The sequence below is a fragment of the Mya arenaria genome, chromosome 4 (assembly GCF_026914265.1).
Source record: "Mya arenaria isolate MELC-2E11 chromosome 4, ASM2691426v1".
Lineage (NCBI taxonomy): Eukaryota > Metazoa > Mollusca > Bivalvia > Myida > Myidae > Mya > Mya arenaria.
This window is the reverse complement of record NC_069125.1, coordinates 14,668,293-14,740,381: the sequence shown is the minus strand read 5'-3', so window position 1 is coordinate 14,740,381 and position 72,089 is coordinate 14,668,293. Positions and strand designations below refer to the sequence as shown.

Genomic DNA, 72,089 nt, shown 5'->3' with positions numbered 1-72,089 from the left:
TCTAGTAAATTACAAAAATAAGCCAAACTTTTCATGCTAACAATGAAATAAAATACCAAAAAGTAGTCAAAGTACCATTAAATTGCAAACGCAATACTTTGATAAATAAATCTTAAAAAGCATAAAGTCTAGACAGTAATTTGATACTTGTTATAAAATGATTATAAAATACTTTAAGGATAATAATAGTTTTGGAATATGTCGAAGAAAAACAGTCCAGACTGCATGCTAGTACCGGAAATTATTTGCACGAACGTTTTGTCTTAATATGGACTTGCCAGCACTAATTTCCATTCCAACAGCCTTGAATCAATATCTCTGTGCTACATATGGATATTGCACATGCTCAATTTGTACTCCCTCCCCCTCTCCCTCTCTCGCTCTCTCTCCCTCTCTCTCTCTCTCTCTCTCTCTCTCTCTCTCTCTCTCGTCACTGCCCTTATCACAAGTACCTGGCCTCTCTTTCTTCTTTGTCACTTAGTTGATATCATCTCTTCAACCATTTTATTCCACTTCCTTTTCTCACCTCGTATTCCCTAACTACCTTTTCTTAGTTGTTATAATCCACACTCTCATCTTACCTCCTTCTGGAGTCCCTTTTTTCACTACATCTCACCACATCTATCCTATCAAAATTCTCTTTATCCTCTTCCCCTTATTAACTTAGTATCATCCCATCTACCACCTCATTCTACCGCCTACTCTCGCCCCTCATGACAAACAAGAACCAGCATTTAACAAAACAATACAACTTTCAAACATTTTCATTAAATGCACAATTTGATTGAAAACAATAATATGTTGAAAGACACATGTCCGAACTTAAAGTGTCTTTTTCTCTCGTTTCTATTTCTGAATAGTTTAACACGATTGTTAAGATGCTTTGTGTCTTAAATGATTCAACAAACGCATTTAAGTTTAAATAAAGAAATGACAAAGGGTTGAATAAAGTATTTCATCTTAGTATTCTCTTATCGATAATCTTAAATATTCCCCGCCCTTCATAGAACTATCTTAAGCCGTATAAGGATAAATACACCAGGGAAGAAAAATGGAGCTGTATTATTTAGTAGGATGCCTATAAAATTCGGATTATTCCCAGGCGGAAGATACATAATACGGAAAGTAAGTAATCACTCAGTATGACAAAAAAAAATAAACACTCCAGTTTGTAGCATAGCATAATGACGGGGCTTTGTACGTCTCAATTCTGACAATTTAAGACAGCCTTTATTATTTCATTTGACATTCATGCTTCCTAATTTGGAACGCATCAATACACAATTACTCTATGGCTCTATTGCTCGTCAGAATTCTTGTTTCAATCATTGAATTTAGCCCTCGGCATACTGCTATTAATTTTAAGCTGTTATTTGTACAGACACCGGATATAGGGTCTGTGTTATGTCCATATAAAACCAAAGACTAACAAGCAAAGCGGAGACCTGTGTGTTTTACCAATTTGGTCATTAGCTATAGACGAAAGATAATACTTCAAGGGTTAAATTACAAACACTCTACAACTTTATTTGGATTGGCTTTCAAGACCATTGTTTATACAATCAACAAATGTTTGATTACATAACCTTATTGTTTAAAGCATTTTACGACACTGCATCTCAATTATAGATAAATCATAGTGTCAATGATTAAACTAAACCTGCTCTGTACGTTTGTCGTATAATCATATTGAAAATAAGGTTGCAAGATAATAGTCAAAATTCTACTAACAAACAGGCCAAACAGATAAGCTATGAAAAAATGTATTCTTTATTATACTCATTGATTAAAAAAGAAGGTACATACAAAACATTCAGTTCGATTGAACATCATACAAAATACTACTTGTTTGGCGTTTTTTCACTGAACATAATTTGGAATGTGTTGTTGTTGTTATTATTTTTAGTGTTTGCATTGTCACTTCAGCTTTAATCTATTCACATCTCATTATACATATTATTTTGCCCAAACCTTTTAGTTTCGAAACAAAAAGCTCAGTTTTTTAATTTTTCAGAAGAATATTCAAAAGACCAACTTTTGTCGATGATTATCATATTTTGAATTTTAGCTACGTTTGTTAGAAACCGCGTCTGCAAAAGGCTGTCGCAAACATTAATAACACTTTGCCTTGACAAAACTGTCAGGATTTATTTGAACTTATTTGCCGGAGAATATTTGATCAGCAAGTTTCAGAATTAATGCCGCTTCCTCACAAACCTTGTGCTCAAATTCTTTTTATCAAAATCGTTTAAGTAAACTTCAATATAAATGCGTTGACAATTTAAGACTGTGGTCCAGAAGTTATATTGAAACTTGTATTTCGGTCCAAATCCTAACTAGATTCGAATTTCGGTTGAAGGTATATGTCGCCTAATAATGGACGGATATTGATATGCAGAGTTCTTGATTAGAACAATGTAAACATCGACGAGTATACGTTGTAGTTTTTGTTTTGAAATATTTTTCCTATTTTTCAACTGAAGCGAATACTTAAAAAGACCTTGTGCTTCTGGAGAAGATGTGTATTAAACTTTTAAAAGAATCAAAGTTTGCGATTAGTGCTTCATTGTCCGTGTAGATACTACATAATGTATATTTAGTTAGATAAGGGATGACTGTAGTGTTGGCATTATCGATCGTTTAGATTAATCGAAAAAAACATGTCGCAATATAACCGAGACGGTTACTTTTTTGTATTGATGCCGTGATTGATGATATCGTGTAAAACAAATTTTGTTTGAAGGTTTCGTTATAAGGTTAGCACACTGAAAAGTGCTTTAGGTGAGAAACGAGTGCAATACTCACTGTGTCAATCTTACAAACCTTCAATCATGATCATTTTTTTCTGCACGGTCTAACAATCCGGGTTTCCTCCGGGTACTCCGGTTTCCCACAAGGCAAAAGACTACACTATCGCGTTTCACCCTGCCAACGAGAGTAATTGATAAAATGTTGTAATTTCCCACAATCTTTGTTCAGCGTATTATGAAGAGCTCGATACTTTAAAAGAGTAAAAAAAATGAGCCCTTGATAAAAATCTTACATGACACTTGTACTGGAAGATGTTTACACGTATTTGTAGTGCTGAAGTTCAAATAATGTAGAGGAAAATAGACGAACACATTGACACATATGCTCGTAGTGCATTTGAACCCCGTTTGATACCTAAATATTCGGAAAGACGTAGAAAAAGGGTCATTCGGTTCGCCAAGTATTGTATGAATTTATGAAACTATTCTAAATGTAAATAACTCATATATGCACAAAGCATAACGCCACTGCCGTCAATAATGGTTGAGAAATATTTATGAGATTGGGGCGGTTTGATTCCAGGGGTTTGGTAGGAACCGTAGATCAAAAGAGATTGATCAATCTCCAAATGTGGAAATCCTTTCGACAGTAATGATGGGATTTTATCTAATTAATTGTTACAGATAGGAGTATTGGACGTTGATATAACATTGAACGACTACGATTGATTTAATATGTTTCTAACACAGTTCCCGATCTTTTTCGTGATAAATACTATTTTGCCTGTCCTGTTCATAGAAAAATATGCATTATGAAGTTGATGTTCCGACATAACTATAACTGTAAGGATTAAGTAGAGATCGAATGAGGTTAAATCCTAAAGTACTGAAAGTATGTTTCCTATTTTGATTGATTTTAAACGTTTTGTTTGGGGTAAGTGTAAGGTTGAATTGTTGAATAACAGTATAAAAATAGATGGCAGTATAGGTCAAGGACACTAGAATGTGTTTTGTCAGATACAATGATGACTAAACCTTGTTTTCTGTTGTCGTTATTTGCGTTTGCTCATCACTAAACACGATTTAAGTATGTTTTACGACCAAACATGGGCGATTGCATTCTGAATATCAAATTATATATGGTTCTTAAAATTTACGACTTAACGTCAAGTCTTCATCGATGTGGCGGTTCATGAATAAGAAGAGAAATACACTTTTACACAAGTATTTGTCAACATAAAGACAACATGTTAATCGAATTACGATAAGAAATCATGTTTGATTCATATCATTCAACATAAAAGGTAAATTTGACGGGTGTTATCAGTTTCTTTTTTGAGTTTCTACCAAATTGACAAAAGCGGGCCGCCAAAGATTTCTGCTTCAAAGTGTGCATACTCAGACCCTTTAATTTAATAAATGGTATAACAGCAGTTATTAACTGTTCATAGTGTATTTCGTAAGTTTTCATTGAATTTATGTGTATATTGTAATTGTATGTGGCTTCTTGTGCCTTGTTCAATATGGCATGTACACGTTCCGTTCTTCTGGGAATATTCCCTAATTTCATTAAAATATATCGAGTGTTCCTTGCTGCTATTTAAGGAGCTGTTTCCTGTCATTCGGTGGTATGATATCCGTGGATGTTCATTCACGTGATAGAGGCCTGTAAGCAGTATGCCGCTATATAGACCCCTTTTCTCACGAGATCAAATTGTCCCTGACAGGAGCACTAGTGAGGAAATCATTTAATCTGTCGTTCGTGTGACATCCAAAAGGCGAATGTCAAACGGCCCAATTATCTCTGTGATTACGTTGAAACGATAATGTTCAAAGTAAACAGTAAAGTTTCAAGAAATAGAAGCTTTGTGTTTCCTGTAAGTATGGTATATCTTAAAGCGACGCAACACGATGTCGCGTGGGTAATTTATATTCATACGACATTCATATTTTGTATTGTATATGTTTACTTGGTACTAGTTTGTCTGGTTGTTAACTGTGTGTGTGTTCGATGAAATTAACACGTTATCCTGGTTTGCTGTTTTTATCAAAAATATTTTAAGGTATATTATAAAAGTAAAATTATGGAAGTCGGTTGATCCGTGGGGTTGTATCACTTCTCGTTGCTTGTGGAAAAATCCATATTGGATTCGGCCTTCGGTCTCGTGCGATTCGGATTCTTCCACAAGCAACTCGAAGTGATACAACACCACGGATCAACCTTACATAATATTCCCTATTTATTTACCCATAGGTTAGAATCACTAATATAACAAGAACGGTGCATTTCAAATAAAACTTCAATTTGTTCTCAATTTGTCTCAGTATATTTGACCTGAGACTCTTTCAACGGACAATATACGTTCAATTTTATTATTTTGTTATTATACTTTGAAAGTATTTTGCCTTTAATTAGTTCGTAACGAAAAGCTTTTACTGACGTTCATATAGAACATACATCATCGGTGTCTACTTTTCCTTGCTTAAAACAGTACAAAATGTCGATGACAATAAGTTTTGTGTTTAGTTTAGTAACATTATTTTTGTGAAAACCTACAGAAATAGCTCAGTAGCCAAAATTTTAAACAGTAACCCCGTTTAATGGCAAAATCTTCTTTTTAGATGCGCATTTTCATTCCAACAGAAATATGTTTGCGTAATATCAATGTGAGCATTTCACACATTAAGTACAAAAAACCGTTTGAACCAAAACGCCAAAAATGGTTGAGTAAAAAAAATCAAAGCTTAGATTGTAGAAATCTAGCACAAATGTCTTTGAACAGAATCAAACGGAAAAAGAAAACACTTCTACTCATTTGCATTTCCTTTTCAACGAGCAAAGGCAATACAAATCAGATTGCACTGAATACTGCTTTATTAAGTGAACGGAATAGCAAAAATTCATGGAATGCAAATGGCGAAATCAAACAGCTCTATTGAATTAGTAGGAACGCTTCCTGCAAAGGGATGAGAAGAATGTTGAGGCTTCGTGCAAACAAAAAACATTAATCTGCTTGGTCGTTACAGCTTGCCAACCTTTGGCTGAAGTGCCACTAGACCAATATATGCAAATATAAGTTGTGATAATGCACATAATCAGCGTAAAGCATCAACACGGAAGTACACATCAATCGTTCCAATGCCAGCACTTTGGAAACAAAATAAAAGTCATTTTGTGATGGATCCAAATGCATAAACTCCACTAATATTCTTGACATTTGGCATCGAAATGATTTAATAATTGATTTAACCTTCCCCCTTCTTCTGTACCTAGTAACAGTGTTTTTTTTTATTTTGAGCCTTACTTAGATTGTAACTTTCTCGTGTAAGGATCATGGGAATTATATTGATCGTCAAACAAATGTAAAACTATTAGAATAAGCATGGATTGTTACAACAAAATTCATGAATTTAGCTGTAACGTGTTGAAACACATTTGGGTTACATTCGATAGCTGTGTGACACCTAACATCATAATTCTGTATAGGTTTCTATGTCTCTTTATGAAATCTGGTACATATACTCTTTGTCCCTTTGTGTGGTTCCAATGCTTCATTGTATTTGAAGTCATTTTGTTTAAATGCTTCACATGGTGCTCGAGCAGCCTCAATAGCCTCCGTGTAATATTCTTCTAAATGTTCAACACATATTTGTTTTTCTTGTTTTTTAACGTCTTTAAAATCATCAAAAGCTCAAATTGATACTCACTTGTTCAAAATAATAACATAATTTCAAAATAAGTTAGAAAATGCTTGGCTGAAAAGCGTGCGAAACGCTATTAAAATGGATTTATCAGTCCTTTGTGGTTGATATTTTGTCTTTTTAACATGTATTCCAGTACGACAGATTCTTGCATTAAATAGCGTTTGCATTAAATACTCTATTAAATATCAGATCCATATAAACACATAATTTCACAAGTATAGACCAGAAAAAGCTTACTCCATAAAGGAAGGTTTTTGTCAACATGGGATTTTAAGAGTCTGATCACAAAGTAAGGTGGGGCTATGTTAAAATGTTAATTTTCCCTTAATCTGTCGAGGGGAGACGTTCAGAGTTTCTTTTTCATATCTCCGGTAAATTGCTGCTGTGTTGGCTTGGCTAGCTGTCAAAACAATAAAACTAACGCATTCTTAAAACGTAGACTATTACTTTCAATAAATCATTTTCCTTTCCTTATAAAGTCCTGTTACTTTTATTGTTTTTATAAATCTTCCAAAAAGGTTTCGTCAGCAATAAAATTGAAGAAATGTTTTATTCCGGTTATTGCCGTTCCTGGTTCTAATGCGTGAGAGCGTTTACCAGACTACGCTAGACGCATATGTTGAATATCTAAAGACGTTTTCCTTTCAATTTCAGATGACTTGACAATCGTATCCTTGTACTTCTACCTTGTACCTCTATACCAAAATCGTATGTTAATTTTCTGAACGAATGTACGGATGAGATAAATAATGAATCGCAATCCTATCGTAAAGTATACTTAACTGGTGATTCTTCTGGTCTGGAAATCCTAGCGGGCCGAATAGCTGTTCATTTTGGACGGTTATTTGAATTACGCTCCATCATATAACATAGATTTTGTGTCTCAGGGCTCAAATGCAATTTGTTTTGATGACAATTGATAACACAGGGGACCCAAGGTTATTACAAGTTCATCAAAATGTTTGCCGTTGGTCTCAGGGAAGAAATAGGTTTTATTTCTAAAGCAAACATTGTCGAGAAATGTGGCAAGACAAGCGTCGCGATTTACTTGAATACTGATGGAACAAATATGTAAAATATCTTAGTTTATATAACATAACATAAACATTTTAAAACATTTTATACCATTTACTATATTGAAAATGCATATATTTAAATAATGTTAAAAAATAAACAATTTTCTAACGACCCGTTATCTCGAAATAGCGTTATTTTGTATTATTTTAGCCACAAACATCGATGTAAATAACAGTTTAACAATACAGTAAAGCTGAAAATTGTTTCTGTTGCCCATGCATATGTGTTGTCACCGAATAGAATGAAGACACTCACTCAAGCGAAAACGAAAATGTGATGCCGACAACGACAATAACGCCTCACAAAATGATAAATATATAACAGTTATGCTTTGCAGGCGACACAATTAACAGTATGGGATGTATTTAAGATGAATGTCGTTGCGTTAATATGATATCTGTTTAATTTGAGTTTAAGTCGGTGAAACAATTTTTGCTCCGGCCGAAGCGCAACTGAGTTTGACATACTAGACAAAGCAAACTCTTATTGGTTTTTTTTTAATCTTTTTTTTTTTTTTTTTTTTCAAATTTTATTCAACACAAAACAACAATGTTATAATACATGAAAAGCACTAAATCTTTAAATGATGCCGAAATATTCAGCAAAACTATTCAAACATCTGTTTGTGACTCTATGCTTTTTATAGTATGAGAATAGAATGACAAATTCATTTTTAAAGATATGCATAATATCTACATGTTCTCGTCTACTATTGCTGATGAAATATGCTTTATATATACTATAACCTAGAGTGGCGAATATTAGGTTTGAATAAAAATATTCAGGATTAGAAATATTGTATCCAAGTACAATATATTCAATCTTTCTTATATTCTTGTTTACCCCGTATTTTGAAAAGGCATTTGAAAAAATCTGCCAAACAGAGTTGACTGCTAAACAATCTATGAAAACATGTTCATATGTCTCACACGTGTTGCAAATATTGCAGTTTGTTGAGTTACTCATACCCCACTTATGCTTTATAACGTTGCACGGAAAAATGTTGTTTAAAACTTTGTATTTGAATTGTATTATTCTGTTGTCTGGTATGGCATAAATAGTTTTATAAAATGAATCCCAAGTTATTTGTTTATCAAAATAATGTTTCCAAAAGCGATGGACATGAGGTCTGATAACCTTGTCCTTAATCAAATACGAATATATATCCTTGTTTGTCAGTTGTATAAGTGATTTATTATTAATAGTAATATTTTTATTTATTGACACTCTTGATTTTTTTGATATTTCGCGAGAGGTGATTCGTAACCAATTTTTGGGGAAAACATGTTTTAAAATATTTATTTCTGATATCCAATTTTGCCTATAGCGTAATTTTTTAAATATTTTTCTCCCACAAATTACACCGTCTTCATTTAATATATCATTTACATAACATATGTCAGAATTAATCCAGTTCAAAAAAATGAGTGATTTGTTGTGAAATTTAATAAATTTGTTACCCCAAAGAACTTGGTTCCTGATGTCATAAAAACTCTTTGGGGATTCAGGTTCAACATTTTTTAGCCTTATCCAAAGAGTAATTTAATCTCTATAAAAGGGAGATAATTGACTGATTTCAATGCTTTTAGGACTATCTAAATTCATAGAAAAAACTAGAAAATCTTTGCCAAACTTTTGCATCATATATTTAGGTATAACTTTCAAATGAGCTTTTTCTTCTGAAATTAAAGATTTCACCCATTTTATTTTTATTGAGTGAATGTAAGATTCTAAATCTATCATATTTAAACCACCGTTCATTTTTGCAGCAATAAGCGTCCTTCGTTTTATTTTTTCATTTTTGTTATCCCACAAAAAGCTAAATATGATTTTGTTTAATGTTTTATCACATGATTCGGAACGACCAATGCATGAAAGGCATATGTGAATTTTGGAATAAGTAGCGTTTTTATAATTTGTATTTTTCCATAAAACGTTAATTTTTCTTTTTGACCAACCTTGTACTATCTCTTTGCATTTTTCTACTTTAGAATCCCAATTTAAAGATGCGCACTCTCTCTGGTTGAGACCAAAATAAATCCCAAGTGCTTTTATTGTTTTTTTGACCAGTTGATATTGCCAGGTTTAATAGAAAAGTCCTTGGCTTTTCCTATCCACATACCTTCCGTTTTAGTTTTATTTAACCTTAGTCCGGAAAAATTACCATATTCTTCAATTATTTGTAATGCATTTTCTATATCATGTACAGAGTTTGCAAAAAGAGTCGTGTCATCTGCTAGCTGAGATATCTTGAGTGGAACTGTTACATTGTCTACTGTGACCTCAATACCTTTTACAATGCCACTAGATCTAATTCTAAGGGACATAATTTCTGCAGCAAGAATGAAAAGTAATGAAGAAAGTGGACATCCCTGGCGTATACCTCTCTCAGGGAATACCGGATTTGATTCCCATCCATTATTGAAAATATGTAAGAAGCAATTTTTGTACAATGTTTGGATCCAAGTGATAAAGTCATCGTGGAATCCAAAATGTTTTAGTGTATGAAATAGAAAATGCCATTCAATCGTATCATATGCTTTTCTAAAATCAAGAAATATTATTGCGCTTTCGGATTGCAGCTCATCCGCATAATCTATAATATCTTGTATTTGACGAAGGTTGTACCCTATAAAACGATTTTTGATATACCCTTGTTGGTCTGAACTAACAATTTTGGATATAACTCTCTGTAGCCTTAGTGATAAAACCTTTGCTGCAATTTTGTAATCTACATTTAAAAGGGTAATTGGTCTCCAATTTTCTATATTTGTAGGGTCCCCCTTTTTATATAATAATGACAATATTCCTGATTTTTGTGTATAGCTAAGCTCTTTTTTGACAAATCCCTCAGTAAAAACATCACACAATAAAGGGCCTATTAATTTCCAAAACTTTCTGTAGAATTCAACTGATAAGCCATCGGATCCAGGGCTTTTATTTATTTTCATTGACAATAAAGCATTTTCGCATTCCTTTTTTTAATCTTTGTGAATATAGTTGCTGTTGACGTTTTTGCAAGGTCAAGAGCTTTGCGTTGAATACAAATTTAAAACAAAATTGCAAACAGTAAAAAGCATTTATTTACCCAAATGCCGTATAACCATTTGGCTGAATATGATACAAAAGAGGTCCGATTAAATATTATGATTGTAAAGTTAAGATGAAAAACAGCAATTGAATTCTTATTATTAACAAGTAATTTCAGTGTATTAATTATCAGCATGGACATAGTATTTATCTTGTCGTGTTTTTTTTAAATACTCATAATGGTATCCATATAATAACGCTGAATTTAGTATAGCTTTATGCAGCATGAAAGTATTCCAATTCACTTGTGTGTTTTTCTACGTGAAAAAAATCTAACGCTAATAAGGACAAAGTCTGGGAACAGTAATTTCTCCGACAGCCAATTAAGTAGGGCCTGGAGGCTTGGCTGAATGGAATCTTCAACACGTCCCAAAAATCAATAGCATTATAGCTGACAGAAACCCAGGCTTTTGGCACTGAAAATACCAGCACTTGGACTCACCTTTTGTATTGTAATAACTTAAAACAAACGTTACAGATGTTGACTCAAAACAAATATTCCATTTAAATCTACATGTGCACTTCAACTACATGCCAAACAACTCCCCATCTCAACAATTAAAGATTATTTTAATTAGCCTAAAGAGACACATTTATTGAGGGACGGATGGGTAGGTAGGCAGGGTGAAAACTGAAATAAAAGTATGTTTACCGGAGAGCCTCATATAGCTTTATAACCCAAATATAAGACATCCAAAATTTACCTTTATAATTGGATGTCGGTTACCAAAAGAATTGGAATGCTGGTGATAAGGAAATATTGCTGTTTTCTACCATATAAGGATAACTACTTCAGTACAATGCACTTAAATCATCGGTTAATTTCAAAGACATAAAGAAAAAACAGGAATAAATTCATGTACTTCCATTTCGTATTGAAGTATAATATGTTTTATCGATGTAAATGATAAGCATTGTATTATAATAAAAATATCCATTTTATTACGCTAATTCTTTTGCCTTTTTTTCAGTTAATTATTCAATAGTTTAGGCAGTTTTGACACCTGTTTCGAAAGTTTCGCACGATGTGACAACGAATGGTTTTGTGTACAGTTTGAAAACATAGTTGAGCCATTGCATGTAACCATCATTTCTGATTTTCTACAAAACAATAAAACCGCAACTGGTCGTATGTTTTTACTCAATCGTGTTTCAATGCACTTGTTAAATAATTGTCCGCAATGTTTATTGTTTGTTTTTGTTTTAAAGTGAGCAAGTTTTCGGATGGAATGAATCATCGAGACCGCCTACGGAAGGGTTTTAAGAAAATACAAATGAACTCAGCGATCGTGGAGCTTGTCGTATTATATTAAATATTTAGTTGTTAGATGATATACTGATTTTATCATTTTATTTTTTTCAGATATGTTTTACATGACGTGTAATTCATTGATCCGAATAACGAACTATTTTTGAGTACATAATATATCGTACATCTCCTTTAAAAAGGAAAGTCAGCTATTGAAATTACTTGAATAAGGTCTATTGTGCATAAATTATATAAAAAACAAACATTTTGTTTGCACATCAAGAGTATTGAAATTATATGCCTTAAAACGCCGATACGCTCCTTTTGAACTATTTGTGCGTATCCATTTCCAAACCAAATAGTGATAGGTAACTAGGCACTCGATTAAAATAATGGACGCAAAAAATAACCGATATGAATGAGTTGCATATTGTCTTGCTTCAGGGATAAATAATCTCATTCAAATAACATTCATTCTCTTCCAAATGGCGAACGTTGGCAACCGGCGCGGTTACCGTAAAAAAAATATGATACCTTTTATATAATCTGCAGCATTCCGCTGATTGAATGAGTCTAAAATGTGGAAATAATTTTTGGGACAAAATAGGTGACAAACCAAATAATTGAGAACATATAATGCTCATGAAATATGATGAATACACAGGGTAATGGATTCGCAAATGGCCCTTAGGCAAAGGATTTCCGGCCTACGCAGATGCTTTTATGAGATTGTTACGCATTCATTGTGTGTTGTGCATTTTTTTATTATTATTTTTTTATCGAAGTCTTACACTTACACCATAAAAGGAAACGAAACTGTCTGTGATGGCAATCATAATTGAGTTACAAAGAAGACCCATATTATTGCTAGAAATTAACTGCAACCTTTTTAGTCTCTTGCATATTTCTAGTATTGTAATGCACATTGTTCAATCAGAAAATTTCCAACAGAACTCATAAACCCATTGATTTCAGGAAAAGTGTAGACTGATTAGATTATTCGCTTGTTGAATTATCTCTCCATAGGCGTAAAAGAACCATTTGTAATCTCCAAGGCAAAATACTTATCACAGGTTCTATTCTAGACCATCATTTTTTTCTCATAATAATTTAATTTTCTATAGATCGTTTCGTCTGGTATATAAATATTACATTAGAAATGCCTTAATATTCAATGCAAATGCAACTTTATTCATCTGCCAGTCCTACAAAACTGCATCTGTTTATCTTCAACAGATTTAATTCAGCTAAACAATAAAATGCATGATATAAAACATTAGGCATTCTCACACCAGAACAAGTGAAAACGCAGGCTGAATGAGATGGAAAATGCATAATGTTAGTCGAAATGTGTTGACGGTATTTAGAAAAGGGCTTAGAGCTTTTAAAATGTATCGGTTTTGTCGTTTTTACAAGCCGCCTTATAATGTTAACTTAGGGTTCAGAAATATATTTCTTGTAGTTACAATATTGGATAGTGTAGGTGATTATAAATCGTATTGCAAATTGTAACTGCGGTACGAAATGGGGTAATAAATAGAATAAACGTGTTACCAGGGTATGGAATAAAGAAGTAAAAGAAGAGTACGAGTGATTGTGGGGGAAAATGATGTGTCAAGAAATAGGGGGAAGGAGTCAGGTCTATTAAAATTATGTTGTTGCAAAGTCCAACTAAGTTGGTTTTGTAAGGAAATGTTTGGAAACATTTGAAGATAGTCGGGGTCGTGTGTTCATATATAAACACTGTTGAATACTTTCAACTGACCAGGCCTAAATCTGTGCACATCTTACTCATGGAGAGGGGGAGTATGTCAGTGGAAATTATAGCAATATATGCTGGTGTTAAGCTCCGGTAGCGAAGATGTGACGTTATGGGTGGCGTCATCGAGCGCCCACTAACTCTCCCGGTACCCGCTTAGTATGATCCACTGGTCCTTGCGGCCGTACATCCCGTTCTGATACGCATAGAATGTAATATATAACTTACTTTTAAATGCTTACATATAAATCAAATGCAAAAAGTAGGACAATAACTCTTGAAATGCAATAGCCATGCAATTTTGTATATTTTGTTTATATTGAAAATAACAAAGAGTATAGATAGTAATTTGACACATGTTATAACAGTGTAATACAATACTTTAGGATAATTTAAGGCCTGGAATGAGTCCGAGTTACATATTACAGATTGCAAACTATTATGCGCCATTCTTTGCAACATTTCTTATAATACTGACTTGCAGCACTCCTTAAATTTCGAGCAGACATAAAAATGATTCTGGGATATAAAAAGGAATCAATTAAATGGGGCAATAGATAAAAATAAATATCAAAATACTCTCATGTTTAAAAGGATGCGCAAAAAACATCTTATATTGTATTTATAAAGCAATTTTAATTTTCAACTAAGTAAAGGATTGCAAATGTTAAAACAACAAAAGTATATTAATGTGCACACAAGTACCCGCTTGTACTTCGTTTCTCTCTCTGACCCTATCCTTCCCATTGCTTTTCCTAAAATATTAACTATGAACCCCTCTTTCGCCATTATATCTCTCTTTCAACCTTCAAATTTCTTTTCCTTTACTAATTAATTTTATGATGAAATAAATCAAGTTGGCAAATAAATTATTGTGGAACCTAATTTCTTTAAAAATCAAATGAGAGCGGCCATAATTCTGTTACAGAAAGCAAAAGAAATCGCTTTTCAATGATATGGCTTGGTTAACATTCGGATACCGCTATCAATATCACAGTTGTTCACTTCTTCCTCTTGTGTAAATAATTATTACCTATAAGCTTCAACTCAAAGTGACATAAATTTGTGTACGATTATCCTCAATACAAAGTTCATGCTTACCACATTTTAAAATACCGGAAAACTACTTGTGTTGTGATGCGGGTAAAACTTCCAAAACGTCATATAAAACGAATAAGCCTAATGTTTAAAACAGGAAATTAAAAAAAAGTTATTACAAATTTGGTCTGCCAATGGGAAAAGACGGATGAAAGACGCCGAGAGGGTAATGACAAACAAACTACTCATGTCAACCCTTTAATTATGTATTTGGCTTTTAAGAAAAGTGTTTTTCAATTAAAAAAAAAATGTTTGATCACATATCTTTATTGTATACAGTGAAACACCATCGTGTTTAACTATAGGGGAATACAGAGTCGACAAAAAGCTACTGATGGCACAAAGATCACATCGATAGAGCATATCTTGTTTACTATTTGTATACACTAAGCACATTTTAAATAATTCACACATTATCGCATAATTACATGGCAGAATACCAAAACGAATCATTTGTTCCACAAAATTCCCGATGAGTACATGCACGTCTGTCCTCTAACAATGGAAAACAAAACAGGTGTAAGTAAGACTGTTTAGAATGTGCATCGCGTATCAATCAAAGCGTTAATAGAATGATGATAGTCTACACAAAATATTAAGCGTGTATAGTGTTCAAAACAAATTGTTGTTGAAATGATGCTCTTATTCCAAGTTTATCAAGCGTAGTGTATAAACAAACTGTTTTTTGGAATATATCTCTTCTTACAAGTTCATCAAGTGAAGTGTATCAACTCAAACTTATTGTTGTTGAAAAAATGCTCTCATTCACAGTTCAGTAAGTGATGTTCAGCAGACTATGTATGATAACGCATATGTAAACAACAGTAATATTGAAAGATAAGAATGTTTTATATGTAAATCAATATGGTATCAATACTGTTTTACCACAAACATGACCAACTTTCCAAATATATTTCAAGTAGTCTTCGCACAATGGTTGTGCACTTTTGTTACCTTTAGCATTACGATACCATAAATTTATGACGTTTTTCTTGTTTCTACAGCAGTTTAAGTTTAGAAACAAATGATAATAAAACAATATATATATCATCGCAAAGATTGAGGAGAAAGCTGGAAGCAAATATTATAACCTAACTCAATTGAACTACATGAAAGAATTTTTTTTAAATATTAACGACATCACACTTTATTCACTTTGCGTCTTAAAATAACCTTAATTTTTTTGACGGCGTGTTCAGGGTCGTTGACAAAGGCGACATATGTCACAATGTCAATGTTGTCGTGGGCCTAGAAAATTGAAGATGTTTGATTTCTAAATTGAAGATACAAAATACATAACAGTGAGTGTAATGAAGCTATAAAACAACGTGATGCAAATATCATTATTCACAAAAAATATACATAACATCTCAAACAAGGTATATTTGTAAATTGGAAAATTAATAAAAACGTTCATTTTATTATTCAGTAGACTAAAAACACTTCTACATCTACCTACTGTTTGTCATAGATACATTTAAAGAAGTTAGGACACTTATTGTCATGGAATAAGTCTTTGACAATATCTCGACTTTCCTTTGCGAAACACACGAGCTAACATTCTTTAACACTTCGTACATACGCACATCTAGCCGTTCTCTTGGTGACTCCCTGGAAAGTGGTCCACACTGTGGTCTAGTTGAACTCTTTTAGAAGTGCAATACGGGCCGGGTTAAAGTCTTTGTCGCTGGGAACCGTTTTGTGGAAGTTGTGGTACTTTTTCTGGTCTGACAGAGTCGGGTCAATGTCTTCATAAGACAACTGTATCAAAAAGAGTTTACATGTAACATTGATAAATTATGACAGTATTATATTTCGAAATACTACTAGTTTTGTTTATTTTATCCTCCAAAAATAGTTTGGAATTGTATGACTTTCTTATTCTTTTAATATCTCGTCAGCGGTGGTAGTCAGTATTCTACTTAAGTCAACCTTATGGTCATACCATATAATTGACCTCATTCACTGCAAAGGTCCGATTTTTATAATGCAATCATATAAGCTGCATCTTCCTTAGGTCCAATTAAGACAAATATTGAATACAATCTCAGCTTTAATATATTTGCAAATCCGTACACAAATGTTCTTCCGCCCAGTTAACAAAATAGTATCCACACTACTTTTTTCTCTCACAAACGTATTCAAAGGACCACCTTTCGTCTAAAAAGCAAATAGATTTGTGGTAGCGTTTAGTCAGAAGCCGCGTCAGCAAAATGCTGTCACGTACATTAATAAGGCTTTGGCTTGTCAAAACTGTCAGGATTTATTTGAACTAAATTTCCAGAGAATATTTGATCAAGCCAGCAAGTTTCAGAAATAATTTCGTTCCTCCCGAACCTATTGATTAAACTGCATTAATCTGAATCTTATTAGGAGACTTTAATATAAATGCGTTGACAATGTCATTCCCTAGTCCTGGGGTTATATTGATCCTTATTTTTTTGGAAATCATTACTGCATTCGAAATTTGTTTGAATGTATATGACGCCTTTATTATGGAAGAACATAAAATTCAAGGTTCTTGATTAGAACGATCTCCACATCGAGAAATAAAAGATGTAGTTATAGTTTTAAGAACAATCCCTATTGTTTACTAAAGCGAATACTTTAGAAGGCTTTTGATTGCTGGGTTCCGTTTCAAAACGATATCCTAGTAGTTAACCTACCTTATGCTACTTAGGAATGCTAAGTATAGCCGTAAACGTATGGGCATAATTTATGCCATGAATGTATTTTTACGAAATTGAAACGCAGATTAAGTCCAAATGAAATTTATGCCTGAAAGTTAACGATCTTATTCCTTATGATCGTTATTGTAATGCTACCCGGTAGGATTATACTTCATTGTACTCTGAAAACATACTGGTAAAATGTTTGACCGTAGATCATACATAGTGTAATAAGATATTTTTTTCCAGGATCACCAAATGTAACTTTTGTGGTTATAGGAAATAGAATAAGCGTAATGTCGAAGTAATTGGTTATGGTAGTACTTGCATTAACAATCATCTGAATGAGTAAAACACACGTTAAAACCGAGACTGTTATTTAATGTATTGATGAATTCGATTTTTATGAGAAATAAAATTTAATGTTTTTAGTCTGGAACCTTGATGTTTTCACTTTAAACAAGAGTGCCAACTGTCGCAAAATACGCCCGTCCTATTTGCTGGACGTCCTGTATAGGGATAACTGGTTATATCTAAGCCATATTTTCAGAGATATTCAAGATAAAGATTATGCCTAAACACATTTTGAAAGATTTGGTGACGACTAAAAAATGATTTTGAAGCTTTCAATCGGATAAGATCGATTTTAGGTAATTTCTATAATTAAATGGCGATAACTTTCGAGAAACGCGTTCAATGAACGAGCGTATAAAACAAAACTGCACGAATACTCTAATAACAAAAATTAACAAAAAACAAAAAAGAATAAGCAGTTGATAAAGTTTCGGTCTTATTTTGTAAGAGTATATACGTTTAGATAATAATCCAAATTATATTCTTTGTTAGACGTTATGCCCGGACATTCGATTAAGTTTAAACCTTGGCGAAACCTAACCATCCTTGATAAACATCTCTAGGTGTTTTTTTATATTGTGTATTTGCCCTGTTTTGTTTGTGGAGTTTTGTGCTGTTGTTCCATGAATCTTTTTGTGATTTTTTGTTTTTGTATTTTATGTCTTCGGTATTTACCCCGTGCCATAAAACGGGGTTTGTGTTTTAACTTTTGGCTACTGAGTCTGCTTTTGTAGTGTTTCACATAAAATGTTGATAGAAATTGAAGAGGTTATCTGTTATAGAGCTGGTAAGATGTAGAAGACATTGAAACATGGTGTCATAGTCCATTTGAGCCCATGTTGGTATTCAGATATGCAGAGAAGCATGGAGGAAACGTAAATCGCTTTGCATATGACCAGGGAAATTTCGAATCCATTATCATATTCTCCTTTTTTTTACAAATAGTTCAAGACTATACGATTGTTTTGAAATTCCTTATGCAAGAATCTCAGTGTCATTGTTTATCCTCAATATGATGAGTATTATCTAAACATTTAATGCATCTTACTTAATTTGTACAATGGTACACTAATTGTTCAAGGGGACTAGGGAATCGGTATTCCGGAAATGCAGGAATTTTAAAGTTTTAAACTATCCAATTAATTCTCTCTGGAGACCAGCGGTTGTTGAAATGTGTCGTTCATCATCATTAAACTAAGACACTTTTCTTGATATTTGTCACTTTCCCAATTGAAATGGAACGTCGGAAATTGGAAACCAAAAATGTCAGCCATTCAATTTCTAAAGCAAATAACAATTCCAACACTTCTATTTGAAGTTATATTTTACACCCTTAGCGTAAACCTTGTTGTAATCTACTAATGACAATGCATTTTAATTATCCTTTAGAGTAAAATCACAATAAATTCCTTTGTTTTAAACAACAAACATATATTTTTCATAGTTATTCCAGTACGACAAATTCGTTTATTTTATTTGCATTAGATAGCGTTTGCATAAAATAATCACATAGTAAACTCTCAATATATAATAAGGTTACATACAACTACAAAATGTCACAGAACTTAGTATTGTTCAAGAAAAAAAGTAACACTTTTAGCAAAGGTTTGCGTAAACATGGGTTGTTACGTGTCTAGGCACGCAGCAAGGCGGCTCTTTATTAGAATCATTCCGTCAATAGTGTTCCCTATATCTGTCAAGGGTAGATGTTCCGAGTTAATTCTCACAGCTGTAAAGAAGGTTGATCAAGGCAATTCAAATAACGAATACTTGAAATGTGAAATATTACTAGAATAAGATCAGTTTCTCTTCTTCATGAATTCCTCTCATCTTTTTACGCTAAGTTGAAAGCATGAACTTATTGAAATTTAGGTGAATGCAGATAGTTACGGCTTTGTTCTAAACGTAGCATATATTCTGAACAAATTTACAAACCGTTCAAATTGAAAATGAATCGCAAAAATTCGTAGCATATCAAGGTCACATGTCATAAAGGTGCCGTTAAGAGACATGTTACCCTACCTTCACAGACAAAAGACATCGGGGAAACACTTTCCGCAGCCCATGCGATAGAGAAAGCCAACAATAGAGCAGCACAGTTCATCAACATACTGCGCAACTTACGGTTCCTCTCACGACATGGTCTGGCGCTCCGTTGACACGACGATGAAGAGAGCAACTTCATGCAGCTACTGAAACTGCACAGTCAAGCGGACCCTACCGTCATGTCATGGATCGATAAAAATCTGACAATCATACGTTAATATGAGTCTTCCAATGATTAAATTTAAAAAGAAATCTCGAAGGGAGGGGACACCCACCTGAGCCCACCATTGCCCCGGCCCTAATGTCATTTTGCTTCATACGCGCATTGAATGTATGTGGTAATATTGATCTCATATTATTTTAAGAGTTATATATCGGAATATTTTGTGCAAACGCTTTTTAGTGCAAAATCGGTCGTACTGGTGTACCTTTGAAAAGACAGACTGTTAAGCAACGACTAAATTGTAAAGAAATCCAATTTATAATAGCGTTACTCACGGTTTTCGGCCAGATAGAGCATTTTCTCTCACATGTTTAAATTATGTTTTACAACTGAGCTCTAATATATTTAATGTTTAAAGTATATTTGAAGTCACCAGCTCATATAATTTTCGATGTCCAACCCTGCAACACGTGAACAAAACCCTTCGGAAATGGCAATTTTTTATAAGGAAATAAAGTCTGGTCTTAGTAAAAAATAGCTCATTTAAGTTTAAAGCAATTCCCTCTTCGACAAGACGACATTTGTTGTTTTGATGTATTTGTGTTCAAACAGGATTCGAATCGCGTTGTTGTTTTTCTCTTCGTCACCTCGTTGATGGGCGCTCATTTTCAAACATCTTAATTGTGTTATGGCGCCCGCGACAAGACAAAAGACAAAGCTTGCACGTTTTGTTTTTATGTTATTATTTTAATTACGTCAAATCAATCTTCTTCGTTATTATTGAAATACAAAACAAACTTGTTTACTTAAAGTATCAAGATTTCATTCTGGATAGTTCTGGAAACAGAGATACTATTTGTTAATACCATACGCCCAAAGAGAGATTTTTATAAAGAAGTGTTTTCATAAATTCTTTTAATTTTAACAACATATAAAGAACACGGACAAAAATAGTTGTTTGATGCATTTTTTCAGAATTTTACTTACAAATTGGAGACTATTTAAATGGATATGCAATTATCTTGGATATCACATCCAACCACATTCCCTGTAATAATCATTGAGTAAAACGAAACACTATATGGCAGTAATATCCCAAGATCATAATTGAGTTGCGTTTACATTATCGACTATTATACTACACATTTTGTTTTGATGCTATGGTCAGAAAATGTAACTAAATATCCGTTTCACACGCTTCATAACCCGTTTTCAGAAAATTAAAGTTGTTGTCGGCATTATGAGCTGGAAAGGCTTTTCATTCACAGTTCAGCAATTTCTTGAGACTAGTTATTAAAACAATATTTAGATAATGTAAAATGAGTTTCTTTGAAGCAATGTCTATGAGTTATAATTTCATGCGGCAAATTATTGGTCCTTGAAGAAAAAAGCTATTTGAACACATATGCATTAAAAATAAGAGTTATAAAGACGTTGTTATAAAGAACATTACTCCGTATATAAAATTGTTCAACAAAGAGGATAAAGCATCACCATTTGAAAACATCGACTCATGAACTAAAATCTACTTCTGACTATAAACTATGCATGCTAAGATACATGTAGTCATTTATAGTTTACCTGTTTACCTTTAGTGTGACATGGCGATAGCAACACATTTTTTTTGACCTCGTCGCTATCAATAGTACCCTTGTTTTAGAGTGTGTGGACTCTTGTTCAGCTGTGTCAGTACCTTGTGCGGAAATATCACAGAAATGGAACGTCTTTCTGGTAGGTGACACATTTGTATAGCAACCAAATAATTTAAATGTAACTGGCGTTCTCGGTCAATGATATTCTCATATGAAATTTATGACTTGAGCCGTTGTCCCCTTAAATATTTAAATAATGATTCACGGACTGTCATTTTGACACAGTGAAAACTATCTTAATTACCTTTTTTCAAGAATAAAATGAGCGAGGTATTAAGTTTTTGCTTTCGTTCTCAGGCCCGGCCTCTGGAGTCGATATTTCCCCCAGAACATTGAATCTGGTAATGCTGATTTACTTTATGTCGGATTAAGAATTGGTTTTTGAAACACAATAAAGCAAATATAAAAGCAGATTGTAAAAGCTGATTTTAGTATCCCAATTAGGTTCAAAATGTCTGCGAAAACATTCGAAATGTAGGTCTGACATACTGGCGTTGCCGATCATTTATATCCCTGATGGTATGTTCACTTACTACATGATACAGTTTTAACAGCTAAAGATAGTTTGAATAGTGTAAAAAGGGACAACAAAGATGCGGCGTATATTTTCAAATCATGAGAAATAACGTCATTAAACAGACGTTGCATTCTTTGATGTTTTGGGTCATAATTTTTTTTTGTACTTTTGCTATAAATTTGAATGCATTAAAAGGTTTATTTAAAATTAAACGGTACATGGCCACCTGCCATGTTAACAAATAAATATTATCAAACATATATTTCCTGACTTTAATTAAATACTTTGCATTATTTAAAACAAAGGTTCAGGAAAATCCGCCTGTTACGATGACAGTCCCTACAATAAGCCGCTTCTGCCTTTCCAGTTTACAGCCAGCAATAAACAATTATTAAGCAATATTTCTATATCAGAATGCCACTAATGAGGTCTTAGACGCTTTGTCATGTCAACAATGCCGTTTTCCCTGGCGTTTGTGCAGTTTTATTCAAACGCTTTTATCGATAAGTGTGAAGCACTTTATTCATTTTATGTCATTATTATTCTATAGACTTTTGCTTTTAGTCATACAACACCTTTCGGGTATTTAAAGAGATGCTACTGCTTTGACACGTTTGTCACGGTCACGGTCAACGATATATATATTTTTTTTCTTAACAACGAATTTGAAATAAAAAGGAATCGATATTTGTTTTGTAATCATTTCCATTGCCTACAGTTTCTTTGATGTGTGAACAATTTAACAGGGATCAAGTGCGAAAAAGATATTACTTTCACTTTTTGTACCTCCAAAATGACACTGCTTATCTGACACGTATACCATTGCCTGCATGCAGTAATTATTGCTTGTCACGAATTTTGCAATATCAAGTATATTTTTTAAATGTACTATCGAACATTAAGCTTCTTTTATAGACTTTGGTAGCGTTTTACTCAGATGCCCACAGTATCCGTATGCAAACATAGTTTTGTTGTATTGAAAAAATGCATTTACAAAGAAGATATTTCATAATATATATTAGATATATTAAACACAAAAATAACTGTCATCGACAATTTGGACTGTTTATAACCATGAAAATGTAAGCACTATATGTGTTTGGTTTAAAGGGACGCCAGTGAATGGTTTACTTTAATGACTTAAAGATCTAAAGTTGAATTTACTGAGACAAATTGAGAACTAATGGAAAGGTTCCATTTGAAATGCAAAGTTTTTTGTCGTTAAAAGAGTTCTTACTTGTTGATATATAAATGTATGTATCTTTTGTTTCTTGCTAAATTATTTTGAAATGAACAATTTTGTTCTGTTTATTGAAATTTGGCACGTAAAGGTAGTCGCTGAAAATATAAACACGATTCCATACTGACTGCTCGTCGTATTATGCAGAACTCAACTAATAGCCCTGGTCTACTCAAAATACTTTTCCTTGCTTTTGGAGTTCGTGATGTAAAGTCGACATTAATTAAGGAAATGTAAATAAACATTGTATTTGTTGTTTTCAATCATGCACAATGATACATTGGGAACATTGGTGTCATTCGTTTGTCTTTCCGCAACCAGAAGTAATACCATCCCACCGATCAACCGATTATATTTATTTCATTTTTTACTTTCAATAAACAAAAACTAGTTTTCTAAAAGTAAAAAAAATCGGCGACAAACGTCATGTGAGTGTTGCTGAAGTAGAATTGCTAAGGCTAATTTGTCATACGAAATCAGAAAACACATTGTTAAATACGTATTTTCTGTACCAGGTTACATAATCTATGTTGCAAAGGTTTTGACAAAAAACTACCACTTGAAGAATAAAACAATACTCTAAACTTTAATGGTCTTATGTGACCTCTTGTGTGTTTTTTTATCAAATCATTGATTCAATTTTTAGACCGCATCTTACTGGTTGGATGAGGTGAATGGCTTTGGTGTTTGTCCAATCAATCTCAACTAGAATACCTCGTTTATCCCTTAGTATCATCAACTCTGGGTAGTAAACTCACGACACCATTTATCTTTGGATGCAAATATGAAGTACAAAAAATGTGCGCAAATGGAACAATGCGATGAAATAACGTTCAAGCAGTGCTGTCTTTGACAATTATTTAACAGTAATCACATAGATAGATGGAACATTTGACAAACGTCTCACGGATGTGACGCGAACGAAAGATTAATTATATCCTCACTAGTACGACTGTCAGGCACAATTTGTTTTCTCGAGAAGAGAGGTCGATATGGTGACATATTACTTAGAGGCTTCTCTTACGTAAATGAGACAACCACTGACATCATACCACCGAAGGACAGGCAGCAACTACCTAAAGAGCATAGAAGATATATTCTATGGAAATTATGAAATATTCCGAGTAGCAGCAAACGTGTAAAGCTTGTCATGCCCTTTGGAACAAGGACCAAGAGGGTATGGCCACAAACAATTGAAGCATGAACATGAATAACTTGAAAACTTAACCAAAAACACTAAAGTAAATAACACAAAGAACATTCTCTTGCCGTTGTGATAATCATTCAGTGTGTAAGTCAGCTCTGATACTATTCATTAAACTAAAAAGATGTTTGCACAATTTGAAGAAATTTTTTTAAGCGGCCCGCTTTTGTCACATCTTTAGCGGCCCGGATTTGTCACTTTGGGAGACACCGCCTGTCAAATTTCCTTTTAATGCGGAATTATATATGAAAAACAACAACATGAACATCGTGTTTCGTATCGATATTTGATAAACTTGATAGAATGCAACTGCACATGCCTGGTCAACAAAACATACTTTATTCGTGTTAGGAGGTGATCAAACGCAAAATAAAACAAAACTGGAAAGTCATCATAATATAAAATCATAATAACCATAATGCCATCTATTGGTAAATTGGGTTTAAATTAGGTTTTAATTGTTCAACCCCACACTTTTCCCCAAAAAAAGTTTGAAATCAATGAAAACAGAAAACTAACTTCCAGGTCTGTTACTCAATTAATCTTGACTTCATCATGACAATTATATTTTTACGGTACATCAGCACTTCCTTATGCATATGTTTCTATGAAAATGATAGATGAAAGCCTATTTATCCGGCAAAACATCGGAAACCGCGTTAGAAACATAGTATATCAATCAGTGTCGTACAATGTTGCATAAACGTCAGACATTCCTATCTGTAACACTTGTTTAGATTAAATTACATCATTACAGTACTGTAGGAAAGATTTCCCCATTATGAGATTGATCAATTGTTTTAGATCTACGGTTCCTACCAAAAACCCTTGAACCAAACTACCCAAATCTTATAAACCATTCTCAACTATTATTGAATGCTGTTGCGCTATCTATGCTTTGTGTTTATGAATTTTTTACATTGAGAATATTTTCATAAACTCATACAATGCTTTGTTAACTGAATAACCTTTCATTTACACTTTTCTGTATATCTGAATACAAAACAGGAATCAAATGCACTATGAATACATGTGTGATTTGTTTTCACCTTTCCTCTACGTTCTTTTGAACTTTAACGGTACAAATATCTGTTTATATCTCCTTATACAGGAATTATTGATGTAAAGTGATAGCAGGGGCTAATTTTGTTACGCTTTCAATAATATCTAGCTCTCAACATGACGCCTTACAGCGATTGTACTTGTGTATATACGTTAATTCCTTAACATATTAAGGTGAAAACTGTTGGCTGTTTTACCGAAATTGGCTTTAATATTTTACTCTTGCCTAGGTAGGAATAAAGATATATTAATTTAAGTTGATATTGAGTACCTTGTACTACATTTTCGAAGCGGAAACCATATACAGACGCATTATGGCATTGACAGTGCGGGTGTAGGACGGAAAAATGTTTAAATTGTTCATTTAAATAAACAGTCCTGAATAAGTAAAAGTTGTGTATATTTTGCCCCACATTCTCGTAATTATATGGTAGTGGACCTCGTCAGGATTTTGTTGCTGTATTCGTTTTGCTGTTGGCCATTTTCTCGTTACAAATGTTTAAATGAAAACTTAGGTTAGTTTGAGTTTAAACTTATCTATTCTACAACAATTCTGAAACAAGTGCTTACAACATTTTATCTATTACTTTTCACACGGTATTGCACAAAAGTGTGGCCTTGTGTTTAAGGGAAAACAGGAGTACTCTGAGGAAACCCGCTTTTCCGGCTTTTTATCACAAACCAAATTCATGGTCACCTAGGCCGGGAATTGAACCAGGGACGCCTTGATGAATGCTAGTGCTCAACTTACTGAGCTAACCTTACAACCAAACCTTCATGCGGGATCCTTTTTGCGATCTAAGTCTAAAACATGTATTTGTCATGTTTAGTCGATACAATCATATTATTAACATCCCTGGTTTTATTGAGACAGGATTTCTTTACTTTAATTCATCTAAATGATTGAAATTGCACTTCCACCATCAGCTTAATTGTTATTCTTTTCCCCAGAACCAGTAAGTTATACTCGCTGATCCTTTTGTTTTATCGAACGTTGTGTACAATCTATAGGCTTACATTTTAGCAGTATGGTCTACACGTATAATGAAGCATTAAACACAACATATGGTTGTTTTAAAAAGTTATTACACACTTACTTCAAAAGCACGAGCATTTTTACGTAATTGCTTTATTTCAAAATAGGAAAAACTTTCAAAAATATAACTTCACCGTGTATTCCTCGATATTTCCATTGTTCCATTCAAGAACTCTACATGATTCAATATCCTTCTAGCAATAAGGCGACACGAACCTTTAAATGAGATTCCTATCTAGTTAGGATTTTGACAGAAGTTCAAGTTTAAATATAAAATTTGGACTAAAGTCTAAAATTGTCAACGCATTTATATTGAAGTTTTAGATAAAAATAATGTGTTTAAAAGGTTGAAGAGAAACGAAATTCATTCGGAAACTTGCTTCCTTGCTTGATAAAATATTCTCTGGAAAATTAGTTCAAATAGATCCTGACAGTTTTGAAAAGGCAAAGCCTTATAAATGTTGCCGAAAGCCTTTTGTTGACGAGGTGTTTGACGAAACGTTACCAATAATAAAGGTGGTATGTAGGGGTGAAAGGAAGTCTATTGAATATATTTGTTAGAAAAAAATACAAAGTAAATTGCGCATATCCTTCGAAAAATAGAAGTTTGGACACGATAACTTGTAAAATGATATGCGAAAAGATAAATGCTGACAAGATACTGAAAGTATTAAAAATTGCAAAAACAAAAACAACATATTCCAAAATATTTTCATTGAATAAAACGGTATCCAGTTTTATTTTGATTAATGGTCTATCGCAATGTATGCGTCTGTATACACCTTCCATGTGTATCAATATGTATAATTATAGTAGACTTCAAATAACATATTCTCATAGTAAATGAATGTGTGTGAATAAAACGTATTCCTCTTCTCATTTAGTTGTCTTTAGCAGTCATAGAACCGGCATTGTCAGAACGGAAATATACCCCAACCTCAACAGGACGGTATCCAGCGATAACGACTTTAGCCCGGCCAGTATTGTGCTTCTCAAAGAGTTTAATTGGACCACAGTGAGGATTATGTTCAAGGAAGTCACTAAGAAAACGGCTGTGTATGGAATGGAATATTTGTATGAATATTGCAAGAATGTTTTTTTGTAGCAAGCGATAGATATCTTTGTTACAATAAATAGTATGTGTTTCTGTGCCACTAGAAGCATTTTGTCGTGGCCCTGTTATGTCAGTATGATTATGCGACCTAAGTACAGAACAGGTTTAATTGAATCGTTGTGTACTACTTTTATATTGAATGTAGATGTAGTATATTGTAATGCTTTATACAATACAGTATATAACCAAACATTTGTTTAATGAACAAGCAAGTGTCCTGAAAGCTGACAAAAAAGATGTTTGTTTGTAATTATCCCCTTGGCGTCTTATCTTCCGTCTATGGCTATGAACCAGATAGATAGAACGCGCGAGGGTTCGTTTGGCTTGTTAGTTTTTAGGATTTATCCGGATATTGCACATACCCTATATCCGCTGTCTGTACAAAGTATAGCTTAAAATTAAAAGAGACTGTCGAGGGCTTAATTTAATTATAGAAACAGGACTTCTGATACGCAATATAGTAATTGTTTATTGATGCGATACAAATGGGGAATATAAATGTCAATTGAAATAATAAGGGTTGTCGTGGAGTGTCAGAACTGAGATATACACGTCCTCTTCTTTATGACGTGCTATAAACTTATACTGGGTAATGTCAAAATGAGAGATTACTCATTTTCCGAAACACATAGGAATGATCTGAATTTTATAGACATTCTTAATCAAACAGATCCATTTCACGTCTTTTACTACTACTATGACTACGACTACTATTACGACTACTACTACGACTACTACTACAACTACTACTGCTACTGCTACTGCTGCTGCTGCTGCTGCTGCTGCTGCTGCTGCTGCTGCTGCTGCTGCTACTACTACTACTACTACTACTACTAGTACTACTACTACTTCTACTACTACTACTACTACTACTACTACTACTACTAAAATAATAATAATAATAATAATAATAATAATAATAATAATAATAATAATAATAATAATAATGATAATAATATTTATAATCAATAATCATTTATTTATAATTAAAAACTCTAACCATTATATGAAAACATGTTTTATTTAAACATTTATAATTTTACAAACAGATAAGAATCACTTAACATATTAAAAGAGAGAGAGAGAGAGAGAGAGAGAGAGAGAGAGAGAGAGAGAGAGAGATAGAGAGAGAATTAGAACAAGTGGCTGGTCACTTGTGTGCATATTTTCATATTTTTGGTGCTTTAACATTGACAGTTTTCTGTAATATCTTCTAAGAAACAATGCAAACTTGCACTAAGTTAAAGTTGCTTTATAAATACGACACACAATGTATTTTGCACATCCTTTTAATCATATTTTAACGGCGTAAGGAGATTATTTAAATAATTGTTTATCTATTTTCCCAAGTTATATTTGATCATGTGCTAAACCCATATAAATTATTCCTTTTTGTATCCCAGAGGTATTGATGCAATGGCTGTTCGAAATGAAAAACAGTGCTGGTAAGTCCATATTGATACAAAAGCGTGCAGTCTGTAGTATTTTTTCTCCGACTTATTCCAAAACTTTTATTACCCATAACGTGTATTAAAATAATGTAATGACATGTATTAAATTACTGTCTAGCCTCTGCTATTTACGATTACTGAATTATGTAGAATAGAAATCGTTTGCATTTCAATGTTGCCTCGACTACTTTTTGGTATTACATTTCATTGTAAGCATTGGAATGTTAGCAAATTATTGTTATTTTCAAGGCGTATCAGAATGTGATATACTGTCCCAAATACCAGTGGTTCATCGTAAGCCAGTACCGAAATAACTGGTGGACGCTCTTGGATCCTCTGCACAATCTCACGTGCTGGCTAGCTGAACTGTACACAACAGTAGATGATTACATCTGTACTGAAATCCCCCCCCTCTCTAGTAGCAGAAGGCGCACAGAGTCAGGTCTGATCAGTTCTGGTTATTGCATTGAATATAGCTATGGTATGAGTGTTGCGAAAGTATACATCAGTGTTTAAATATATCCAATCTCGAGGAGCAGCTTTGTAAGACTTTATATGAATTCAGCTATACTTAATAGACTAAAATAAATAATAATGTTATAAAACTAGAACATATAATTGGTGCTTCTTTTGCCTTGAGAATTCAGAATGGTAATTTCCTGTCTATGGAGAAAATGAATGAAATAAGCGAATAATCTAATCATTCAACACCATAACTGAAATCAATGGATGTAGAAGTAGTATGGCGAACTGACTGACGGAACAAGTTGCTATACACAAGGGATGTTGATATTTATGACGAACATAAAATTCAGGAAATATACTAACAAAACAAGGGTCTTTTTGGTAACACAATTATGATTTTTAATCAAGGAAAATTTTGTTTCTTTTTCTAAACTTAAACTTTTAACAATTCATTACATATTTGGCATTTTAACTATATAATGGTAACTACATGGACAAGTCCACTTGTCTTTATCTTTTTAATAAGATGTTATTCTTCAATGTTTTCTTTTTCTGATTATTTTTGTACAGTTATGTTTTTATGAAAGAGCATAAGCAAAACCATACGATCCATGTGTGCATTTAACTTATTGTATTTTATACATTGTTCATATTTCAAAAGTGGGTGGAAATATAAACTATATTGGTGTCAATTCATCAAGCTTTTCTTCTGACGCCTATCAAGTGAAATAACGCTTTGCTTCAAATCAATTTGTTCCCATCTGATGTCATACAGAAGAAAACCGGCGCAGTACTCGAGGCCTCGTAAAGCCTTGCATGGAAACTCCATAGTGATTTCGCCATGTTTAATAACTGTCTGGAGAAAATGGGATTCAAGTTATGTCGAGCTGGAATGAACAATAATGTTCTCATTATGATACTTTTACTAGTTTCAGGGGCAAATTAAATTCAGTAGCGTTGACAGGATTGGATCTGTCCATTTTGAACAATACCAGGGTACTGCACTATATTCTCAACTCACTGCCCTTACCTTACAGGCAAACCTTTAAGCATGATCATTTATATAAATTATGCACGATCTAAGTCTAAAACATGCATTTGCCATATATAATGGAGGCATCGAAACATAAAACTCACAGCCTCGGTTTGATTGAGAAAGGTTGTTTTTAATTTTAATTCATCCAAATGATTTAAATTGCCAACACTACCACAAAACCTTTCAAATGGCTTAACTGTTATTCATTTTCCCAGAACAAGTATGTTATACTCGCTGATTATGTTGTTTTATCTTACTTTATGCACGATCTTAAGGCCTACATTTTAGCAGTTTGATCTACACTTATAATGAAGAGTTAAGTACAATATATCTTGTTTTAACGTACACATCTACTTCAGTTACACAAGCTCTTATAAAGTATTGTTAAAAAATAGGAAAATCGTTTAACACTAAATAACTAAACCGTGTTTTCCTCGATCTTTCTATTGATCTAATCAAGAACTCTGCATAGTTCAATTTTCTTCCATTATTTTGGCGACACAACCTTCAAATGACATTCAAATCTAGTTAGGATTTAGATTGAAATTAAAGTTTCAATACAACACTTGGAACGAAGTCAATTATTGTCAACGCCATTATATAGAAGTCTCCGTATACGATTTAGATTGATGGAATGTGATCAATTGGTTGGGGAAAACGACATTAATTCGGAAACTTGCTGGCTGGCTTGATCAAAATATTCTCTGGAAAATTAGTTCAAATCAATCCTGACAGTGTTGACAAGGCAATGCCTTATTAATGATGGTGACAGCATTTTGCAGAAGCGGTCTGACAAAACGTTACCAAAAATCAATGTGATATTCAGGGACGAAAGGCAGTCTTTTGAATATATTGTGAGAGAAAACTCATAACAGCAACAACAGCTTCACATTCCTAAATATTTTCAGAGAAAAAACAACAAGTAGTATTTCGAATGATGGTGAACTGCAATGGCAACCTTTGTATATACCTTCCATGTTTATCAACGTGTCTGTATAGATAACATACTTTCATAGTTCATGAATGTTTGTTTATAAATGTAGTCCTCTTTTCATTTAATTGTCTTATGCCGGAATGGACCTGTTATTGTCAGACCGGAAAAAGTATCACAACTTATACACAACCGTTCACAGCGATTACGACTTTAACCCGGTCCCGTCTTGCACTTCTCAACGAGTTCAAGTGAACCACAGTAGGGACTATTTTCCAGGGTCTCACCAAGAAAACGGCTAGATATGGACATATGTGTAGTTAGAATAATTTTAGCTCGTTTGTGTTTCAAAGAAGAAAAGTCGAGGTCTTGTAAAACCATTTTGTCATGTTTTGATACACTAATCTTTTTCTACTCGGAAGAAGATCATCACAATAACAACAGGAGTTTGTTTTGATACATAATTCTCTAAACTTCCTCTACTCAGAAGAATATGATCATAATTAAAGAATTTGGTTCTTGCTTGATACACAACACTTTCAAAACAGTTTAACTTACACTTGTTTTGTTTCCCATTCCTAGCATTATAATGTGATATGTGTATAAAATTAGTGTCATCAATATGATATGTTCTATCGAATGGATATTATGTGATTTTGTGCCACTAGTAGCATTTTGTCAACACTTCTTTATTCTGAAGTTTCAGTTCGTTTATACAACATATGTACAGAACAGGTTAAGTTGAATCATTATGTGCATTATGTTTGATATTGAATTTATATCTAGGTGTAGTCTATTGTAATGCTTTAAACAACAGGGTATGTAATCGAACATTTGTGTAATGGGTGAACATTTTTCATGAACGCTAATGACAAATAAAGGAGTAGGTTGTTTGACATTATCCCATTGGCGTCGTATCCTCCGTATATTGCAATTTACCAAATTGGTAATGCAAACGAGCCTTCGCTTTGCTTGTTAGTATTTTTTTTCTTGAAATGACACAGACCCTATACCCGGTGTCAGCTGATAGTTCTAGCTAAATTCAATGAATGAAACAGGAATTCTGTCAATGAATGGAACAGGAATTCTGACGAGCCATAGTAACTGTTTATTTATGTGTTACAAATGGGTAAGCATAAATGCCAATTCAAATTATATAGGTTGTCCTGGAATGTCAGAATTTGAGACGTACGAAGCCCCGTCTGTATGACGTGACTGGACTGGTTAATGTCAAACTAAGAGATTGCTCACTTTCCGAGATAAATAGCTGCCACCTGGGAATAATTCGAAATTTATAGACATCATTCTAAATCATACAGCACCATTTTCCTTAGAAGGAGGGGTGGGGTGGCCGAAATATTTCGATAAGAATATATAAAGAAATATATACTGTCTTCCAGTCTTTGTCATTTCTTTAATTAAACTCAACTACAGAGTCCTTTTGTTGTAACATTTACGACTTGATCCATCTTCACAATCGTGTTTTAATATTTGAAAAAAAGAACAGAGGTAAAACACTCAGTCAAAGTTCGTACATATATCTTTAAATATATTAGTGTTGTCAATCAAATTATACATTTAATGAGAATGCTTAAAAACATATTTAAGAGATAAATGCTGGTTCTTGTTTGCGACCTTAACCGCCGTCACCATGGACTGCAACGGGATAAGGGGACCAATGCACATGAGGGGCGACAGAAGGCGGCAGTATGACATGGTGAATGGGATGATAAGAACAAGATGAATAAGTGGAAGGGGGTGGAATGGGAATTGATAGATGAAAATGTTGGGAAAGGGTCCAATAAAGGTGGTAGGGTAAGGCAGTGAATATGATCATCTGAACTTAGTAAATAAAGGGTAGGGAATATATGGGATATGGATAGGTGTACAGGTAGTGAGGAAATTGGAGACGGGATAAGGAAGTAGAATAAGATTGAAGATTGAAGATAGTATATAAACTAAGTGAATAAGAGGACGGGGGGACAAAAGGTACATGAGATGAGGTTAGTGACGGTAGAAGGGGGAAGATTGAAATAATGGATAAGATGGAAGGATTTAAAACATAAAGATATATATAAAGGTAATGCTGCATGAACAGAGGATATTTGCGGTGATAACTCGGTGATGAGTGTAAGTTGATGATATTATTTTATCTGAGCAATCTATTTGATGCAGCTATAGAGGATATAATTAGTTTTACGTGAAATGACTGAATACATTCGAGATATAATTAAGGAAAGAAATTTGAGGTGGCGGACAGGAGCTCCGTATTAAGAGAATAGAGATCAGAGAAAGGCGCATGTGACTCCAGATAATAAAACGTGTTAAAGAGATGCATTAAATGAGTGGTAGAGATAGGGTTATCAGGTAACAGAACGAAGTGGGCCAGAAGAAACACATCAGAAAACTGACAGGGGGCCATGGAAACGGAATGCAGAAGAACGAATGCGGTTAAAGAGTGTGTTAGGAAAGGAAGGACGAAGAAAGGGTAAATGAAAGGAGGAATAAAATTGACATATTAGAGAATGCGATTCCGATTCAATTACCCGTGTTTGTAAACTATATTTGTTTCACATACAACTTAAAGACGAAACACATCGCATCGAAATTTCAAAGTACTTTACCGGTATTTGACAAAATGCGCTCGAGATGAAGACGGTATGTATATATATTTCACACACGAGGCTGAATTTAAAGTTTCGAAACGAACGGTGGCGCTTAAAAAGTTATTGAAAGTTTAATATTAAATCATGCCCATGTAATATTTATGTTGTTCTGAAGGTTTACCATCCTATATTATTGAAAAGTGGCATCAGACGGGTTCATTAGGTTTCTGTAACTAGATAATGGCAGCTCCTTTTTTGAAGTTGCAAGAGATTTGGTTAAAGTGGATGGTCACTAGTGTGCATATTTTTATATCCTTTTAGTGCTTTAACATTGACATATTTCTATAATATCTGTATTAAGAAAATATGCAATCTTGCATTTAGTGAAAGATTCCTTATAAATACGACTAATGATGAATTTTGCACATACACATATTTTCTGTTTAAGGATAGTACTTTACGAATTGTATATCTATTTCCCCAGTTTAATTTGATCATGTGCAAAACCCATATTTATGATTCTTTTTCGTATTCCAGAGATATCGAAGCAATGGCTGTTCGAAATGAAAATGAGTGCTGGCAAGTCCGTATTGATACAGAAGTATGTTCATGCAAAGAATTGCCGATACAAGCGTGCAGTATGTAGTATTTTACTCTGACTTATTCCAAAACTCATATTACCCATAACGTATATTATGATAATGTTATTACATGTATCAAATTACTGTCTAGACTCTTTGCTATTTACGATTGCCATGGTATACAAGAATATAAAAAATTTCAATGTTACCTCGACAACTTCTTTGTATTGCATTGTTAGCAGTGAAATATTAGCTTATTAATGTAATTTTCAAGGCATATCAGAATGGGATGTACGGCACAAAGTACCAGTGTATCATCGTAGGCGGTATCGAAAGAACTGGTGGGCTATCAGGACTCCGTCTCCAATAGCACCAGGAGCACAGAGTCAGGATTGGTCAATTGAAGTCAATTATGTATATCAATGTTTGTACAATTGGCTTTGATTGTGGTCTAGAATAGAAGTGGAAAATAAAGTCCAACCCCACCAATATATGTAAAAAAAGTTTAATAAGATGTTTAAAAGTACAACCAAAGCTCGTCTTACGATGCAATCAACTCCTTATATATCAATTCAAAACAACTACAAATCAGAAGAGATTATGACGATATTGTGTGAGTAACGAAGCTATTCATCAGTATTTAAATATATTCAAACACGAGCAGCTTTGTCAGACTGTTATATGGATTCAGCTGTACTTGATTTACTATAACGGCATTTTATAAGCAGCATTTAAGAAAAAGAAGAAGTTATATTTTACAGCAAATTGTATACTTAAATAAAATTAATTATGCGGGTATAAAAATTGAACCTGTTATAGGCGTTTCCTTTGCGTTAATATTTCAGAATGGGAATTGTCCGTCTCTGGAGAAAGAAATGGAAAATGAAATTAGCAAATAATCTAATCATTTAACACTATAATTGAAATCAATGGATGTAGAAGTATGTTTGCAAACTGTTTGGCGGAACAATTTGCGATACACTAGGGATGTGGATATATATGACGAACATAGGATTACAAAAAATTAACTTAGAATAGCAATGGTATTCATGGTAACACAATAATGTTGCTATGCAGGAAATGTTTGTTTCTTCCTCTTTTTTATTGACAACAATGCATAACAAAATCTGGAAATTAAGTTATTACATGGAAACTACAGGGACAAGCCCAGTAGTCAATATACATTTATTTCGATGTTATTCTTCAATGTTTTGTTTTTCTGCTTATTTCTTCAAAACCGTACGATACATGTGTGCTTTTGACTTATTATATTTGTAATATTGTTCAAATTTCAAAAGTGTGTGAAAATAAACTATGTTGATGTCAATCCATCAAGCTTTTCTTCTGACGACTATTAAGTGAATATTACAAAATGCCATACGAAAGCAAACCTGCGCAGTGCCCCCTACCTCGTCAAGCCATTTATGAAAGGTTCATACTGATGTCACAATGTTTAATTGCTCTCTGGAGACAATGGAATTCAAATTGAGTGAGATTGTCGAGCTGGAAATGGCATTATTGTCCTCATTATGGTAGTTTCAGGGGCAAATCAAATTCAGTAGCGGTGACAAGACTGGGTCTGTCTATTTTTAGCAACACCAGGGTAAGACATGGTTTTTCTTCTTTTCGCATTTGCTGAACATATTTATATTTAAGTGAAATAAATTTCTGCTAGGAATCAATTTTTCAAGTGTATTTGAGATTCGAATGTTTTACAGTAAATCAAATCAAATCTGCATTGGCGTTACTTTTAATAATAATGTTTTTGGGAAGGGTTACACGTGCTGAATAAGAATATTTTATAAACATGTCATTGAACTTGTCTATGCATATTTTGAAAAGTAATATTTACTGCCATGAACGACTGTTTTTCTTCTATTAAGAGATCATTACATTTTAAAGTATATTAATCTGCTTTTAGTATAGTTTTTTAACCCTTCCAGAGTATTGAGTTTATATAAACATCGATAACGCAATGGTTTATACTACAATACTTAACGTAAATACATCAGTGTTTTCCTACTTTGACATTAACAGTTGAGTAAAGTGTTTTGAAATAAATGTGGAGTAGTGTCTTTGAAACGATAAAAAGCAGCAGTGTTTGCTTTCCACCAGCATTTCAATTCTTAAGGTAACCGATATCCATTTTGAATGCCATTTTATTTTGGTATCAAGCCTTTTCGGTGATCACACTTTAATTTTTGTTTTCCATCCTTACTACCTAGCCATCTCTCAAAATTAATATCAGGTTGGGCCAATCCTTTTTTTTTAATTACGGAGATGAAAAATTGGTTGGCACGTAACTTAAGTGCACGTGCAGATGTGAATGGAAGCATCTAACGATTTTGTTAAAGATGTTGTCTTAAGTCTAATCAATAACGTGTGCTTAAATCTAAAGTCTATGAAAGCTTATACTAAGTGGCGGTATTCTCAGTGCTAACTGCTAACAGCTTTGGTTTCTGTCAGCTTAAAAGCCATTGATTGTGGGGAAGTATTTAAGATTCCATTCTGTCAATTCTTAAGGCCCTACGTGATTGGATGTTAGAAAAAGACCGTTTCCAGACTTTATCCTCATTAGCAGTAGTTGTGTTTTCTCCGAGAATATTTTCTAGACAAAAGCGAATTGGAATATGTTTTAAGATATGTTCATGCTGCATAACGCCATTCTTTATATAGCAACATGTAAAATATCTACCACCAAGCGTAGTCATAAATAAAAACAGACTATATAAAATACCATTTTCATACAGATAATATATAGTCTGAGCTTAATTTTAAATTTACAATTATGGTATTTGATCGGACCTCATTTGTACGATAATCGGCTACATTGGAATATAACATGGTAAATTAATTTCCTGTCCTACCTACTGCAACTCAGAAGAATGGAATTTTTCAATACGATAACAACTTTATTCACATCTTTGAAATCAGATATTAATCGTTTGTTGTGTCTAGTATGACGTACTGGACTTCGCTTCGGTCACAGCAGAACTTATTTCAAGATTGTGTTCTTTCTACTATGGCACGACCATCACACAGTAAGCAAAAGAGTAATGCAGTACTATCTGACATGGCAAGCCAAATTTATAAATGTCTTATACATGTTTGCTTTGAGGAAGAACTCTTATTAATATGGCTATATTGTAACATGACATTGTTCTTACTACCGCACGTGGCAAGCAAAAATTGGGTTTACCAGGGTAGATAATGCGCTTACAATTTTGGTTTGTTCATACGTACAGAACTCTTCAAAAAGCTTGCACTTCTACAAATTAACTTCAAGAGTGATGTATAAATTCAACTCATCTGTTTATACAGGAATACTTTACTTGAATGATGTTCTATCTATCTTACCCTTTTTACCAATTAAGCAGCCATATATTTATGCATGCTTTCATATCTGTATTAGTTTTTCAAACACCTTTTTTAATTAACCAACCATACATTTACTAAATGCTGTAATATTTGTTTAAAGTTAGTGTTATATATGTATTATATCCTAATTTAGAATTAAACTTACATTCTATGCTGCATGTTGTCAATGTTGTGATATAAATCATGTCCTCTTTTACAATTAACCAACCATTCTTTATGATGCAACTGTTAAAATGCTGTGTTATATATCATATCTTTTTTGATTATATACAATTAATCAACAAAATGTTCTTATACGCTGCATTAATTTGCAATTCAGAAGCCATCGGAAAATGTTGACCTAATTCTAAACCCTGAATCCGTTTACATATGCGATTCCTTTTATTAATACAACGCTGAAAATTACATCTCTGTGACAATATTCTAGCGGAACATTGCATTTTGCATCAGTATATTATTGCGTGCGAAAAATAACCTATCGTAGGAATATTGTCGCGATAGTATTGAAATTATAAAAAAAAGGAAAAAAAAGGGTCTGGCCTTTTGTCAAAATCAGAGCGTTTGAAGTGGTATACTTATATCGGTAAAATGTGAGTACATTTGCAAATGTATGTAACGACAATATATAAGGATATCATACATACACATGATGTGGTCACTGATTGTGTTTTAACCGGTTTTAGTTCTTTAAACATAATACTGATCTTTAAACCGTTTTTTACATCTTACCTAACACTGATCTCTAATCCGGATATCGTTTATCCAACCTCACTCGGATCTTTAAACCGGATATCGTTTATCCAACCTCACTCGGATATTTAAACCGCATATCGCTTATTCAGCCTCATTTGGATCTCTTAACCGGATATCGTTTATCCAACCTCACTCGGATCTCTAAACCGCATATCGTTTATCCAACCTCATTCGGATCTCTAAACCGAAAATCATTTATCCAACCACACTCGGATCTTTAAATGTATTTTGGTTAGTCTGATTAAACACTTATTCCAACGTTTGTTATTTCAAAACTGTAGAATGGAATTGCCTTCTTTTTTTGAACTAATCTGAATTATTGAGCATGATATATAAGTGCAACATTGTAAACACCACCCCACTTGCAAGAAAACGTCTGTTAAGTGATACCATACTAAAAAAAAATTAAGTGGAGTAAAGTTTAAGTTTTGCCGTGAATTTGTTTGTCTATAAAATTATTTTTTTTCAAATAGTTCTAACAACATAATCTAATAGAGAATGCGATTTTAAAAACAAGTTAACAATACATTTTTGAAACATACTAACAGATTTATGTGAGAATATGATTAGAGATCGATCTTGAAAATTGATTAAATTATTTTGATGATATTTGAGCCATATGTTTTAATGAAGGAAACACCATAAAACAAAAGAAACATCATATTATGACATTATCAAAGTTTTTATACTTTGAGTTTTGGAATCAACAATAGGGTGCCTAAATATCGTGCCAGGTGATGACTCTTCCCTAGCTTTGACATCTTTTCAAGTGTGATGAGAAAGCTTCTTTCGCATCAACTTCTAATGCATACCAATCAAGGGCATTTTTATTACCCTATTGAAAACTAACGGCGAATATTTTGCTTGCCATGAGGATTTCTCCTCACAGCAAACGCTTACTGTCTGAAATGTCACTTATTAATTAGCTTAGTAATGTTCAAAGACAAGAAGAAAAAAAAATATATCTGTGATATCAACGACATAGTGTCTAAGAGCAAAATGATTGCTCCGGATCACTTGATGCTTACCTTTTCATTCTTTGCATTGTAATCGAGCGTATTGTTCGATATAAAATCAAACTTAACATGACTTCACATACTTTGATTGGTTAGCACATAGATAGAGAAACATGCCTGTTAATAAATATTAGGTTAAATAACCTTGATGTTTCATAATCCCTGGGCAAGCGCTGTACTGGTGTGAATGTTTTTGTTCCCCCCGTGACTACACATGTGTATGAATAATAGAAACACTTTCCTACTATTTATTATCAGCTCTACTGTTCGGTTGAACTGATTTACATCGTTGTTTATGGCTAACATAATACAAAATAATGCCAATTTTAGATATCGGGTCGTTATAGAAATATGCTGTTTTAAACATAGCAATATTCATAATCGTTACTTCAAATGTTTGCATTTTCACTGGTAATGACATTAATTTTTGAATTGTGCAGCTTATGTAATGTAGAACATTAAGGCGTTTGTCTTGACTCTTATCTTGATAATATTTGCTTAAGAAATAAATTCAATATCTTTCCTGAAGCTAACGACAATCCTTTTGATGAGCTTGTAATAACGTATGGTTCCCTGCGTTATTATTTGTCTTCAAAATAAATTGTGTTTTAGCCCTGAGACACACAATCTATGTTATATGACGGAGCGTTATTCAAAAACGCCTCCAATATGAACAGCAAATCGGCCCACTAGAATTTAAAACCAGACGAATCATCAGTTAAGATTTTTTACGACAGGATTCATCTTCGATTTGATCGGTATTTTTATTGAGAAAATAAACCTTAGATTAACCTTCTATACCTTACAAAAGGCGCGAATACCTGATTTAACCGATATCTCTATAAGTTTATAAAATCAACTTACTGAGAAAAAGCGGTAACCAATAATTTGTTGGAGATATGCAAAGCAACTTGGAACCTCTACACTTGACAGATTAAGGGAACGTAGTGGATGGAAAATTCCGATATATTGCCGCCTTGCTATGTGACCAGACTCGTAACAACCCATGTTGACAGAAACCTTCGCTAATGGTGTAACATTTTTCTGGAATTATTCTTGTAATACTATGTAAAGGAACGAAAGTGGTTGTATGAGATCTGATAATACTTTAAAACGGACAATTTCATACAAACACTATTTGATACAAATAAAACATACTAATTTGTCGTACTGGAATAAATGTGGAAAAAAACATATTGTTCAATGAAAACAGGAATACATTGTGTTTTAACGCTAAAGGATGATTAAAATGTTGTGCCATTGATTAATTACAAGCGGGTTTGTGTTTAAAATAAATTTTCAAATTGAATTGTATTGATATTGTCATTTGGTATAAAATATGAATAACTGACTGATTCGGTTGTCTGCTTTCAACGTGCCATTTCGAATTGGAAAGTGACAAACCTTTAGAAGTGTCTTATTTAAATGATAAAAACAACACTTTTCAGCAATCGCACGTCTCCAGAGAGTATTATGGGAAAGCGATTTCAAATTCCGGCAATTCCTGAACACGATCATTTCTCTAGCTGCTTCCTTTAACAATTAGCTTAACACTGTACAAGGATATTAATAAGAAGCATAAAGGATTTTGGTGCTAATTCACATAATTGAGGATAAACAATGACACCGATGTAATACAGAAAAGCTTGCGTTATGAATTTCAACACTATCGTATAGCCTGAAACATTTTGTAAAACATATAGTAACAATTGAGGGAATATGATCATGGATTTGATACGCGTGTTGGTTTTACTGCTGTCCACGCTGTGTCCTTGTAACGTTTGTGATGGCAGCAAAGGTGAGATGGGTCGGATTGTGATCGCCGGCCTGTTTCCGTTGTCAGACAGGGTCCCGGAAGGGCTCATCGGGCGTGGAGTTCAACCTGCAGTGGAACTTGCTCTGGGTATGATCAACAACGAGACATCCATCCTGCCTAAACATCATCTAGACATTGTCCAAAGCGATACGCAAGTAAGTATTTATATGTGTGTTTTCCTTGCATCACCACTATAATCAATATTACCCGCGTGGCACAGTAACATTGATCGTCTTTTGTAAAAAATATATTAATGTGTTTTCACTTTACGTCACATAAAATGTTAATTGTACCAAACTACTTACGCTCAATTCCGAAAGTGTCAAATTATTTATAATCACTTCATTACATAGACTGAATTTGTTTTAGAGATCCAAATATGTCAATTTCTACAAGCATTATTTTTACTACAAACGCATATAGAAAGACAAACATTTCTGTACATTTGACCGGACTGGTTGGAAATTCAATTCATACCCACCGAAGTCAAACCGTTCACGTGCCACTACGTCATTTTTCTACTTGTATTCTTTATTTTCAATTGATATTCAATTGATACATAGGTCAATATTGACATTCGCTCTTTAAAAGGGGTTCACTCACAGTTTGTATTTTGGCAACGTTTTTTTCTTAATTGGATGTATTACTTACTTTAATTTTTTTTTCAGCAAAAAAGAGCATCTCTGTCACATTTTAATTAGTATTTTACAACTATTCACATTATCTTTTTAGACGTCTGACACTAAAACACGTGAAGAAGACATTTAAAAGTACCCGCTCTGTCTGATTTCAATGATTAACAACAACACTTTCCGAAATTTTAAAGTTTTAAAGAGGTTGGCCTTATGAAAAGATGTTGTTTAGATGGATTTAAAGCAGACTCCGAAATGAACGGACAAAACATATAGTGAAACATCGCGTTTTATTCTCGCTTTGCCATTTCTTTTTGTACTGACCTTAAATAAATAATAATATGTAAGTGTACGTTTTTATCTTTGAGCTGGTAAGGACAATACTATTTTTGGACCGGTATAGGTAAAATATATTAAGTGATTTCCTAACTTTAGTATTTATTGTCTGGATTTTTATTGCAAAATGAATGAGTTCTCAATTTAGTCAATGCAATTAAAAAATATCAGACTTGATTTGTTTTATACCATACGACCACTAAGATATTCTAATTAAGAAAATGACTTAAGTAAAGAAATGAATGAGGTCATATAATATATTATATATTATATTAATATATTTTTAAATATTTCGTTCGGATTGTGTTACTATCTTTTAAAAAATAATTATTAAAGAAAGATCAGATGCAAAAACACATTCCGTAGCCATAGGATGTATTCTTTTAAAATTTCAAATTTAATAAATCAGTGAAATTTTAAATGAAAATGCAATAGTCTGGGATATCATATTTATCTACATTCTCAGTAAATAACACATAAAATTCATGGAGTAAAACGATACACGTTCTGACAAAAATATTCCTAGCACATAATTGAGACGCATTTTGTATAATCGATTACCCCACATGGGAGTTCTGCTGATATGATCCGAAACAGTAAGTTAATATCCGCTTTTACACGCTCTACCACCCGTCCTCAGAAAATCAAATTTGTTGTCGGCATTATGAGCTTGTAGGGCATTTTATTTCATAGTTCAGCAATTTCCTGGGACAGGTTATTAAAATAATTCTTTAGATAGTGTTTTATATGTATCATTTGAAGTGCTGTTATATCCGTCGACGTGATTTATTAACGTATGCCTTCGCTGGGGTATAATTTCATGCGGCAAACTAATTGAACAAAAATTAGAACATGGCATGTAACGAAACAAGCTATTCATAAACGTATGCATCCAAAAACAAGGAATTGAAATATGTATTTTTAAAAACATTACCCCTTACGCAAAACTTTTATTCAAGACACGAAAATGTTAACGCAATTTATAATGATCTCTCCATAAAACAATTTCTACTGAAAACTATGAACTATGGTGTAAAGACATGTTTTGTAATTTATATTTTAACTGACAATGGTTCGGCTCCAGTGTGACATGGCGGTAGCGACAAAGTTCTTCTTTGACCTCGTCGCCAGCAACAGTACCGTTGTCATGGTATTTGGAGACGCGTGTTCAGCCGTGTCAGGACCTATCGCTGAAATATCAAAGGAATGGAATGTCTGGCTGGTAGGTAACATTTGTATAACAACACAAATAATGCGTTTACACCTTTTAAAGCAGTATCGGTAGATGATATGCTCATATGATAAATTTAGATTTGAGTCTTTTCATACACAAATATTTAAAGAATAATTCACGGATCGACATTTAGACACAGTAAGATATTGTTTAATATCCCCTTTTAATAATAAAATGAGTGAGAAATAAAGTTTTAGCTACCGTTCTCAGGCCTAGACTCTCCAGTCGATATTTCCCCAGTGCATTGAGCCTGGAAGTGCTGAATTACTGTATGTCGGATTAAAAATTGTTTATGAAACACAAGATAGCAAACACTCAGATTATCATATAACAGTCGAAACTGACTTAAGTATCATAATAAGTCTCAAAGTGTATGCGAAAACATTCAAAATGTAGTTCTGATTTTCTTGCGTTGCCGATGATTTATATCCCTAATATTATTGTTCACAAATTAACTTGCTAATATTTTCAAAGCTTAGAATGGCATGAAAAGTGTAAAATAACACGAAGATTAGGCGAGTGTTTTCAAAATATAAGTGAAATGTACGAGAAACGGACGGAACAGTGAAATCAGTTAAAACAATGGATTAATAGAGCAGCTGGAAATGTAAAACAATGGAGGATAGTAACGTATAGGTTAAAAAAGGGTTTCAAAATATAACAAAAAAAAAACTTAACGATGTGCACAAGGTTCAGCGAAAGATATATGGATGCTTCTCAAGCAAATTTCGAAGCTATTAAGCAAAATGATACAATAAGTACAACGAAGCATTGGAAAAGCACAAACGAACAAAAGGAAATAAAGTTAGAGAAATTTAGCATGTGTTGGATTGCAAACCGAGACTGGAACACGTATGAATTATAAAGCCAACGGCTTGAGAGACACAAACATCAACTAAACTCAAACGTATTTCAACGCATCATTAAATCAGCATTCATGAAATAAATTGTGATAACCCATAATCATTCTAGTTATTAACCATTGTATAGCGGTTCATATCAATTCCATGAGCCGTACATAAAAAGGATGCAAATGAGCAAGGTGTAAAGTGAATAACACTGGTACATGGTATAAAATTGAACCAGAATAGTTAAGTGAAACATCGCTATAAAGCTAAAAAGGATGTAAATTGGTCTACTAAATCATTATGATACCAAGTGAAAAGAAAATACATGAAATGTATGTCTTTGGAACCATTTTAAAATAAAAACGTTGTTTTTATGGCATAAATTTGTCGACAAAGGTGTGTTATTTTACTGCTTGTAAGCTGATGCGTTACACCGATTATGTGCCAGCATTACACATGATCTTTGTATAATGCTTTAAAGTCATTCAAATCAGAGATAGGCAAAGTGTTTACTAGACCAAGCGAATAAATGCGTTGTGTCTGTACAAATCCTCAGCAGTCTTCTAAATCCTTTATTGAGACACATCCCTACTCATTCAATATAGTTGTTTTATTGCGCCATTTGTGGCAAACAATTTTCTGTAATTTTACTTTGAATTTAAATGCATTATTAACTTTTTATCTAAAGTGGACCGATACATGGTCACCTGTCATACAAACTAGCACATCATTTCAATTCTAAACGACTTCAATTCAATACCTTGAACTATTTAAAATAAAACAGTTTCGAAAATCAGCGTGTTGCGACGACACTCCCTACAATCCTCCTCTTTTCCCTTCTAGTTTACAGCCCGCAATAGATGATTGGCAATATTTCTACATCAGAACGTCACTAATGAGCTTTTAGAGGTTTTGTGGGCTTTCGTTCTCTCAACAACGCCGCTTTTCCTGTTCTCTGCGCAGTTTTATTAAAACGCTTGTGTTGATGAGAATCTCACACGGACCGTATTTCTTGTTATGGAATTGATTGATTTCATTCTTCCAATACCTATCTAGCATTATGATGTAATTGTATTGATGTTTTGATATACGTGTCACGGTCGAAATTAATGGCATAAATGTAATTGGTATATAAAAACAAATATGGAAAATATTGTTGATCAATAGTTTACGCTTAAACATTTCCGTGACCTTAAGATTGTGAGTTATTTAACAGGATGCGACGCAGATTCAAAGCAAGTCATCTACTTATCGGCTGTCAAGAAAACAATAGGTAGCCGACACAACATTGACAGAGCCTAAATGAAACTTGTCATAAATGACAGGATAGCTTGTTAAAGATTCTACGCATTCCCTTTGAATATTTATGCAAAAAACTACAGAAACAAGCTCAGTAGCAAAACGTTTAAACATAAACCCGGTTTAATGGCACTGGGTAAACGCCAAAGACATAGAACATAAAAACAAAAAAAATCACAAACAAGAAACATGGAACAACAGCACAAAACTCCACAAACATACTATATGTATATAAAAAAACTAGGTATGTTTATCAAGGATTGTTAGGTACCGCTTTGGAACGGTCAGTAAACTGTAAATTTACTGGGGGTTTAAACCAGTGCACAAACCTCACCCTTTTCCCAACAATCCTAAATAAAGAAAAAACGCAAAAGGTAAATCTTATCAAAGTAAGCATTAAGTTGAGGAAACTTACCAATAAAACAAATAATAATAAACATATAGGTAAACCCCAAAGTTTCTTACTGATATTGATATTAGGAGATTTAAACTTGAACTATAATACTTTAAGAATACCGCAAAAATTCATATAGCCTTTACAGATATCTGCATGTATGAGGGACATTCAGTATGTAATGCCGCTGAAGGTCATTTGCGATTAGAGTAAAAAATTGTGAACACGGTCATTGGTTACTAGAGATTACTTTTTTTAATTTAACTGCTATATTTATTTCACTTTACATTGTTTTCAAATCGATGACTGCTCTGATAAGGCTGATAGTTTTAATTTTGTAAATTGGGACAAGTGTGAGGCTTTGGCAATACAAACCTGGATTAACTCCTAGTAGAGTCGTGTTCCAGTGAACCCTCCAAGGCGGTAATCCCATCATTTATCGGTTAAGCTATTTTGATGCGTGTGTTGTTTGTTTGTTTGTTCTATATTTGTTAATGTGGTGATTATACTGGTGTTTCTCTAGTAAAATGCCATTTGGGTCCTTGCTTTTTATTCTTTTACAGGATTTTTCATAAGTATATCACTTCTGAACGTGTCCCTGTAGTTTTCATTGTATTATTATTCATGGTAGCACTGCAGTAAACACAGCAACTCCAAAAATTAAATAAAGTCCACAGTAATTGCCATTGAACTTGACCTCTTCATACCCAACAAATATTGACACTGCAAATATTTCAAACGTTAGTATTAAGGGACAAAAAAAATCCATATCCATTAAATAGTGGAAACAATTCTGACACGCATGTTATTGTCTACATGCAGTAATTCTGGCTTGTCACGAATGTCTGGAATATTCTGTGTCTTGTTTTAGGTGTACCAGCGAACGATTAGCCACTTTTATATACTTTGGAAAAGGTTTTACTTACACGGATGCCCACAGTATTCAAGAATTTGAAACATTTTTCTGTTCTTTGATTTATCAATCTACAAAGAAGCCATGCTACATAACACAAAAAAACTCTCTATCATCGACATTTTAGGCACTTTTATAGACTTTGGAAAAGGTTTTATTCACACAGATGCCCACAGTATTCTTATGCAACAATTTGAAACATATTTCTGTATTTTGATTTTATTCATCTACAAAGAAGCCATGCTACATAACTTAAAACATATTTATCATCGACATTTTGCACTGCTTTTTAAGCAAGGAAAAGTAACCACCAAATGTTTTGGTATGTACGAACGTTAGAACTTGGGTCACTTTACGGACTTTTCAAGGGCTAATTTTTTTTTTAACTATAGTAATAAAATGACTAAAAATGAACGTATTAAGTCAATGCACAGTGAAAGAGTTAAAGGTAAAATGTACCAAGAAAAGTAAAAATAAGTTAATGTCAAAATGCCTTTATTTGAAGTGTACCGTTTTTGATGATCCAGTGGTCATAGCGTGAAAATAATATTGCGTCAGTTGCATTCAATACTACGCACGTTGTTTGATGCAGAACCCATCATATACACCTGGTTTACTTTTAATATTTTGCTTCTGTTTGGAACATTGAAATTCATGAAATAAGTTCGACATAAATGAAGAAAACAACACGTTAATAGTTAATTGATTGTTTATCAATTGGTCACGAATGAAACATTGGGATAAGTATGGTAGTCGATTATTCAACCGATCAACCAACTAAACATAATATTTCATGTGTTTCTTAACAAACGTCATATTTCTTTCGCGTAATGTTGCGGAAGAATATTTGCGCATACGCCCCAGGCTACTGTATCATACGGAATTAGAAAAAGATGCGCCAAAGGGATTTTCTTTTTCAGTTTCTACATTAATGTTGCATCAAACGAACTGGTATAAAATACAATGAAAAAGTTTATTTATTTAAAATTGATATAGGGTTATATGGGCTTTTGCCAGCTCTTTTTGCACCTTTTCCTAAATACAAACTTGACGTATTTTCTTGAAACTGTACTGTTCACTATGTGTTATATAAAGTAATGTAAGCATCCAACTGGCTTAAATATGTTAATGGCTTTCATGTTTGTCTAATCAAGATCCAATAGAATCGTTCATATTTCAGTACTAAATTTACGACACCATTTATCTTTGACATGCATATACAGAATTCAAAACATGTAAACAAATTGAACAATGCGATGAAATTCCATACCATGACGCAAAGCAGTGCTTACTTTGACAATCGTTTAACAGTTATCACGGAAATAGATGGGACGTTTGACATACGTCTCACAGATGTCAAGGGAATTGAAGATTAATTATTTCCTCACTAGTACGCCCGTCTTGCACAATTTGTTCTCGTGATTGAAAAGCTCGATATGGATCTATATTACTTACGGAATTAAACGTCAAAGGATACCATACTGCGGACATGAAATAAGTATTTAAAGAGCAGCAAAGAACACTCGATATATTTATTTTTGTTTTAATTTTGTTTTGGATAGCATCAAACGTAATCAGGTGGTTTTGCCTTATTGAACAAGGAGCAAGAGGGTAGGGCCACAGTCAAATACAACGTACACATGAATAGCAAGATAACTTATAGATTACACTCAAGTAAATAAAACATGAGCTCATACCCTTGTCATTGTGTTTCTCATTCAGCATGGAAAACTGCTACAGTAATATTTGAACAATTAAGAAGACCGAAAATGCAATATTTCAAACAATAATCATTAACGGTCCGTTATTTATCACTTAGGTAGAAGGTCAAACGATAAGCAGATACCGCTCGTCATTTTGTTAATTGTATGGGACGAACTTATGCAAACTTATGGAAGCAAAATCATTTTAATAAATAACGTATTTTTTATACCGGTATTTAGATATTGTCTTTATTTCATCAAAATACTTTTATAGTGTATGATTTTTATAATACAAGAGCCGTATCGGTGAAGGCTTGACTTCATATATAAGTCACTTCGTGCAATTGTAGAAGAACCATATTAACGTTGGTATTAAAAATACCATTGTTACCATAGCACGGACCTGATCAGCAAAACTTCAGTTCACCGTGTTAAGTGATGCAAAGGTCAAACGTATCATCCAGGAAAATAATGTATAATCAGAATCATATAAGACAAAAAAAATGTACCATCCCTGAACGATACTGCCATCTTTCGGTTAACTTGCTTTTCACAATTAAAGCTCCAACTTGGTTCAAACGTTTTAAAACAATAAAAACAGGCGACATTATTTGAGGTGTATAAGATTTAACCTTAATCGATCCTAACTCTATGAACAGGACAGACAAAACCATATTTATCAAGCAAAACATCGGAAACCGCGTATGAAGCATATTAAATCAATCAGAGTCGTACTTTGTTGCATAAACGTCAAAAAATCCAATCTGTTACACTTGTTTAAGATAAAATCGCATCATTACTGTCGGAAAGATTTCCCCATTAGGAGATTGATCAATCTCATAGATCTACCAAAAATCTTGCAATCACACCGCTCCAATCTCATAAACAATTCTGAACCAATATTCATGACAATTTCCCTATGTTTGGTGCTCATATGAGTAATTAACATTTAAGATAGTTTCATGATTTTATACAGTGCTTGGCAAACCGAATTGCTTTTCTCAAACGCTCCTCTGCCCATCAGAGTACCAAAGAGGGTTCAAATGGACTACGAGAAAACGTGTCAATATCGTCTGCACCTTTCTCCTGCGTTTTTGAAGCTCTACAAATAACAGCTAATCTCTTTAAATTTTATCCAGGTCTAAAATATTTACGCTATGAACTAAATCTAGGTATTGAAATAACGCCTATCAAAGATTATCACCTGTATTAGTACCTAATTCTAATATACTCTTTCAGAATAAGGCGAAAACTTTGTCAACTGCTTGGACTCTTCTGCTTTACCAAAATCGACATACATTCTGTAGTTTGGACTGGATATGAATACAGAATTATTAGTTTAAGTGTCGATACTGAATACTTTGTACGTTGTTTCCTAAGCGGAAGCCCTATCCACTTTGTAAACAGGCGAATTTTGGTATTTGCAGTGCATGTTTGAAACGGCAGAATGTTTAAAAAGATAATCATTCCTATACATGTATATGTTGCGTTTACTTTGCCTTTATTGTGTTATTATAACAGTGGACATCGGTAGGTTGCTGTTTGGTTTTAAGTAGCGCCTTTATACGCCCGTTCGTAGAACGTGTCAATCGAGATTTATCGCTTCATAATTTTAGACCTCAAATCGGTCTTATCCGCTTAGTAATTTTGAAAGACTTTGTCCAATCATCACCAAATGTTGTCGGAATGTACATAGGCATAATGTCTCCCATGTATCGGCAAACGTTGTATTCACAGTGTCCGCTCTCTACTTTTTGCTAATATTCTACCAGTTAACTCCAAACATGAGGTCCTAAACATAAAACGGGCGTACAACAGTAGACGCTCTTGATAATAGTAAAAACTTCAAGCATGGTCACTTTGACTTCAAAGTTCCAGTCTAAAAACATTTATTTGTCATACGGATCGGATTCTTCAATTCATAAAACAGTCTCGTATATATCAAATTTTCATTTATTTAGATAAAAGATAATGCAAAATACTCTTTCACCCCTAACATCGACCTAAGCGTTATACTATTTTCTTGAACCACTATGTTACATTCGGTGTCCTGGAAAAGAAAACACGAAAATATCTAACAACACTTTGTATAAAATACCGGCCGACTTTTTTTACAGTATGTTCAATGTACAATGAAATATAACACTTCTGGGTCGCATTGGGTTTTAATATCGTACAAATACATGTATAGCATAGATTCTGCTCAAAACTTTAAGGTTATACCTAAGCACTCTTTAGCAGCGTAAGGTTAACGACAAAGATGTCTTTTTGAAATGAAACTCAGGTAACAAGTCCTAAAATCTTTGCTTTAGTAAACAATAGAGATCCAAAATAAGATTAAACGCAAACTATGGTTGTTTTGAATAATAAACTTTTACTTCAGAGGAGCAAGATTAAGTTTAAACCTCAAAGGAAAAAAGCTATAACTACACTTTGTATTTCTTTATGTATCCATCGTTCTAATTACGAACTCGGCATGATTCAATATTCTGCCAAAATTAAATCGACTAATACCGACAAACGGATTTCGAAACTAGAAAGGATTTCGACTGAACTTCAATATCGATATAACTTCTGGACCGGGACTAAAATTGTCATCGCAAACATATTAAAGTTTCCTAATACGATTTAGATTTATAGAATGTGATCAATAGGTTGAGAAAGAACAAAATTAATTCGGAAACTTGCTGATCAAATATTCTCTGGAAAATTAGTTCAAATAAATCCTGACAGTTTTGACAAGGCAGAGCCTTATTAATGTTGGCGACAGACTTTTGTAGACGCGGTCTCTGACAAAACCTTACCAAAAATCAATGTTGTATTCAGACGAATTGTGGTCCTTGGAATATATTTGTGGGCGAAAGATAAAAACCTTCAATTTGTAAAATGATATGCAAATAGATAGAATCTAGGAATGTATTCAATATTGCTCTTAATTGGATCTAAGAAAGATGCAGCTTATCGGATTGCATTGTATAAATAACGCTACTATTCAGTGAATGAATTCAATGATGCATGATCATGAGATTGTCTAAAGTTGCATACTAAAAACCACATCTGACGAGATATTGAAGCATAAAAACAGCAACCAAATTGGAGGATTACATTAAAGAAAACCAGTAGAATTTTGAATAATAGTCAATCGCAATGATTTCTATACACTTCAATGTTTATCAATGTATATATGTATAACATACTATCAACATTTATCAATGTTTGTATATAACATGTGCACCAAATTTTTTGCAGTTGTCTTATGCCGACATGGACCCAGCTTTGTCGGACCGAAAAAAGTACCACAACTTCTACAGGACGGTTCCCAGCGATAACGACTTTAACCCGGCTCGTCTTGCGCTTCTTAAAGAATTCAACTGGACCACCGTGGGAACCATTTTCCAGGGAGTCACCAAGGGAACGGCTAGATATGGACATGTACGTAGTGTTACTCTCATGTGTTTCGAATAAAAAGACGAGGTATTCAGTCAGAGCCTTGTTGTCATGTTAATGAGTTGTGTTTGGAATAAATTTCTAATTTTTTAGAATGAACATTGCGTCTTTGACATCCAGTAACAAGCTGTAGAAGTGTTTATAAACATGTATAATGGATGATTTTTTTTATTAATTCTGCTATGTTCTAATATAACTCGTTTTAGTATTTGTGTTCTAGGGATTCGTGAAGACATATACACGCATCACATTGTTCTATAGCTTCAACACACTCAGTGATATGTTTCATGCATCTTTTACCCAAAAATGAAATATCTGAAATTTTCTAGGCCCACAACAATCTTGCGTCGCTGTTGGAGAAAGCGGATATTGACATTGTGAAATCTGTCGCCTTTGTCAACGATCCTGAACACGCCATCAAAGAACTTAAGGTACCTTTTAGACGCTAACACATAATGGATAGTGTGTGGTATCGCTATTTGTGCATATAGTTCAATTGAGGTGGGTTTTTATATTAGCTATAAGCTTTCTACTCAATCTGTATGATGATTTATGTATCTTATGTATCGTTTCAATGTATTTCGTTTCTAAACTCACATCCCTAATAACAAAACAAACGTCATCATGTAACGCAAACCTTAAGATTACAAAAGTGCGCAACCATTGTTCGAAGGCTTATTAAAAAATGAAAACTATTTTGAAGTTATTCATGTGGTAGATTAAAATTGATACCATTTTAATTAACATGTCAACACATTCTTTTTTTACATGCGTTGTTATATATAAGATGTTTAACATCACTTTGTACTGTTAATAAATACATCATTCCGAATATATTTTGTTTGATTTGCAATTACTACACAAGGTAAAAAGAGCGCTATTCCAATAATAATTTGTTTGATATACTACCCTTTATGTTCTGTAAAGATGAGCATCATTCTAACAACGCTTTTAAAACACTACACTGTCTATGTTGTATAGAAGATCATACTTTTTCATGTTTGATACGCGATGCACATTCAAACCGGTCTTACTTACACCTGTTTTCTTTTCCATTGTTAGAGGACAGACGTGCGTATAATTATAGGGAATTTCGACGAACAAATGGCACGTTTGGTTTTCTGCCATGTAAGTACGAGTTGATGTTTGTACTATTGATAATGCGTATGTTTGTATTGTGTATAAAAGGTTTAACCATAATATGATCTATCAATGTGATCTTTGTGCAATTAGAAGCATTTTGTCGACTTGGTGTTCCCCTGCAGGTTCAGTAGCATAACTCGATATATGTACAGTTTAGTTGAAACATAGTATGAACTATGTTTTATAAGGAGTTGAATTACAGTGAAGTGAACAAATGTTTAATGAAAAAACCTAAAACCTAAAGGCCAACTATAAAAAGGGTTGACATGATTATACTGATTGTTATTGTTAGTCGGCGTCTTACTTTCATTTATTGCCTCTGGCCAAATTTGATATAAACCCAGAAGAGTCTTCACTTTGCTTGTTAGTGTGTGGCTTTATCCGGAGGTATCACAGACCCTATATCCGGTGTCTGTACAAATGAAAGCTTAACTTATCATCTCTATGATGAAATAATTCAATAATTAGAACAAGAACTCGGACGGGCCATAAAGTAATTCTTTATTGATGCGTTACAAATGGGGAAGCATAAATGCCAATTGAAATAATGAAGGCTGTCGTTGAATGTCACAATTGAGATGTACAGATCCCCGTCTATAGGAGGTGGATCAAGCTAGACGGGTTTATTTCAATTAGAAAAATAACTCATTTTCAGAGATAAATATGTGCCGCTTGGAAATAATCCAGATACTATAGACATAATCCTAAATCAATTTAACTGTCGATATAATTCATGAGTTTCTTAAGAAAAAGAAGAATTATCATAAGCTGGATCATTTCTTTCTTTAAAGTTAAATTGCAGTGGACATTTGCACAAATAGTTAAGACATGAAACATTTTAACGATCGTTATAAGTGTTTAACTTTGAACATTAAATCGAAAGAAAAATATTCACTCTCGTACTTATCTCTTAAAACTTGATGATTGTTTACAAATCAAATTATTCATTTACTGAAAAAGTTTTATTTTATTGATAAATGTTAGTACTTTGCCACCTGATGTGCATGCGGAAAAGAAAGCCGAGGAGGAAAATGTCATGGGGGAGGGACATGAGATTCCTCAAAGTGGAATACAAGGGTATATGGGCTAAAAAGAAGTACGTAAGTAAGAAAGAAGGGTTTGGATAGGGGAATGTAAAGGATGAGGAGTTAGAATGAAAGAGTGGATGGGATGATACGAACAAAGAAAATAAGGGGAAGGGGGCATATATGATATTAAAAAGGGTACAAGAAGGCAAATGCGAGAAACGGGAGAATGAGACAGTGGATAAGATTATAGAAGCGGATAATATGAGGATGGGAATATTTATGGTATGTAAAAGAGTTCATCTAATAAGGAGCGGAACGAGAGAAGGAGGAAGAATGAGAATGCATTGGCTAATATACACTGGTTAGGGGTAAACATAGTGAGGAAAGGGGAGAGAGAAAGAGGTAGAAGGAGATGATGGATGGGCAGAATGGAACTTTGTAAATAAGAGAATTAGAACGTAGAAGATATGGATAGCAGGAAGTGACGAGAGGGGAGGGTATGAGGAACTAAGTCTAGAAGAAAATTGGATAAACAGGATTTCAAAAAAAGGCAACTTGAAGTAAGAGATGGGAAGAGAGGATAAGATATGATAAGATAGAGACTGCGATGAAAGAAACTAAGAAAATAAGGGGAGGGAATAAACTAAGAGAAAGATGTTTGATGAGATGGAAAGGAACAAGTAATTGAGAGAATGAAGATTGGAGAAATGCGCGATTGTCATAAGATAATGATAATTTGTTGAAGAGATGGGGGTGATGACTGGAAGAGAAAGGGAAAGCAGGTCACTGAAAGGACAGGAGATGAAGATGTTTCTGCAAGAGGAGTGAGACAGGGAATGAAAAGGGACGAGAGGAGATGTGGTACAACAGCAAAAAGTAAAGTTTCGAAATGTATAGTGGCGATTGGTTATTCAAGGCTTCAAATATCATCACGCAACAATAATAATTATAGCGGTTTTGTTAACCAAATGATTTGAGAGAAAAGGGATTTTTTTCTATATTGAGAATATTTTAATATTTTTTCATCTATTTCCCCTGTGAAATGTGATTATGTGCAATATAGGCATATCACTTATTCATTTTTGTTTCCCAGAGGCATTGCTATTCGAAATTTAATGAGTGTTGGTATGTCCGTATTGAAAGAAATGTTCGTGCAAATAATGGCGTATACTACCATGCAATCTGTTTAATTTTACTCCGACTGATTACATGCCTAAAATTACCCTAAAGTAATTTATTTTACTCTCATTATATATGTTCAATTACTGCCTAGACGCTGGGATCTTAATAATGATCAAACTATACAAAATTGCGTGGCGATAGCACTTCAAAAGTTATAGTCCTAGTTGATGGTAGTTGAAGTTACTGTATGCATTGAAAGGCTGTTTATTGTTATTTTCTAGGCGTATCAGAACGGAATGTACGGCCCCAAGTACCAGTGGATCATTCTAAGCGGGTACCGGAAAATGTGGTGGACATTCGAGGACACCACCCATAATGTCACATGTTCGCTAGCGGAGCTTAACACCACCATATATGGCTACATCTCTACTGACATACTCCCCCTCTCCAGTAGTAAGAGGCGCACAGAGTCAGGCCTGGTCAGTGGAAGCTTTTAAATTTTTGATCAGTGTTTTATATAACAAACGACCTCGACTATCTACCAAAATATTTAAACATTTTCTAAAAAAACAAACATAATTTGACGCTGCAAACACTTCAAAACACTTAGTTAAAATTTCATAGCAGCTTCAAACGACAAAAACGAGATTTCGAAAAAGCTCTTGAGTTTCTTCCCAATACTGTCAATACATTTCTTCCAACATTCTGCATTTCCCATCTACGTTAGCTTGCGTTTTTCAAATTAATGTATTGTTTCGATAATGCGAAGTATGTGTATATCAAAACAAATAATTTTGAATCTAAACACGGCCAGGTTTTTAGGACTGCCAGATAAATTGCACTTGCACTTGCGTTGAATAACTCGACATTAATCAATAAATTTAATACCGAAGTATCGATTCATTGAAAATATGGGAAAAACATGATGAACTAAAACAAACATGAAAAGGCACATATTTTGCTTTTGGAATTACGAATGGTATTTTTTCATCTATGGAGAGAGAGAATGAAAACCCGAATGTTTTAATCATTCAATGTTTTAGCTGAAATCAGTGTTTTAATGAGTTATGTTGGAAAGTTGTCTGACGGATCAATTTACCTTACACAACTAGAAATATACAATGGACTAATGTAAGGCTGCAGTAAATATAATAACAATAACAAGTTTGTGACTCAATAATGATTGCAATCAAGGATAATTCCGTTTTCTTTATTAAGATTTGTAAGATGGTTACATAAGAAGGCACAGCACCATGAGGTTTATGATTTCCAGACAGTTTAGCACATGAATGTGTAAAATCGGCAAAGAACGCTACTTGTTTTTTTAACACAGATATATAGATCTTTCATTTCTTCAAAAAATAGAGAGCTGATATTTATATATTATATATGATTATTACTCAGTGATTTGTTCTGGTCAAAAGAACAGTTAACACATGATAATGTTATGGTATACTTCTTCGTCAACTTCAATCAAGTATACAATATATTGAGCTGAAAGTTTCAAACACTCATAGAGTGTTCAAACATGACATTAATTTAAAGAATACGTAATAAGTAATAAGGCTAAGTATGTTTAATGCAACATTTTCTTTTAAAAGTGCTCTGAATTAAAAATGGTATAATTCTCACTCATTTTTCCATATTACAGACGCCTCAAAAGTACCACAAGGAGTATAATCGAATGCGGCGCCGTGCTGGGAGTCCATACAGGTGACAGTGCACTTACTGTTTGAAATGTATTTTGACGAAATCAAAGATTTTTAATACTAGACATACATTTATGTAATTAAATTAATGTCTAAATCGTTATTTGCTGATGTGCGTACACTGCTTGAAGTTATAACTTGGCAATGAAGCAAATTAAGTGAACATGTCCATGTAGAGAATAAATTGAAGATAAGCTTACTTCGTGAATAAAATATAAAAAATGGAAACTATAAGAACAAGTCCTATAACTTCAATTTAACTAAGCTCCTATGTAATATACAGATACACACTAAACAAGAGACACAGTGCTACAAAACAGCAAACATTACACAACTTTAAACGTATTTCCATTGTTAACTGTTAAAGTCTATATAAAAATGACAAATTTTTATTATGAAGTTTAATATGTGCCCTCAAAAAATCTAGAATAAAGCAGTACATGTCCATCTTTTGTCGAACAGTATAAAGTTAAAAGGAAATGAAAATGAGGATTATTCATATGTTATTTCCCTATGGTAGGGTTATCACGAACAACAGTTGACGAATTGTGATAGCATAAGTCGCGTCGTGGTCGGCATGTACACACCTTTATCTATGCAATAACTCCAAAACTGATCACGATATTCAAATCAAATTGTGTTCATACATTTTCAGAGTCAATATGCACATACACAGTAAGGTCAATAAGTAATTAAATGTCCGAGTTACTTCTATTTTGACTCAAAACATCAACAACAACAGAGAAGCAAGTACTAAATAATATAATAAATGTCTCTGAACAATTTGCAAAAGTGGTTGTAAATATCGCTGAAATGAATAAGCATTTTAAAATCTATTTAGTCATTGAATTGGGCAGACAAATAATGACTCTGATGGTACTCATAAAACTCCCATTATTTTGTGGGTTTTTTTTATATTCAGCAAGTACCATGGCTACGCGTTCGACGGTGTATGGGTGATCGCTAAGGCGGTGGACGCCCTCCTCCGGAAGTTGGATCGGGACCGACCTTCCGGACGCCATCTAAGTCGGGACCTCGTAAGCGGAGATCGGATATCTGCAGCTCTTAATGATACAAACTTTCGGGGTGTCACCGTAAGTTACGTTTACAATTCATAAAATATATTTTGATTAATTATCAACACAATGGAAACTACAGTGACACGCCCAACAGTCAACATCCATTTAATGAAACTTATCACTGTGTAATTGTTCTTATTATGTCTGTAAAAGTGTTTATGAAAGGACTTGACACAACCATATGAACCATGTATGCATTTCTTCTACTTTTGTTCCAAACTGCCTTTGCCTCTGACGCCTTCCAGGTGAATGTTATGCTTTGTTTCTAATCAATTTGTTCCCAGCTGTTCCCAGCTGATGCCAAACGAAAACATGATAACTTAGTGCCTCCGGTCTCATAAAGCCTTTCATTAAAAAGTTATACTGATGTTTAATTGCTGTCGGGAGATATTGGGATTCAAATTAAGTGAGATTGTCGAGCTAGAATGGGTATTATTGTTTTCATTGTGGTACTTTCAGGGGCAAATTAAATTCAGCAGCGGTGACAGGGTTGGATCTGTCCTCTTTGAGCAACACCAGGGTAAGCCACAAGTATGTTTTTATTTGCTTGTTTACATTTTAGTGAAATTATTGTTCTATTGGGCATCAATTTTATCAGTCTTTGTGCACGGTAAACGGCACAGAGGTGCGCAGAGTTTGCAGTAAAATCGAATGGATACAATTAAACTCAATCCTACCTGAGCATCTTTCAAGAGACATTTAATTTCAGGTGAAGACATGGTGAAAATCTACGAGTACCACAGAATTAATGACGTCATCACAAACAAGAGTAAAGACAGTCGGCCAATCATCTGGAGGGGCGGTATGTTAAATAAATAACATTTTAATATTGACTTTTTTGGAATTGTTTGATGTTTAGATAAGAATACAACATTCAATGACCATCTAAAATTACTTGCATATGGATATTTTGAAAGTAATAAAGCTGAAATGAAAAACTGATTTTCTGCTACATGTATTTAGATATCGTTACACTATTTTTACACTTTTCCTTTTTGTTTCAAAACAGAGTAGGACATGTAAAGATTAGAAAATATAGCACATCCAATGATATATTTGATCACAAATCATATTACAGAGAATGGCCCCCCTATCGACCGGAAGCACGTTCGTGAGGAATTTCAGCGTGTACCTAAAGGGATCTACTATAGCATGTGTACTCTTTCGGGGATGGGCGTCATTGTTGCGGTGTTTTTTCTTGTCATTAACATCATCTTCCGTGAGCACAGGTGATGTACGAGCTGTACTCGATATTAAGTTTCCGTCCTCTCGGATATGCAATGTCTCCAAAAAAATATCAATATGGGTCAGACGCACAAAGTTAGTATGGCCTTTCTTGTTTATTCTGAATGCAATTTTATCACATTATTTTGAATTAATCTTCGAGCGCAAATTTTATAAAACTTTGTCATTTTGGCATAGGAAAAGAATGAGATGTTTACACTAAAATAAAAGATACAGACTGTGATCGATTCTTTTAGAAAAGTCCACGTTTAATGACAAGACGCCGAGATCTCGTAAAAGCTTTTATTTCCTTAGGGTTGGACAAATTGCAGATCATTAAGTGCAAGAAATTAAGTAATGGGGTTATATCAGCTAACAGATGTTATCAAGAACTATTTTTTTCAGAATATGGTCATCCATATAGCAATTGAAAATTGAAATATTAGGTGATATAGGTTGTCATAGCTGGACAATACAGCAATAGAAATATAATTTATTTGGTGATATGGACTGTCATATTACAAACTTATGAGTGTAGAACTTTGCAAATGATGTTTGTCATTGCGTAATGGAATACGAATTGATCGACGCCAACATGGTTTATTTTCCAATATAGTGAAAAGATGGTATACATCTATATAAGGAAAACTTGCAAAGGGCAAGGGAAAGCATCTTGCGATCACATCTTCGTTTGATAATTCAGTCCCGGTATTGAGTCATTTTTTACCTCAATGAGGGGGCTGGATTTAAAAAACAAACAAACTTGATAGATGACCATCAAATCACCTGTTATATCAATAAGTGTTAACCTTTCTACACGTTAATATCTGTGAAGTATTTTCTCTGAACCAAAAATCTGGAATCTTTGTGGACAAGCCTAATTGCCGAAGATTCAACATCTAGAGTTTTAAGTCCTTAAATGAACCTTACTTGACATATGGGCACGTTTTTATGAACACAGGAAGAAGCAATACTTATTGATTATTTTATTGCTTATCAATGTTTTGTGCAAATATCTAAGTTCAGAATCTATATACTACATACTGGAAACTTTAAAGTGGTTTAGCTTATTTTTGTTTGCATATGCCTTATTGAAACTATTATTTTCGTTTTCTTCATACATAATATCACTTAATTTCTGTCTATTCTTCAGGTATATCAAGATGTCATCCCCCAATCTGAACAACATAATAATAATTGGTTGTATCCTCACCTATCTAAGCGTTTTTCTGCTCGGTACGGACGGAGGAGTCGTCAATATCAAGTACCTGCGACATATCTGTACGGTAATTATCTGTTACACGTAACACGTGTGACATCTTTAATATTGGTTATGACACATAATTATTTATAAATAATTAAGACCTTTTGCCGACAAGCTGTACAAACGAAATTTTGTTTTTACATTAATATTTAGGAAGAATAATTGTCATAACAAACATACAGTGTAAATATTAAAATTCGTTCAACATACATTTAATGGACACATGTTTAAAAGAAAAATATGACCGTGTTACAAGTCGATTTCGAACAAATATAAGGCAATTGCTTAATCAGATATCTTTTGAGCATAAACCATAATAGTAAAAACTAGAATAAACATACGACTTGAACTTGGAAAATATACCCACAAAAATACCATTATTTCGTGTCAGTGATGAATAAAAAAACCGAACATTTGTGATAAAACTAACTATCCTCGACTGCAGGAGTTTATTATTGTTGAGCAGTATACTCACGCTGTCTTTATAGTGTATGTATAAGATAATAAAACATATTTATTTGACATTTCAGTCGCGGGCATGGGTTCTGTCTATCGGGTTTACCCTCGCATTTGGCGCCATGTTCAGTAAAACATGGAGAGTACACTCCATCTTTACCGACATCAAACTTCACAAGAAGGTAATTTTAGCAGTTGGGTGGCGATATTTTCAAAAGAGAATTTTTAAACGTAAAACGTGTTCTTAATATATTGATTTTGATAAACGAAACAAATCTTTTTACTGCTCTCAACATGTTCGTTTATAAAAAAAAAATCTTTTGAAAAACATATTTTGCATTTTAAAGTATTTCAGGTTATATACATTTAAGCAAATGGTCTTAAAATGCATTATTGTAACGGCACTTGTTAGGAATGCATTTATACAATCAGCCCCCGACATGTGTAGCGTCTTGTTATGTTTAGTAAATGATGATATTGTTACACAAGCCAATGATACTGCAATTATGTAGATTCCTCTGAAAATTAAACGTGAATTTCTTAATTATATACTATTGAGGAACTACATTAATGTAGAAAAGCACTGATCGTATGGCGTGAACAAATACTAATACAATAACACATGAGTTTCGTTCAAAATTCTTTTTCATGATAATATTATGTGCATATGCTAATTGAGTTATAGCAAACCATTTTACAATAATTATATTCACAGGTAATCAAAGACTACAAGCTGATCTTGGTTGTCACCGTGTTACTTTTTATAGATGCAGCATTATTAGTCACGTGGCAAATTATGGACCCTCTACAAACATCTATTAAGAACCTCGCAGTCCAAGTGAGTATTTCAGTGGTGTTTTATCAAAGTGTTAAAGTAAATGATACATTGAAATTATCATTAAAATTGAATATCAGCCGTTACAAATAAGTAAATATATCACGCCTTTAACAGGAATGACGCAACGCGATTGGTCCAGGACTGGTCACGCGGTGACCCCATATTTTCCATATTGGGTCACCAAATTTATATCGTACCAAAATGGCGTCTATTTTCCGAATCCGATGAATAAAGAAAGATTTAAACATGTAAACAGGTTGTCGACGTGATATATATGTTACGGGGCTATAAGGTGACCCGATATTGAAAATACGGTGCGCAGGAAACAATATGGCTTCGCTCTCACCCGATAGGGTTTCCTTTGTCTCGTATATCCCATATCGGGTCACCTACTAACCCCGTAACTTATAGTATTGTTTAAAAGAGCACAATCCATTCTAGGAAATGGTAAGCAACAAGAACTTAACAAATCATGTCCAAATCAAAACGTAATAGAACCGATAACCGTCAGTAACATGTAAAAGCGGATCGTTTAAAACTTCAATGATGTACAGCTAGAAAACTCCTCCATTGACTTTCAGAAGGAAGGCGACTTGGATGTGATTCCTGTAGTGGAGTACTGTGTCAGTCACAAGATGACAATATGGCTTATACTCATATACGCATACAAGGGAATGCTCCTGGTAAGACAATCCTGTTATTTATATTGGTGAATACCAGTATTGCAGAATTGTGTTAGTCACAAGATGATCATATGACTAATGCTCATTTAGGCCCACAAGGGAATGCTCTTAGATAAGTAATGTTGTCATTTATTTGGTTAAATATAAGTAGCTGAGTATTGTGTCTGTCACAAGATGAATAGATGACCCATATTAACATCGGCCTATGACGGGATGCTCCTAGTAAGACAATGTTGTCATTAATGTTTTTGACATGCATGACGTTTAAATGTAAGGCCTTGTTGTTACGTTATATTTTAACATAAACATTCTTTTTGATAAAACAATGTAATTTCGAAATGTATTTGGCTGTATTTGCCCATATGCCAATGTTCATTATATACAAGTGCTTCAAGACGTACCGTTATGCTGCAGGTGTTTGGCTGTTTTCTGGCCTGGGAAACCCGACAGGTCAGTATCCCCGCCCTCAACGACTCCAAATACATCGGCATGAGCGTATACAACGTTGTAATCATGTGCGTATGTGGCGCCGCAGTCTCTTTCGTCATCAACGATCAGCCTACGTCATCATTCGTCATCATTGGATTCTTCATCATCTTCAGTACAACAATCACGCTTTGTCTCGTTTTTATGCCGAAGGTAGGCAAACAATTATAGTACATCTTCTTTGCTTATGTTATGTGTTGTCAACATGGTTTGTAAATTATGTATCTATAAAATTGACCCTTATTAATAATCAAGGAATTAAATAGTGTCGGATCAAAACGTCCAGGTTTAAAATTCTTGTCGAATACGTGTTAACACATTTTCTCTTGAATGCAGTTGAGGTACATTTTCCATGCTTGCTTATAATATGTTACGAAATAAAGATTATTGAAATCAAACGTGACCCAACGGGCGAGGAGCGGAGGATCAGGGCGAAATTACAAAAACCAAAAAAGCAGACGAGCCGAGAGGAAATGACGTTTGACCTCAAGAAGAAGAACGACGATCTCCAAGCGGAGAATATCAGATGTAGAAATATCATTGCTGAGGTAAGTTGAGTTCGTAAATAAATAAATAAATAAATATATAAATATATATATATATATATATATATATATATATATATATATATATATATATATATATATATATATATATATATATATATATATATATAGTTACGTTGACGATGCAATAATAAAACTTTGACTTAGATAGTATAGCACGTCAGGTTTAACTTGTATGTCTCAAATAATACTAGTGTCATGTTAATGCAAAACATGTACAACTAACAAAGTATAATCACTATCAACTTCCAACTACTCCCTAAAATTGTTCTACTGAACTTTGTTATATCAGCATTGGATAATGATTAGTTGAAATACACCATTTCAGCAAAATGTTTGTTTCGTGGAGGGACCTAACGACCACCGAAGGCGAAACATTTTCTACTGGGCTCAAACTACTATAATCAGAAAATATTATATAGTTTATAGTTTTCGTGGTGCTGAATCAAAATACGCTTGTATTCAATATTTCTTCACAACTCCATTCGTCACTACATAAATGGTGCCTGTTTGTTACCCCATCTTTTAGAAGATGCGACTTCTACACAGCCTAATGGAGCAGCTAGGAGGCGATACACGAGAGATCCATTACCTAGGACAGCTTGCGGCGGGGGTCCGGGAAGCATCCTTCATAGGACGATCGCCAGTTCACAAGAAAGTTATTGAGCTGCGTTTAGCAGATTCATCGCCAAGTAAATTGTCATCGGGTATGTGCTGCTTTTCCGTGTCTGGCTTGTTTTTACGACAGTTTATGGTGAACAGGCATATGCTGAACTGTTAATCATTGATTTGACTTTGCTAATCAGATACATCGCTTTTGTACTCTCATTCAAATAAACTATTAAGTTCAATCACAATACCTTCAACAACAATTTCAAAATAACAGCTTTCAGAACCCTTGTCTTTGTTTAGCATTTGTAAAAGAAAGTAAGTGCATGCACTGCCATTTTCGTTTCGTGACAATATTGCATATGAGCACAACATTGAACCACAATTTGTCATAGCGTCCATGAGTTGTAAATTTAAATCACTGCTTTTTGAGTTTAGCATGGTATTTTCACTCTTCCCTAAGGTGAATCTGCTTCAATTGATTTCAATACATTTGTTGCACATTTAAAACGTTACATCATTGCTTTTTGTTTTCATTAGAGCATAACTCTAATAAAATTTGTAGTTTTATATGCATATGTTTTCTCATAAATATTGATATCATATAACTTTGATATAATTATGGAGAAATTCAAAACTTATATTTCATCGGACATCGCATGTCTACCTTTTTCATCGCATCCTACTTTTTGAATCAATAGTTGTGGAATTTACTGTAAAACAGGTTAAAGAAACTTAATTTATTAACATGTCATCGACATGTTCATCAATCCAATTTATATCCATGGAGACACAGAAAAAAAATGATTTATTTAAAAATATTTATATGAAAAACTACAGAAACAAGTCAATTAGTCGAACATTTTAACATAAAATCCGTTTAATAGCATAGGGTCAACGCCAATGACATAGAACACAACAACAATCACTAACCAGAAACGTGCAACAACAACACAAAAGTCTACTTAATCTTGATTGGTATAAGTCAAAATGAACACAACGTAAGTTCCACAAGGACAATCATATAGAACATTTAAAAAGGAGTAGTATTTTAAGAAACTATTTGGACGTAAATTAAATAGCGCCTTAACCTAAAATTTGTGCAAAATATAACTAACACAGGTATATCTAAAGGCACAACATTTTCTTAAGCAGCATAAAACACTGTTAGTCTATTTTAAAGACTATGAATTACCAAAAAAGTAGTACGCATAGACATATAAATTACAACACAAACAAGCATGAAGTATTAAGAGTATATCAATTAGATGCCAAATTTAAACCGGCAACCTTAGTCAAGTTATTGGTTACATAATTTTAATGTTTGACGCCCGTCGTCACCGTTGCCACAGGGTCGGATCTGGACGACGGCTCCCTGATGTCGGACATGAGTTATGGCTCAACCACGTGGACGATAGCTCAAAACCCCGTCCACCGCCACGCCGAAAACGCTACCATGTCCATAACCTCCGTGGGAACTAACTTCTCCGGCGCAGGATCCGTCGATGATCTTTGGTACGTATTTTATCTATGCTATTATCAGCGTTACATTATTAGTTTTTACATTCATTCAAGCATTTCTTTTACCAATAAAATGTATACATTTATTTATTTACTAGCCTGTTTCTAGTTGTCCACCATTAAGTTGACAAATCAAGTGATTATAATTAAGCTTTATGCATTTGAATTCCCATCAAGGTTTTATTTTCTTGTCGTGTTCGAAAATGGAATGGACTGTTAAATTGTTCAAAGTAAAATACTACTAAAGCGATACCCCTTGCCCACATGTTATCTTAAGGCTAATTTGCACATTTAATTGATTTGATTGGTTGATATCAATTTTTGGATAAATATTGACCAATCAGTAAACATTTTTGCCATCTTTAACTAAATCAAAGTCTTTGCTAGTCATAAACAATTGGCTGTTGGTTTGTTTGTGGTTTTACTTCAAACAATTACTATTTCATCAAACAGTCGTGGATTGAGGGGGAATTAGTACCACCACTATTTAATTCAGTTACTTTGAAACGCTTAATATATTTGCCAACTGTTCATCAACTGTCCCAATTAAACACAGGCATATATTTCATACTTGCATCCATATAGTTTTAAGAATGTATAAATTATGTCCCCCAGTAAGCGCGGATTGACGAAGCGGAACTCTGTGAAAACATGCCAGACGGAGATAGAAGAGGACGACGATGATGACGTATTTGGTGGCGTCTACTGCGGGCCTTCCAACCATCGCACCTCCATCAAACTGACCAACACTTGCAAGGAAAACGGCAGGTAGGGCGATGTTATATGTAGGCAGTTTGAATGCTGATTGTATTATGCCCTTTCAAAACCCTTAAGATCCTTTCAACTAAGTAAGGGTTAGCACGATTTATAATTTGTGACGTTTAAAGAGTTTAAATCTGATTTTAGAAAACTGAGTTGCTATGTATGCCTCTGCTTTTTAATTCAAGTTCTTCCCGTCAGAAACATATATTCAGGTTCTTGCTAAATATATTTAAAAACTTCAAAAAAGAATTGCATGTAATTGTGGATAACTGACAGGTGGCTTTAACAAGAGAAACGATTTCCGACGATGATGTAGAGGCAATCTGGGGAACTCATTATAAAGCGAAATACTTTCAGAGCTAAACCGATAACGGAAGTTCACCCATTAATGCACGATTTCCCAAACAAATCGTATATGACTACGGAAAATGACACCTTTAAACCGGTGATCGGTAACATTAAAATAGGATCGGGTAAGATTATTGTATGTGTGTTGTTTATAAAAAAAAAACTGAAAGAAAACAGGATGGGGGATACTTTCGTGGTTTAAAAGTCAACATGTTGACCGCTGGATATTAAAACATAATGCAACAATCCCTCATAATCCATAAAATACGATCTACAATAAACCAAATTCGATCTTTGGTAAACAGAATCAAGAATAAACTGTCAAAATTGATGCTAGATGTATGTCAAAAAAAGAATATTCACCATCAAAGATAATGCGGCATTACAACTAGAATTGTTGACTTGAATATAATTCGAAACATTATCATTCAACAAGAAATACGACACATACACATTTTAACAAGTTTTAATTTAAAAATTAATCTGATGCTAATGATGCTTTACTCATTTAAGATAAAACTGATTAGCATAATAGGTCAACATTTTAGGTAAAATATACTTTTCTGAGTATATAAACTAGTAAAAGTAATAGCATGATTCAGTTAAATGATTCCCATCCTGTATTCGAGACATTATAAAATAGTACAATTTAAGTTTTTGAGAGACTGCATGATTTTACAACATGAACAATTTAAACACATTTACAATTTGCATGATATTAGGATACCATATTGTAAGATATCTACTAACAATAACTAACATGCATTGCTTGTGGCATGAGGATTGTTGATATATTCATATATTCATCTACTAACGTTTTAGATTTACTTCTATGTTTACTTTATATCGTATGAATCAGCCTATGTAATCAATTTTCTTATTTTTAGCGATCGCAAATTGGTATTAGGATTATATTAGTTTTTTTATTTATTATTTTCAGTCCATCTTCGGACAAATAAAATACCTACTCATATTGTTATTCACTTTCGGGAAAAGTTAAGATCACGTGACAAAAATTACTTGCCGTGGCGCAAGCTTAACTTTATATCATTTCATCCCAAAAGCGCATACTGGTCGAAAGTCTTTTACTATTTGTTGCATTCTAACAACTCATTTTCAGACGAGGAAAGAGAACGGGATTTAGCGTCTTCATTGTTGTCGTAACTTGTAACCATATGTCATTGTAAGTGGTAAAATGTTTCGATTTATTGTTGTTTGCTAGTGTTTTATTATGCACTCGGTCAATGAATGTGCTTAACGATTATACACAATCATTCGTATTGTGTTATTGTTGTATTAGGAAAAAATATTACAAAGATGCAAAAAGTGCTTACTTAGTGTGAGAGTGTGTGTCTCTCATTTAGTGTTTGCTAAGCCTGAAAACATTCATAAACATATTTAATGTTCTTGCTATTTGGCTTGGCCCTTTATATTCCATGCATATGTTATAGTTCAATTTTGGCGATCAACAAAAAAACAGGGCGTACAGCTATTGCCATTTCATTATCATTGTTCTGTATGGCGTAAGTTGCTGATACTTTAAAATAATATCTGAATTGATATGAGTGTTTGTCTTGTTTAAATCATTATGCTGTTGAATACGGCCTTCTCTAAATAGTTTTGTCCCAACTCAGACGAATCTTAATCATAAAAAGTGTCAGTGCATTTTGTATTTTAAATGGATCTTTATGTTGGATGTTGTATACGTTATTATAATACGTTACTCTGTATACTTTATAAAATAAAGGCCTCTTTAGTTATTCTGTTATGTCTTATGTTTTAATTTAATCCTCACATGATGTCTAAAAAGATAATCATTACTTACACAAGCGCGTGGGTGAATTAGGCGCTTATACAATATAGTTGAAGACCCGTGTTTGTAGACGCTAAGCGTTTCATAGACGTTCCCGGTGTAAACAACATTTTGCCCCGGTTGAAATTAACTCTCGGATAAACATTACATGCTATCACCCTCCATGGGCTCTGATATGCATATACTATCATTGACATCTCTGTGTGTCTGTGTCACCGATCGATATTGTACACTGTACTTAAATGAATGTTAGTATGTTGTGGTTTCTGTTGTGGTGTCAATTGGAATTAATTCAAGGATATCATTTACTTACTGTGTACGTTTTTGAATACAACGTTTATATTTATTTAACATACTTAGGCTTTTAAAATATGTTTTAAATAAAGCAATGATAACCTATTTATTTTTTAATTGTGTATTTGAGATCAGCCAAGTTTACTTTAATATACAAGAACCTTTTGTTTGTGCTAATATTTCAGCTGATAGAAACAGACTTGTAACGAGATCAGTAAATCGCAAATTGGATACACACAAGGCCGCACTTCTCGGACAACGGAAATTACGCCGGATAACTTTCATGTTTCCGCCGGGTATCGGCACTGGGCAGACGAGTATCGGTGATGAAGGTGGTAGCCGTGTGAGCACACTAGAGACAATATTCACGGACCCTCCTGTCAGAAGTGGTGTTAAGTGCCGCAGAAATGTCCAGAAGAGCAATACAATCGCATGTGACATCATTGAACACATATGAACTTCTAAATTGATAGCGCGTGTAACGTTATGTTCATAGTACCATCTTTGTTGTATTATCCTCGATAATATATCTTTTTAAAATGAAAATGAGTGCACATTTCAAACATTGTTTGAACTATTGTCCTTGGCATGGGTGGCTTTATCAAATATAAATGGTAGATATTATTCAAAACGTCTCCAAATTTTTATAACTTGTAAAAATAATCCCAAAATGTAAATCTAGTATTCAAAAATGATACCTGCATTTGCGTTTAAGAGAAGAAGCGTACAAACGCTTTGAAGAAAACAAATATGAAAGGTATAAAGCGGTTTTGGAGAAATCCATCTTTGATAATCATCGTCAATAACCCGGTTTTTCTGACACGCACCTTATCGGCTCCAAAGACGCAGTGAGATGCTCTTTATGAGTAATTAATGGACATCAAGCTCATTTGATTAAATGCATATTTCAAGACCCATGAAATGCATCAGATAACCTTATAAGTGCCAATGCTTATGTCTCCAACTATGGGATCACCAAATGGATTCTTTTTCAATCATTAAGAAATCATACGAATCATTTACCATCCAACTTTGAAACATCCACATGGTGTAGCAGTTTTTTAAAACGTTAAGTAGAAGTTTTAGCAAAACGTACGGGTTTGTTTTCTGATACTTGTATTTAAGTTGAAATATATTAAACTATCAATTAAAATACACGATGCTTAGATATCAACCTAGAGTTCTTGGTCTGAAGAATATAAATTATTGTTATTGCGCAATTTAAATATATTTCTGAATACTTTTGTTTTTAGAGACTGCTACTTTTATCCAACAAGATATGTGTTATCTGAACAGCATTTGCACCAATGCTGTCTATTTTAGTTTCAGAAATTGCAAAATGAGTAGCATTATTGCTTTCTTTAAGAATAACTGTGTTAATTGGGTTCTGGTATTCTGTTTTTTATATAATATATTGCTACATCAAAAAAGCATTTTGGATCCAATTATGTTTTCATTTAGAATGCATGCATATCTGAAGAAATATAATTGAGTGCCGGTAATCTCAAAATCTATATTTGATTACAGGTACTCCATTCTTTTCTTTAAATATAGACGCATATCTAAAAAAATATAGTTGCAATTGATTACCGGTAATCTGTTCTTTTTGGAATAAATCAGTATCTCAAAAATAAGATTTGAATACCGGTTATCCGTATTTTTTTAAATAAATTCGTCAATAAAAAATGAATTTGAATACCGCAACTCCTTTGTCTTTATATTAATTGCGGATCCATCTATCTGCGTATTTTTTTTTCTAGAGCACGATAGGTCCGATATCAAGATCGCTGAGATTTACTGAATTTTCAGAATGAAAATTTCTGTTATACTCGTGTAATTACTAATTTTAGGGTAAGCCATCCATCATAAATACAGGGGAAAATCTGGCAAAGTTTGTGATTATAGAGTTACAAAATGTTAAGTTTAAATATATTTAATTTTCACCAAGAGCTTTTATAGTTAGAATGTTATTGAAAGGCCTACTTTAAGCCTTCTTAAAGTGACCCTCAAAAAAAAAACAAAAAAACAACAACAACAAAAAACCGGTGTACACATCCTCTGTTTATTGATCTTAATCTAATTGCCTAATTGTCTTATCAGATCTCCAATCTGAGTATCCTGCTGTGCAGTTGGGGATGGTTTATTATAGAAATGGACTGTAAGTAGCCCTGAGCCAATAAACGAATACACTAGAAATTGGCCTATACTGTGACACCAGTGCATTTAGCAGGAGATGCAAAGCAGGGGATTATCATGCCAAACATTCCTTAAACCAGGCCTTTAAGAAAGAAAGAAATTCTATTGCTATATAATCATAGTAAATTTGTTTCATTAACTCCGTTTAATATTTCATATCATAATAGTAGAGTCATTATGGTGTTATTCAAACATGTTATCCCTACACAAATAATATAATGGTTAATCAATATTAATCATTTATAGACATTATCTCGATTTTAATATATAAAATGAATTAAAACATAACACTCTCCAATTTATAGTTGGCGAATCCGTGGTCTA

The 72,089-nt window shown here is 33.5% G+C and overlaps 3 protein-coding genes across 3 annotated transcripts; all 3 read left to right on the top strand.

The window, feature by feature from the left end:
• The first annotated feature begins 41,727 nt into the window (after positions 1 to 41,727).
• On the top strand, positions 41,728 to 59,955 carry LOC128230651 (gamma-aminobutyric acid type B receptor subunit 2-like). Its single transcript, XM_052943094.1, has 11 exons — positions 41,728 to 41,973; positions 43,871 to 44,008; positions 52,427 to 52,609; positions 52,954 to 53,055; positions 53,687 to 53,752; positions 56,199 to 56,396; positions 57,569 to 57,630; positions 58,549 to 58,720; positions 59,165 to 59,225; positions 59,415 to 59,507; positions 59,784 to 59,955. Exons 1-11 carry the CDS (start codon positions 41,728 to 41,730, stop codon positions 59,936 to 59,938), a joined length of 1,476 nt encoding a protein of 491 aa, XP_052799054.1. The 3' UTR covers positions 59,939 to 59,955.
• A 1,137-nt stretch (positions 59,956 to 61,092) lies between these two features.
• On the top strand, positions 61,093 to 63,290 carry LOC128230650 (gamma-aminobutyric acid type B receptor subunit 2-like). Its single transcript, XM_052943093.1, has 5 exons — positions 61,093 to 61,215; positions 61,724 to 61,831; positions 62,365 to 62,487; positions 63,069 to 63,170; positions 63,261 to 63,290. The coding sequence occupies exons 1-5, from the start codon at positions 61,093 to 61,095 to the stop codon at positions 63,288 to 63,290; spliced, it is 486 nt and encodes a 161-aa protein (XP_052799053.1).
• Positions 63,291 to 63,676: 386 nt separating this feature from the next.
• On the top strand, positions 63,677 to 70,103 carry LOC128230158 (uncharacterized). Its single transcript, XM_052942202.1, has 8 exons — positions 63,677 to 63,809; positions 64,040 to 64,204; positions 64,752 to 64,929; positions 66,184 to 66,346; positions 66,968 to 67,120; positions 67,472 to 67,587; positions 68,583 to 68,645; positions 69,755 to 70,103. Exons 1-7 carry the CDS (start codon positions 63,684 to 63,686, stop codon positions 68,624 to 68,626), a joined length of 945 nt encoding a protein of 314 aa, XP_052798162.1. The 5' UTR covers positions 63,677 to 63,683; the 3' UTR covers positions 68,627 to 68,645; positions 69,755 to 70,103.
• The last annotated feature ends 1,986 nt before the right edge of the window (positions 70,104 to 72,089 follow it).

What these genes read in the sequence shown, in the direction of transcription:
- LOC128230650 (XM_052943093.1), top strand. Translation starts at nt 61,093, where the DNA reads ATGTCATCCCCCAATCTGAACAACATAATAATAATTGGTTGTATCCTC. An exon ending in ACCTGCGACATATCTGTACG is followed by an intron (nt 61,216 to 61,723) that starts GTAATTATCTGT and finishes TTGACATTTCAG; the next exon opens with TCGCGGGCATGGGTTCTGTC. An exon ending in CATACAAGGGAATGCTCCTG is followed by an intron (nt 63,171 to 63,260) that starts GTAAGACAATCC and finishes ATGCTCATTTAG; the next exon opens with GCCCACAAGGGAATGCTCTT.
- LOC128230158 (XM_052942202.1), top strand. Translation starts at nt 63,684, where the DNA reads ATGTGCGTATGTGGCGCCGCAGTCTCTTTCGTCATCAACGATCAGCCT. An exon ending in GTCTCGTTTTTATGCCGAAG is followed by an intron (nt 63,810 to 64,039) that starts GTAGGCAAACAA and finishes TACGAAATAAAG; the next exon opens with ATTATTGAAATCAAACGTGA. An exon ending in GGATCCGTCGATGATCTTTG is followed by an intron (nt 66,347 to 66,967) that starts GTACGTATTTTA and finishes TATGTCCCCCAG; the next exon opens with TAAGCGCGGATTGACGAAGC.
- LOC128230651 (XM_052943094.1), top strand. Translation starts at nt 41,728, where the DNA reads ATGGATTTGATACGCGTGTTGGTTTTACTGCTGTCCACGCTGTGTCCT. An exon ending in AGGAATGGAATGTCTGGCTG is followed by an intron (nt 44,009 to 52,426) that starts GTAGGTAACATT and finishes AATTTTTTGCAG; the next exon opens with TTGTCTTATGCCGACATGGA. An exon ending in ACGCCATCAAAGAACTTAAG is followed by an intron (nt 53,056 to 53,686) that starts GTACCTTTTAGA and finishes TTCCATTGTTAG; the next exon opens with AGGACAGACGTGCGTATAAT.